The following is a 72,089-nucleotide window of genomic DNA, read 5'->3' on the forward strand; positions in this document are numbered from 1 at the left end:
CACCAAGGTGCTTCTGGAAAACCGTTCGCCACCTCAGGAGAGGGAAGCGGGGAACCATCCAAGCTGTGTACAGTAAGGATGGGACGCTGTTGACATCAACTGAGGAGGTAATAGGGCGGTGGAAGGAGCACTTTGAGGAACTCCTAAATCCGACTAATACGCCCTCTATGGTAGAGGCAGAGCTGGAGGATGATGGGGGATTGTTGTCAATTTCCCTGGTGGAAGTTGCAGTCTACATGTGTTTTGTGGATCTGGAGAAGGCAAATGACCGGGTCCCCCGGGAGATACTGTGGGAGGTGCTGCGGGAGTATGGGGTGAGGGGGTCCCTTCTCAGGGCCATCCAATCTCTGTACAACCAAAGCGAGAGCTGTGTCCGGGTTCTCGGCAGTAAGTCAGACTCGTTTCATGTGAGGGTTGGCCTCCGCCAGGGCTGCGCTTTGTCACCAATCCTGTTTGTAGTATTTATGGACAGGATATCGAGGCGTAGTTGGGGTGGAGAGGGGTTGCAGTTCGGTGGGCTGGGGATCTCATCGCTGCTTTTTGCAGATGATGTGGTCCTGATGGCATCATCGGCCTGCGACCTTCAGCACTCACTGGATCGGTTCGCAGCCGAGTGTGAAGCAGTTGGGATTAGGATCAGCACCTCTAAATCGGAGGCCATGGTTCTCAGCAGGAAACCGATGGAGTGCCTTCTCCAGGTAGGGAATGAGTCCTTACCCCAAGTGAAGGAGTTTAAGTACCTTGGTGTCTTGTTCGCGAGTGAGGGGACAATGGAGCGGGAGATTGGTCGGAGAATCAGTGCAGCGGGTGCGGGGTTTATCGCACCGTTGTGACGAAAAGAGAGCTGAGCCAGAAGGCAAAGCTCTCGATCTACCGGTCAGTTTTCGTTCCTACCCTCACCTATGGTCATGAAGGCTGGGTCATGACCGAAAGAACGAGATCCAGGGTGCAAGCGGCCGAAATGGGTTTCCTCAGGAGGGTGGCTGGCGTCTCCCTTAGAGATAGGGTGAGAAGCTCAGTCATCCGTGAGGAGCTCGGAGTAGAGCCGCTGCTCCTTCGCATCGAAAGGAGCCAGTTGAGGTGGTTCGGGCATCTGGTAAGGATGCCCCCTGGGCGCCTCCCTAGGGAGGTGTTTCAGGCATGTCCAGCTGGGAGGAGGCCTCGGGGAAGACCCAAGACTAGGTGGAGGGATTATATCTCCAACCTGGCCTGGGAACTCACGTGACGCTTCATAGGAAAGGACGTCACATCGCTCTAAAAACACGTTTCCTAGTTTCCTCTCTCCTCGCACGATTTCCTCTCCCGTGCTTCCTCAGTGGGCTGGACTAAGACGCAAGGAAGGGAAGCAAGTGAAGGAAACGGTGCTCCGCGTGGTGCTCTGCGTGGTGCTCTGCGTGGTGCTCTGCGTGGTGCTCCGCTGTATCAGCGGTTGTTGGTGGTGCAGTTACCAGAGAATAGGTGACTTTGAGCCGGGAACAGGGCACCGCGAGCTGCCGGGTGTTTTGGCGGACATTGCAGTGAAGTTATGATGCGCAGGATGCGCAGGATGGACTAACAGTCATTGTTACTACTAGCCTTTTTGGCATCGTCCCCTATAACAGCCACTTGGCCCAGCATTTGAACCCGAAACCACCGCACAGAATGTCTCCAGTACACTGGGAAGTCAGCGGTGACTCTTCTTAAATTAATAAATTCTTAAATTGGCAGGGGGCAGGAGAGGGCACAACAGTAATGGGAAAACCCACTTCAAAAATTCCCCTTCACCTCTTAACTTTTTCCCTCAGTCTCCCGCTCCCTCTTCCTGATTTGCTCACCAGAGAGAAATCTCTTTCAACTAGCTGAGGAGGTTTAGGACAACTGGTGGAGTCTGACATAATTATCAGTGGCTTGGCTTTAATCACACTCTCCTCGGACTCCTCAGTGCACATTATCTGACACCAAACACAGATGCTCCCCTGCCCGAAACAGGCCAATTTAGCCTCCAAACGCCACTCAGAAAGCCAGCCGTCACAGACAGCCAGAGATGGACAGAAGAAAGGCGGCAGGACGTGAGAGCGGAGAGGAGCAGACATAATTATGCACCATATTTTGGCTTTGTTGTTTCTTTTTTTCCTCCCCCGTATCCTTTTTTATTCCTTTACTTTGTTCACTTTTAATAAGTCTGAACATGTGTCAGTTTGATTCAAGTCTAACAAAGCTGTGGATGATTTATGTCAAAAGGTTGCGGGAGAAAAAAAGAGAGAAGCGTGATTTGAGAGACAGTTTCAAGGTAACGACGCTTCAATTAACCCGACTTACCTGTATAGGATATCATTTGAATGACTGCTGAATTAATAAGCGCTTTTTTGAAAATCTCTTGAAATGTGTTCTTGAGATACATCAAATGTAATCAAAGGAAATTATTTTCTTGTACCTGGCTTGGAATAATTTGAGGTCTTTTCAAATCCAAATTGTGTCTCATCAGAGCTGGAGTTTGGAGTCAAAATTGGATTTCAAACGTGAGCGGAGACTGGGTGTAATTGTCATGGAATTTCATCTTGTTTTGCACCACAGTTACGTAGGATTCTGTTAGTGGACTAGTTGGCAACCCTCATAAATTGACCGTGAAAGCGTTTTCTCTCTCTCATGATTTGCATCTAAGTGCAAATTAGCAGAAACAACCCTTCTTATGACTCACTCACACAAAAAAAAAAAAAAAAAAAAAGTTTGGGCAGTGGTAAAATCCTAGGGCTGGGATGATATGCCTTTGTCCCGATTTGATTCTTGGGTTTGGTGGTGGACTGGTAGCTGGAGAGGTGCCAGTTCACCTTCTGGGCACTGCCAAGGTGCCCTTGAGCAAGGCACCAAACCCCCAATTGCTCGGAGCGCCTTTCTATGGGCAGCTCCCTCACTCTGACATCTCTCCATTAGTGCATTAGTGGCATTAGTAATGTAGAGGTTCTGAGCATGTGTGTGTAATTCGGACCTGTGTTTAATGTGTGTAAAAACAACAGAGTGAAAACATTGGAATTTCCCATTGCGGGATTAATAAAGTATATATTATTATTATTATTACACTTTACTTGAAGGTATCTACATAAGAGTGACATGACACTGTCATGGACGTGTCATAAACATTATAAACAAGTCCTAAACGTTAATGACATTGACCATGATGTCATCAAGTGTCATTCGGTTTTTGTCATGACAAGTTAGGGTTAGGGTTAGAATTAGGGTTAGGGTTAGCGTTCATGTGTCATGACTGTGTCATGTCACTCTTATGTAGATACCTTCAAGTAAAGTGTTACAGATTCTTTCACTATACAGTCCTCCCACAAAAATGCGGCATTTTTTTGTGATTGTTGCGGGCAAAAATCCTTGATTATGCGGCACGTTTTCTTAAAAAATGCGATGGAATATGCAGGATATCTATGCAATGTTATGCGATGAAATTGCGGGAACTTGCAAAAATTGCGTGAACTTGCAAAAACTGCGGTTTGATGAAAAAGAGAAAAAAAAAGTGATTCCCCAGCACCCTGCTTTTCGATGATGTTCACGTTGCGTAATTACGTCACTTCATAACGTTCCCATGGCAACAGGGGAAAATGGATGCTCTTGTGTGAAGTAAACGCAACATTTTTCAACTTTCTGCTAAGATATATTATGTGACTTTTTTGCGATGAAAATGCAGGGATTATGAAATCATGCAAGCCCCGCATATTTTGCACGGAAATCGGCAATTAATGCGGCGAAAATGCGGCGTATTTGATAATAAATGATAATAAATATGCGGATTTTGGCTGACTATGCGTTGAATTATGCGATCGCATAATCGCGATTTTTCTGGAGGGAATGACTATAATTTCAATTTGTATCGCAATTTTTATTTATTGTGATAGTATTGAGTATTGCGATTTTCTTTTCCTTCTTTAAACAAACAAAAGTTGAATAGTACACTTGTAGAGACAACATATGAGACAATTTCTAACTAATTGTTTTCTAAGAAGAATGCACATCACATGTCAATCTGACATTTATTTCATTTGTAAACCTTACAAGTACATAACATGGATTTCCTTCAGTTTCTGCTTTCGCTCTGTTGCTGGAAACAGATATGATGTCGACGATACCGTTTAAACAGAAAATATTCAGGTACATCATTGGTAAAAAAAATATATATATTCTGGGAAAAAGATTAGCTTTTTTTTTTTTTAAACGTCCCTGACCATCCTTATTAAAAACAAAGTACTGAGACATGTTAATATTAGCTGTCCAACTCCCCTCTCCACCCTGAAACGGGTCAGAGAATGGAAGCAGTGGGATGTGGAGAGGTCGGCCCGAGTGGAAAGGAGAGAACTTCAAAGTGATGAAAGAGAGAAAGATCATGAACAGTAGCACTCGCTAATGTGTTCCCAGGATGCAACCATTCCTACCAGACCCCGGACCTTTGATGCTGTCCCTGACAGACCATTGTGAAGAAGAAAAAAAAAAAAAGAGGAGAGCCATCACTGGCTATTAGCAGGACGGTGCAATCTGTTTGGGGTAATAAGCAATGAGCCCGGACAGGGCTGCACTCTGTTTCAACCTCGGAAAGACTTTGGGGATGCTTACGCTTGCAAGGTAGTTCTTAGAAAACTGCATTGTGTTGAAATATAGAAAACTGCATTGTGTTGAAATATGTGAAAAATGAAGGATTGAAAATGGGGAGTTGGGAAACCCCCAAGACTGAAATTGCGCTGTAGTCATGGCAATTTTGCATTCTGCATTTTTATTTTTTTTTTAAGATTATTTTTTGGGGCATTTTCAGCCTTTATCAGCTGGAAACATGAAAGGGGAGAGAGAGGGGGAATTACATGCAGCAAAGGGCTGCAGGTCAGAGTCAAACCCGGGCCCACTGCGTCAAGGAGTAAATATGATACATTATATATATGATATGATATGATATGATAGCTAGATAGATAGATAGATAGATAGATAGATAGATAGATAGATAGACAGATAGATACTTTATTCATCCCAAGGGACATTTTAGGCATCCAGTAGCTTAGACAACCATAGCACAACAAACACACATATATCTCACATACATAAAAATCACTCTGAAATGTAAAGAGTTAACAATTTGTGAAGTAATTACAAAGGTCTGATACGGACTGACCATGTGATGCAATGACCACGATAAGGTGCTATGGTAGAGTGTGTGCAATAGTGGTAATATGGGCACCCGCTGTACCAACTGAGCTATCTGGGCACCCATTCAGTAATGTTTTTAGTTGCTTTTATAATTGCTTTTATCAGTTGTTTGTATCGTACTTATAATTTTATTCATTTGTATTTTATGGATTGTTTTTAATAGTCTACAGTTTATGCACATATTAGCCAATGTTTAGACCTTTTTATTTATCTATCGTATCATTTTGTTTGACGTTTGTCTTGCCTTTGGGGTTTCCTCCCTTAATAAGGCATGTTCCTAAGTTCAGCTCTGTTTCTGGCTTTTAATGAATTTCTTCATTTTATTAGAAAAGTTGTCGCTTTAGGTGTGTGTGTGTGTGTGTGTGTGGGGGGGGGGGGGGTATTTGCTTGCATGTAAAGTGCTATACAAATAATGTCTGATTGATTGATAGATATGCAATGATGTGGGGTCATCAATGTAACTATCTCACTGGTACAAAATAATCACACTTTTAAAGGCAGAACATTAATCTATTGCAAATGAACTTTTAATTTGTTACCACTCCCAGAGTCAGCTGCTGGGATAGGCCGTGTAGGCAAATGCTAGGGACACAAAGAGACAAAGAAAGAAAAACACAGTAATTAATATATGTGGACATTGTGGAGGTAAAAGTGGTACTAAGTAAAGTTAAGTTTGGTTTAAAGGCCCTGAACAGGTGTTTTCAGTTAATGTGGCTGATTGGGCCTCTTCCCAGGACTGTGTGGGTGGGGTTAGAATGATTGAGTGACATCTTCCTCAGTCCCCTCTTAGTGCCGTTGCACCTGTTAGGGCGGGACAAATGACAGCTGTATAATTCTTATTGGTTGAAAGAATTCATGACCGAATGGACCTTTTTCACAGCAGACATTTTGACTCGTCATAGTAGGAAAAGCACAGCTGAAATTGATAACCTTAACGATGGCTCAGTTCCATCAAGTGTCCCAGTAAGCTATTTCAGTGAGTCAGTATGCACACTACCAGGGCCTCTCCTAAGTGGAATGCAGCCATTAATGGTTTTGACTACACCTGTGCTTTTTCTATTATGACACGTTAACATGTCTGCCATGAAAAAGGTCTATAAGTTCCCATCAAAGCTCCGGCCCACCTTCAACCTGAGCAGAGTCTAATCAGCCAGGAGAACTGAAAACACCTGTGTGGGTGTTCAGCGGCTTTAAGAGTAAGGGGACCTTTGTCTCCATGGTTACAATAAAAAAAAACTATTTGTTTGAGAATGGTCATGGCCATGCTTTAAAAACATATGTTGACATTCAGATAGTAACAGGAAACATCCCATTTACATGGACTTTGTCACTCTATAACAACTAACGCCATCTGACTTTTGCTCCCGGCTTTGATACTTGAATGTAAAAAGATGTTGTTTAGGGCCACTTGCTATATGGCTGATGCTGCCATTCTTCTTGGGGGGGGAGGGGAGAACAGTCTAAAACTAGTGAATATCTAAACACTAATGTTGGTGAACTCTCGTCCCATTTTATGACTCAAAAACAACACTGGTAACACTAAAAAATGTATAATCAAATAACCAAAAGGCTACGTTTACATTGCTACGGTTTTGGTTTAAAAAACAAATATCGTTTGCTATGCTTTTTGCTTTTGCCTCGCATTCCCCCTGCTCTGGCGTGACGCCGTTTCACCGCCTGATTGGGTCATTACGTCTTGTTCTCTGTGACTAATGCTGCGTTCCAGGCAACCTGTAACCCGTGTTTTCACAACCTTCTACACGTGAAAGTGCCCTGGAACGGCAGTCAAACCCAGAACTTACTACTCGTGAACTTGTACCAGATGGTTGTACTCCCAGTTACAGTTTTTGACATCACACACACACATAAACAACAATGGAAATAAATAGTCATGAATAGGCAACGTAAAGGAATTCCGCACATTGTAATCGAAACAATACACATAGGATTGTGTACTACTACAGGTTATGTTTATTAAATGAAACCCAAAATATGTCAGCGACTAGAAATCGGCAGCATCAGCTAGCGCTACCTTACGTCAACGTTAGGTAGCTGCTAGCTAACATTGTCGTGACTTTGCCTGGAATGCTAGCAAGTTGTGAGTCGTGACTTGAATTTGTAACTTATGGGCTAAAAATTGTTTCTGGAACGCAGCATAAGCTACTAAAGTTACCATGGCAACACGCTGCCTCCTGTTTACCCCCGGCAGATATGCGGTTTGAACGGAGATTAGTTCTTCTACTGGAGGTAAAAAACACTTCTGTGCACGGAGATCGCTTCTGGCTCAAAACTCCGCTTAAAAACCAAAAACGTAGCAATGTAAATGTAGCATAAGGTACACAAAAATGTAGGTAGTTACTGAGGAACGATTGAGGAATGATTGGTAAGGTTAATAAGTTCCTGAATGACTGGGACACCTTAACTAACCAGTCGTTCCTCATTTGTCCTCAGTAACTTCTCATTGACTTAGTATTACCTAATGATTCACTAATTCAGTGACTACCAGTCTGTTTATCGTCATTCAGCAACTTCTCGTTACCTAACCAGTCGTTCCTCATTCGTTCTTCATTCGTTCCTCATTCGTTCCTCAGATTTTTGTGTACCTTATTGTAAAGTGTTACCGCAACACTAAAGCAGTTCATATTGACTGACATAGATATAAGTAGGATGCAGGATGTGTTTAGTACAGTATTAAATTCGTTTTTACATAACCACATGATCTTACGAGTAATTCATAGCAGTGTAGGTTGGAGACTCAGTAAGAAAATGTAGGAAAAGGAACATACATCTTTATAAAAACAAAGAACGTAGTCAGTGAGCAAGTGAAGAAGAGACAGAAATGGGTTTTTTTCCGCCCCCGCTCAGTGGCAGCAGTGACCGCTCTGCCAGCTTGTGCCACATCAGTTTGAGGAGGTCGAGTCACCGCCTGGCAGGCTGTGTCTGGCCTGGTCTCAGTGCAGGAAGGAGCGCAGGGTCCAGGGGCCAAAGCTCCAGGCCTGCAGCAGAGCCACCCACCCCCCCCCCCCCCCGCACTTTACTCACTTCTCGCTGGGGGCGAGTCAGGGAGTCGCTGGGGCGTGGGGCTTTCAGCTCCGGAGCTGCACCTTTTCAAACCCCTGGGAAATGGGGGGCGGTGATCCCGACTGGCTCCAACTGTCAACTAGCCAGGCAGAGGAGAGGAAAGAGGGGTGACAGAGGCCAGGAGGAGAGGGGAGGAGAGGGGAGGGGAGGGGAGGGGAGGAGGAGCCGGCGAGGAGAGAAGAGAAGAAAGATGACAAGGGGTTAGGTGTGAGCTATCCGCAGAGACGTTTGTCCAACAGCGTTTGCGGTGTGAAGCACCGCTGCCGAGTGGGGAAGCTGGTTGTTCTCACATCACAGTGATCAGCACTGCCTGCACTCCACTGTGTTGCTCAACAAGGAAAAGGTGTCCTAAAAGGTAAGGTTTTGCACATAAAGGACTTAGAACTTCATTGCTGTTGTAAATGTTCTCACTTAAAAAGTTCATTCAGTTTCTGGGGAAATATCATTAATTTTTTTTATTATTATAGGACAATCCACAGCTCCTTAGCAGTACCAGAGTTAGCTATAAACAAATGTTTGGTTACACTTTACTTGAAGGTACGGTATCTACATAAGAGTGATGTGACACTGTCATGAACGTGTCATAAACATTATAAAGAAGTTATAAACGTTTATGACATAACGCTTTTGCCAAGTGTCATTCGGTTTTTGTCAAGACAAGTTAGGGTTAGGGTTCATGACAGTGTCATGTCACTCTTATGTAGATACCTTCAAGTAAAGTGTAACCAAAGAATGAAATCGGGACAAAGGAGAATAACATTTAGACAGAGAATAACATTTCGGTCAAAAGGGAAACCAAACACTGGAGTATAAAAAAAACGCTAAAACAACAGTTTTTATTTTATTTAACCTTTATTTATCCAGGTAAGTCGATTGAGAATAACTTCTCATTTGCAACGACGACCTGTCACATTCACAGAGTTCCACATTCATACCTGAAAGCTGCCCAGGCCACTGAGCAGCTCCACTGGAGCGGTTGGGGTTAAGGGCCTTGCTCAAGGGTACCTCAGTGGTGGTAATGAGGGAGGGGATTGAACCGACGACCTCTCAGTCACAAGCTCGTTTCTCTAACCTTTAGGCCACCACTGCCCTTACAGTAAAGGACAACAATCAAATTTCACAGTATTAAAAGTCGCCCACAACAACAACCAAAACCACTCCAACAAGAAGAACCACAACATCAAGACAACACTACAACAACGATACAATTTCACAACGTTAAAACACCACAACAGTAGTACCAACAATATAATGACAACCGTAAGATACCAGGACTTCACAACAAATGTTGTACTATTTCTTTCTGCCCACTCTGGAGTGGGACAAAATTCACGAACATCTTTGATTCAATTCCATTTCATTTATAGTTTCAAATCATAGCAGCAGTTACCTCACAACACTTCCCAGATAGAGGAGGTCTAGGCCACACTCAGAGACCCAACATTATGATAATGGGTCGATCCTTAATTCACACACATTCATACACTGGTGGCCAAGGCTGCCATACAAGGTGCCACCTGCTCATCAGATAAACATTCATACACAATCGCACACCGATGGCTCAGTTTGTTTGGTAGCGATTCAGGGTTCAGTGTCTTGCCCAAGGACACACCAAACCACCGACCTTCCAATTGGTAGACGACCGCTCTACCACCTGAGCAGTCTCGCTTTGCCAGACCCTTCTCCAAAGCGCGCTGAGGGAGGGACTGGCTACTCCACATAGCATTCGGGGATGGGAGGAAAACATGCTCTGGTTTACAGTAATCAGAATCGTCGTGGGCGGTGCTAAACTCCACACAGAGCCGCTGCAAAATATAGTCTAGCTAGCTGTCTGGATTTACCCTGCAGAGATCTGAGGAGCAGTCAAAAATAGTCCTCATAAATCCACCAAATAAAAAATTACAACAAAAGAAAGCGGAAGGAAACGGAAAATACATATACCGGAGCAATCTCGGAAGTGAAACGCAAATGATATATACTAGAGCTGGGCAATATATCGATATTATATCGATATTGTGATATGAGATTAGATATCTTCTTAGATTTTGAATATCGTAAAATGGCATAAGTTGTCTTTTCCTGGTTTTAAAGGCTGCATTCCAGTAAAGTGATGTCATTTTCTGAACTTACCAGACTGTTGTAACTGTTCTATTATTCACCTTTACCCACTTATTATTCATTATATCCACATCATTTATCAAAAATCTCATTGTGTAAATATTTTGTGAAAGCACCAATTAGTCAACACTACAATATCGTTGCAGTATCGATATGGAGGTATTTGGTCAAAAATATCGTGATATTTGATCGCCCAGCAATAAATAACCATAAAACTCTAGGAGATTGTCGCTACTTTGGACAGTGGCACTTCCTTTTCTGCATGTCTCCTTTGCGTGCACGCAAACATCTAAGTGACACAACAGTGTATACAACGTACAACGCAATCTGTGTCGTCGTGTGCTTGTTTGGGAAAATCTTCTAATCTTCATGGATCTTCAGATGTGGCGGAAATGCAAAATAAAAAAAGGATTTTTATTCCCTGATTTAGTTGGGAATATAGTTGCTAGCTGAAAAGAGGCATTTGATGTCAAATTCTTCACAGTTGTAAAACTAACTTGATTGAATACTTCAACATACTGTATAGTATGGTCCATTATTAATCTAAAGTACAAAATAATTAATAACACACACCAACACACACACATATACAATACGTATGCACAGACACCATATTCAGGCATATTGTATAGCAAGAAATATTTTTATTTTACAAGGTGCAAGAGCAAATGTGTGAATACCTGGATTTAGAAGGCATGAAATGCATGTGTTTGTTTGTACACGGCCTGCGCAGATGTCCATGAGAGTGGTTGGTTGGTTGATTGTGTGTGTCTGTGTGTGTGTGTGAGAGAGAGAGAGAGCATGCAGCTCCCAGCCGCCCGGCGGTGGTGGCCCGTTATTGAGCCTTTGAGAGGCAAAGCGGCTGATAAATTCAAACTCTTTGTGTAATTGTCTTTCGCATCTGAATACAAATCCCCGCTGCGTATGATTCATCATATTTATTTTTTTATTTCCTCCGGCAACATCTTTTATTAGTTGTGCACTCAGCGGCGAGATTTAATTTCTGCAGGAGGGGACAACAGCGGCGGCTTGATGATTATTATTGAGAATGTGATACTACAGAGGCTGAAATAAAATCTATAGTGCATTAAAGTGACAGATTAGGAGGGGCGGAGGGTTCATTTACAAGTGTTAAGACATCAGCGGCTAATGCCCTGCAACGCCAAATAGCAATCCACCCTGGTCCCCGTTCTGTAGGAGTGTGTTTGAGGGGGAACAGCATGAGGGAGTGAATGAAGAGTGTGTGTGGCCACAGGAAGAGTGAGTGTGTGTTACACTCAACAGGGAGCCTCTAGTGGAGATATCTGGGCGTTGCTAGAAGAGAAGGAGCTTTGCATGTCACTGTGCCAGAGAGATGAGAGAGATGAAACAGTGGTATTATCTCCCCTTCTGGAACGCGCCACTTGTTTTAAGGAAATCATATTGTAGAGTATAAAGGGACGTGACTGGAGCTTTTTGTTTTGTTTGCAGTTGGGTGACATAATTACATATCTCAGTAAAAGAAACCATACAGATGTGAGAGAAGTGCATCAATTTCAATTTCTGAAATGCTCTATTTTCAGTTGGCTTCCTATACAAAACGTTCACAATGCAATCTCTCTATCTATCTATCTATCTATCTATCTATCTATCTATCTATCTAGTAATAGGGAATACATTTTTTATTGCTGTAAGTGTCGGTACACAATCCGTTCTGCCTGCACGATCCGTTCTGCACATGCGCAAGATATTACTGTTTACGACCTGCACGATCTGTTCCACGCTAGCCTATGGCTAGCCTCCAACAGGACCTAACATTAGTTTAGCTAACAGCTAATTCGACTAAACGCTAGCTGACAGCTAGATTCAGTTTTAAAATGACGTTAAGTCAAACTTAATGGGAAAAGCAGGCTACAGCTACATTAAGACTTTACAGTAATAACAATAAAGACAAGTGTTGAGTGATTGGATTTTAAATGAGCACAAGTAAAGTAGAACTGATGTAACAGCTGTTATATATGTTAACGTTTATTTTTACATTTTATTTTGAGGGTCTTTTAAAGTTATTACATGCTGTCTCAGCTAGCGGTTAGCCAAATTAGCTGTTAGCTAAACTAACGTTAGCTTGGCTGTCAACCGGAAGCGTAACTAACGTTAGCTTGGCTGTCGACCGGAAGCGCGGAACAGATGGTTCAGTGTCGTAAATCCTCGTACAACAGCGCATGCGCGAACATTATGCGCATGTGCAGAACAGATCGTGCAGGCAGAACAGATTGTGTACCGACAGTAAGATTCACAAATGGAATTCCAAATGGCTGCATGTATTTGCGCCCAGTCCAAACTTCCATGGACTTTTTGTGCAGTTCTGCATAACATTGGCCTTGTGTTCTGTCTGAACACACCTCGAGACTCCTCAGTTTTCAGTCCAGGAGTAATTCACAAAGCACTTTAGCCCCCAAACTAGCTCCTGAGTCTGTGATGAGGAGTCACGCTGCACTCAGACATACAGATACAAAGAATAGGCAGTCTTATTTGTTTAGAATATTTATTATATTCATGGAAATCGCACAATAATCAACATTACCGGAAATGTGCCAGTGTTAGCCCGATAGCTTATTTTCAACTGTAGTCCTTTAGCAAGATGGTTTGAGACTGACGCTGTAGCTGTGTGTGTGTGTGTGTGTCTTGCATCAACACATTCTCACTCCCAGCGCGACAAAAAAATAACGCTTGGTCAGGTGCCTTTGGCGTTTGATACTGACACAAAAAGTCTCCTTTAGCGTCTCAGTCAGACATGCTTGGCCTGGACTCTTGGCGTCACTTTTTGATGCTGTGGGTCGGGGCCGATTTGCAGGGTGAAACGGGAGCGTGTCTATGTTCCCACAGTCCTATGTTCCCACCGCCCTATGTTCCCACATTTCTAAGAATTTTTTCTAAATTAGGTCCTATGTTCCCACAGTTCCCACATTTGTAAGATTGTTTTCCAAAATTAGGCCTATGTCCCCACATTTCCTTTTTCATACATTTGTATCTGATTTTATCCCCCTTTCTTTCAATTTGGTAGCCAATTACACCCAACCTTACTGAATAATCCAGTAGCAATGGACTACAGATGAAATGTAACCCAAACCCTAACATAGGGCCTAATTCTAAGAAAAATCTTAGAAATGTGGGAACATAGGGCCTAAATTTCAGTGAAAAAAAATTCTTACAAATGTGGGAACATAGGGCTGTGGGACCATTGGGCTGTGGGAACATTGGGCTTCCTCCGGTGAAACCACTTAGTGTTAGCGAAAGATCATGCGTTGGGTTAAAAGATGTACGGTTAACTGACGTGGCACAAGAATGGGACAGTTAGGTTTAGGACAAAATCGAGGGTGGGGTTACAAAATGTACGTTTCAGTGACACACGGGACAAGAACGGGCTACAAAGTCCTGTGTTGTTTGACCCATCCTTGCTATTGTTGTCGTTCTTAATACTGCGGTGCGTTCCATACAGACACTAAAGGCTGGTTTTTGCGTCGCTATCTGATGAAGGGTGAGTATTTAAGAGTTGGGAATAAGAACGGGTTGGTTGCGTTGAGCGTGTGATTTACATATCAGTACAGAATAGCTTTGAGTAGTAAAAATTGTCTACTATTGTCACTCTACAGACTACATCATCTTACAGTGCTCAGCAGTAGAGGATAACGGCCGACTAGGAGGTATAGTAGAGCAATCTCGCCTCATATTTATGGTAGTGATGATGACTGATAACGCCCATTCAATCAGCTGATAAAATTTGAAGCGTGTGAGACATCCCGTTTCTGACGGAGTCAAAAAAGAAGCAAGGATAAAAACACAAATACAGAAATCTGTTGCAAAATAACCAACTCTCCAAGTTTGCAGCACTGAGAGATTTCTCAGCCATCTGTGAGAGTTCTTCATCTAACCAAAATTTGCTCTTCGGACCCGACTTTGTTCGACTGTAGGCCTATATGAAGTGTATATTAAATAGTCATTCCACATTCATATAATGTAGTGAGAAAGTTCAACTAAAACCCTTGTTGTTAATGCTCCTAGGCAAATGATTCTTACTAAAATAAATAATACAGTGAATTTTGCCTTCACGGCAGCTTTTGAAGTCTAACTTCCTTTATTTATGAGTGGAAATTTAATCCATTATTATCTCCACACACAAAAAAGAACACACGTTTGGCATTTCAAAGCTTTCAATTTTGGTGTCTGAAGCTTGTTAAAAATGATGACAACGGACAGTCGTGAATCGTCTACATGCGCATCCTCGCTAAACGACTGACTAAAAATGGAGACACAAGTAGAGGAAGATGAAATTAGTTTTAATGATATAATGGCCTCTTTAGAACTGACATGTTGAGTCACTCTGCGACCGGTCAAGTCGCATCGATTTTCATCAGGGGTAGAAACCCGATCTACACTCGGTTCTATTTAACTGACTCGTCTCTCTCTCAGATGCCCCCAGATATTTATGTCTACTGTCTGATTCTGCCGAGCGGGGGGGCTTAATCAGATCCAGAGTGAGATCCATCAGTATTCAAGCCAGCTGCTGGGAAGAAAAAGAGATAAAGTGAGCTGAGACTGAGAGGAGAAAAGACTCTGCGACAAAAAGACGTAGAGGGCAGAGGCACGCGATCAGGCCACAGCAGATCACGTTGCAACACCACTTTGGGAAACCAACCATGCGCTGTATCTTCAAATAGATTATAAGACCTGGTTTTTCGTGGACATCAGCACTTGTGGATGCTCAGGCTACAGCTACACTGCTACGCTTTCATTTTGAAGCTGCGTTTTGATACAAATAAAACCATCTCTGTCCACACTATGTCTGACAATGCAAATCACACGACCATTGCCAGCGTAAACTGGAAGCAGATTGTCCGATGTTACTCTGCGGTTGAAAATCATGGCTGTATAAGTTAAAAATACGAAATAAAAAAACGTTTGAACGTACACGTCTCCCACCAAAACAAGTTCCTTCCCGAGGCTATTTTGCAGAGTGCAAGTGGCTCCGTCCGGCGCTTAGATCCCAATAAACGAGAGCATGTTTTTCTCCCATCCCATAATGTTGTGTGGACTAGCCAGACCCTCCTCCACAGCGCTGTGGAGGAAGGTCTGACAATGCGAGACTATACAATAGGTCATTTTGTCACTGTGAAGCAGGACCTGACTAACGATTAAAAAAAAAGTCAGTGAAATAGTCATGAAACAGCAGTGTTATGTAAACCTGGGGGCGGGGGGGGCCTAAGGAAAAACTAGTCCAACTTGACTTGGCCGTTAGGTCATGGAGTCTTTTGATCAGCAAAACTCAGTCAACTCAGTGCTCCCCAGGTTGTGATGGGTAGTGCGTTCTCTCTTCTCTCTGTGGCACAGCAGCACCAGCATTACAGCGTTCTCCGAAAAAAGTCTGACGGAGGAAGTCACTCACCAACCAAACAGTCTCCACCCTCTAATTGTTGACTTTGTTTCTTGCAGGAAGGACAAAGGATCATTTTCCAGCGGGTCTTTAAAATGTGTGTGGATTAGATTGGATTATTACCAGAAGTCATGAAATTATTTTTAGCCTCATGGAATCTGAACTGTCACCAAACACACGTCATCTTAAAAAATCCTTTTAAAGAGAAAATATGTAATATATTTATTGACCTCAGTCAGTGACCAGTATGGAATGCATGTTAGATGAAGCATCTCCTTCTTAATTATTGATTTAAATAGCAAAACTGATTTGATCAGGTAGGTCATGGGCTTCTGGATACAGTCATTATAAAGTAACCAAATATATATATATATTTCAATTCTGCAAAAAAAGAACTCAAACATATGTCCATAACTTTGCAGAGCAAACAAAAGAAGTTAGGATAATCAGCAACTTGTCTTCAGGTGATGGTTTGACACAATTGAATTTTTGTCTGTTATTCCCTCCTCTACATGTGGCACTTGTCCAATTATTGGAGACAAAGATCGGTATCCTAACAACTCTAACAAGCTGATTTTCGGTTAAGTACCAATAAGTATGCACGCCGGCAATTTTCCCTCCACAATGTGATATCCGCCTGCTGAAGGGAAAAAAAAAAAACAACATTCAAACTGTCAAGGTATCACATTTAACATGTTTGAAAATTACAGGACATGAACTTCCTGCTTCAGCCCTTTCTCTCGTTTTTTTCCCCTTCACCGGGATCATTCAGCTGTCACCCGATCTGCAGTCATCCGAAGTGTAATTATGCTATCTGATTGTGATTTCTTTACCATGTTCCTCTGTGCTCCGCTCTCCCGATGAACCCTCGCTGATCCGTATCAAATCGGCAGGTCAGCCAGGCTTTGGGAAGAACTCCCTGGCGATAAAGTCTTGTTTCGGCGCACGCAGGATGAGGCTGGGTAAGAGAATGGACCAGAGGATACGAAACGTTAATCGAGGCGCTTCTTCCGTCAGCCTATATTGGGACTGTAAATATTACAATGCTGCATGTCTAATTTCCATCTTTTTTTCTTTTTTTTTACCCCCTGATTCATGGTCCCCGCACAGCGGAGTAGGAGTATAGGCAGTGTGAGCTGCTATTATGTGGAGCCCACGGTGCATTAACAACAGTGGCAGGCGTCAGCTCTCACATCTGATCACACTAAATCAAACAAATGTGGACGAGAGGTGAAGGGAGAGAGGGAGGGAGGGAGGGAGGGGGATGGATAGGGAGGGAGGGATGGATGGTCTCGATGGATCTGGATCTGGTATGAGCTGACTGCCAATGTCTAGGCGTGACGTGTTCGCAATAGTTGCAGGGACTAAATGAAAGTACCACACATTTGTAAAATATATATATATATATATATATATATATATATATATATATATATATATATATATATATATACACACACACTCACACATCCTATAAGTCCTTTGTCTTGGCCAGACAACAACGCCCAAGTTTACATGTCACTTGCTTGGGGGGCATCTGTTTCGCATATTGCAGTCAACACCTCGTCTCAATTATTTTCCAGCCGGTAAATATATAAATAAAAGCAGAGCCGACATAATCAGGAATCAGTATGTGAGTGCCCCCGCCGTCCCCCCCGAAGACCTGAGCTCTCAGATCTTCTTTGTCATTTCTGAGTGCTGGGAAGCCACTGGGCCCGTGGAGGTCACAGAGCTCAGGCCTCATCAGCAGGGCTAATTTGATTGTGGCGGAACAATGGTTAGCGAAGCCGAGCCTGGCGCTGGCCTGCTGCAGGCTGCATATTAATGGCTGGTGGCCACTAGGCCCTGCAGACGAAGGGCACACTGAGGGGAATGAGGGCTCAGCACCATACAAACTCCAGCCAGCACGGCTGCAGTGGTCATAAAAATCAGTCATTTAAAGCAGCTACAAGGTACCTTTAGTTTGTGTTGATCCTAGCGGCCCCTTTGGACAAAATCTGTGGTGTTCTTCTCACACCTGCTGTTGTAAAAAACTAACTAGAACTGCAATAGTTATGAACGGGGTCCAAGCCCCCCCGGCGCATGTTGACCACGGAGGCTATGCAAGTCGTTTTATGACATGACTGTACAAAATGTACGTTTCAATGACACGCCGGACAAGATCGGGACACAAACCCCGGTCTCCTGGGTGAAAGTCCTGTGTTGTTTGACCCATCCACCACCCCAACCAACCTTACACAGATTTTTCGTCTTTCATACTACTCACTAACGTTGTCGCTCTTAATACTACGTCATCTTACAGCGCTGCGGTCGAGCTGCTGCTCTGCCCGGTGCATTCTATACAGACACTAAAGGGTGATTTTTGCGTCGGTATTTGACGCCGAATGCCTCAGACCAAGCGACAGTATTTTGCCTGTTGAGAGTGAGAATGGCTTGCCTGGTAAGCCTGCCAACAAGCCGAAGGCCCAAAATGTCAAAGTGACAGAGGGTTACCGGGATCGGTACTGTTTTTCAAAGTAGGCTTAGCTGAGTTCACTGTCCACTACATCCCTGAATTAGAGTTTAGATTCTCTGCCCGAGCCCGAACTTGAACCTACCCGAAATGGGCTGATATTTCCCGCCACTATCCTGCATTAAGTGTGGCACGCTGTGTGGCCGGGTTGGCTCAGTGGGTAGAGCAGGCACATATATAGAGGTTTAGGCCGGTTACACATGCGTGCCTGCTAGAAATAGAACCAAGGCCTATTTTTCACGCGACACGCAAGCGTGTTGGAAGTGTTTCCAGGCAAAATAGAGTAGGAAAAAGATGTTTATATGTCATTTTGACACGAATACATATTAATAAATGACATGTTGATGTTTGAAAGTCTCTAGGTTTTGATATAAATGCAGATATATAAATGTAATAATAAAAAAAAAAATCGATTTTCTAATATTGCACCTGTACTGCCAATCAGATCAGTATATGTTTATGTTTAACAAGGTATTTCATTTTATCAATGGGAAACATCCATGTGTCCAGACAAGGCTAGCAGCAGCAGCGCCACGTCAGACACGTTTCTGGTGTGCAAAGACATAGAAAACTCCATGCAGCCGCCACGCAACTGACACGCAACTGACAGAAACGCCACGCTCACGCCACGCTCACGCCACGCAGGCAACGTGTAAACCGCAGGTTCGACTCCAACCTGCGGCCCTTTGCTGCATGTCATTCCCCCTCTCTCTCCCCTTAAGTGTCTTCATTTGTCCTATGAAAAATAAAGGCCTAAAAATGCCCAAAAGAATAATCTTAAAAAAAAGTGTGGCACGCTGCTCGCCTATGGCAGCAAAAAAAAACAGGGACTTCGACGATGAACGGACACACGAAGCAGGCTTGCCACGGCCAATTCTGTGAATTGTACGTGGCCACTTCATCCTCATCTGGTTCGTTATCATCGTCTTGGTTTTCCCACTCGGCAAAGTCGGAGTCTCTCCTGGGCCTGGCCGCTGGTGGTGTGAAACCAGTACTGTTCATTGCGATGCCAGCCGCTGCAGCATCTTCCTCCACAAGTAAGAGTAGGGTGCGAATGTGGGTGTGTACTTCAGATATGTGCGTGTTTCTGTGTTCATCATTGTTCACTCATTGTTTTTCTTACATTTCTTCGTTCGGATCCATTTGCGATCCATTCCATTCTGAATAACCAAACAACGCAGTTTACATGCTTGTTGCTTGTCCTTGTTGCATTATTCATTAAGATCACTCTAAACAGATTTCTGTAGTTCAAACAACTCGGAATTGTAGCTGAGAACGTCAGTTATAAAGGCCCACGTATTAAAAAATTGTCGGGTTTAAATGGGGCACAACCTGCACGGGCTCGGGTAGGGTCGGGCTTGATTTTTTTTGGGCCCGATCTAAGCTTTACCCTGAATGGGGCAGAGTAATGAGCACAGCATCTTCTGCTGAGAAGTGAGCATACTAATGGCTAGTGTAGCCTAGCGTTACCCCTCTTTGCCACAGTGAAGCATACTAATCTTCGCTGAAGCCGAATGCGGCCCTGCTGCACCAAAGAGCATGCTAATTACCACGGCTGCCCTTCTCTGAGACCTTGGCAGGTCACTTAGCAGTGTGATCAGTCCCTGACTCCTAATAAAGACACTTAAACAGGGTGAGCCACAAGGGCAGAGGGCTTTTTCTCCCCTCTCTCTCTCTCTCTCTCTCTCTCTCTCTCTCTATTCATTTTCATGGTGTGTTTTTAGTTTAAGAGCAGTACAGCATATGCTTGTAAAAAAGGCACCATTTCATTCAGTCAAAGACATACGTATGCAAAGAAACCCCATGTGGATCGGCATAATGCCTCGCCACTGATGTTTATAAGTCTACTTTTACAGTATGTATCAAAAGTGCTTTTCATTGGAAGAAATCGAACTAAGTCCCACGTGGACTAGAGAGGCTGTAAAACCTGTCGCCTTAGAGAGGTGGTCTAGGGGATGGAAGGCTTGGGGCCAACAAAAAAATTATAATATGACTTTACATACTTTCCTTATGGTTTTAAATATCTCTCCACAAGCTCACAGTCAGTGTCTACAACAATATTCTGAATGATGTTAAGGACCTTTTCACACCTGAAAGTCCGGACCAAGGTTCATGTTTTTGTTACATTGTATACATTTGATCTGGTTAAGTGTGGGTTCACATTGCAGTTATGTGAGCGCACTAAGGAACTCTACTTGACATAACTACGTCCTGTCGTCATCACGAAGGTGAGCCGCGTCTCCCGATACTTGTAACTGATTGGTTTGTTGACGGGCTTCCCCGTCCTCTCGTAGCTCTCTCTGCTGTCGGGGTTTTTTCCAACTGGCTCCTGCTTTCCGTCTCTTTTTGTTTTGCTGCGTTGTTGAGAAGCAAGACACGGGAACTTTACCTGGGTTTTGAGGAGCTGCAGCATTCATTCAGAGACGAACTGAAACCTACGCTGTATTTACTACCACTTAACAAGTAAACTGCTAATATATTCTCTGCTCTGATCACCGACAGCTGTTTGCTCTGAGCGTGTTCGCTGTCACTCTCTTTCACTACGTACACACTAAGCACTGAGCTGCTCATTAAAGGAGCTATACGCTTCTCCTATACCACGACGATAGACTGCTGGAACATCCTGTATTCGGTCCGAAAGTCCCAACCATCCAAAAAATGCTTTCACACTAGAAACAGACCAGACCATGGTTCAGTTGGATCTGGACCAAGACCAAATTTTGGCTGTTTGGTCCAGACTGTGGTCCTGTGGAGGTTTCACACCTGTCATTTTGGTTCGGATCAAAGTGATCACCTTGACTAGAATAACAATCTGCCGGACACGCTAAGAAACTTTCTGGCACACAAAAATCGTCACATTTTAAGATGTTGAATATCAGCACAAACTATTGGACATCAGCAGTTTCAATATCAACTTTACTCACCTTTGAGTCCTGCTTTGTACACATCAACTTACATACGTAGTAACTAGTGCTGTCAGCTAAACGCGTTATTAACGGCGTTAACGCAAACCCATTTTAACGGCGTACATTTTTTTATCGCGAGATTAACGTTCTTTTTGGACTAGCAAACTTTGTAGTTTTTTTTCACATGCTGTTGCAACAACTGGTAACGTTAGAAAAACTACAACACCACACCGGATCTAGCTAGGCCGGAAACAAAACAACAGGCACGCCACACACGCTTGTTTGGGCTCGCGGCTCGTTTTGAGTGGATGGCGAGCACGAGACGCCGAAATGGATGCCAATAAGATTCTGAATGGAAAGTTTACTTTTAAAAAGTTGCCAAATGGTTCCATTAACAAGACCAAAGTGATCTGTGTGTTTTGTCGTTGTGAACTGAGCTATCATCGCAGCACGTCCAGTCTGAAACTTGATGAAGCACACAGCTGATGGTTGAGCACACAGCTGATGGCCAAGCACCCAGCTGATGGCCAAGCACACAGCTGATGGTTGAGCACACAGCTGATGGCCAAGCACACGGCTGATGGCCAAGCACACAGCTGATGGTTGAGCACACAGCTGATGGCCAAGCACACAGCTGATGCCCGAGCACCCAGCTGATGCCAATTCTCCGCCCCCTCGTCAAAGCCAGGCGACAAAAGCACAAAGCAAGCCGATCCACTTTTCCATGTTGATAAGAGCATTAAAATGAGAAAAAAATAATGGGACAAAAAGAAATCAAGGGACATTTAGAATAGATAAAAATGTGTGATTAATTGTGATTAATTGTGAGTTAACTATGATATTAATGTGATTAATCGCGATTAAATATTTTAATCGTTTGACAGCTATAATAGTACCAAATGCCAATATGCGCACACACTGTACGTCCAGAGTGATAGTTCAATCTTGGGCTTGGGAACCAAAGAAATCTCCAATCCACGACCTCAAGCTCTACTTACAAGCTTTGTTTTTTGGGAGCCTTTTAATCATTAATCATTACCGGCAGTATTCTACAATGGGTGTAGATTTTTTGGGGAGGGGGTCAAATACATATAGATATTGTAAGATGTAATCTGTGCATGCATCAACCACAAATCCATTGGTTGCCTACTGTGTAATTTGCTATGTGTCACTGAAACGGCACTATCATACATACAAAAGTTTAATAGGTTATTGGTGTTTTCTCACGGACATAATGTATAGCTTTATTTTTATTAATTTTTTATGTTTTCCAGCAGCCAATTTTCCTTTTCCCATTTCAGTTTCACGACGACTAGCTGTAGTTAATGGCCAATGGGCTGCTTTGGCAGGTTTACCTTTTGATTTTAAAATATGGTTCCTGGTACGTCTTTGTTTCCTTTTGATGTCTCTGCATGTAATGTACATTGTGTTTTCTTCCATAGTACTGTTCATGTGTCGACTCATACAGATGACAGCATAGCATCCTGTCAGAGAGTGTGTGTGCATAATACTGTTCCTTTAAATAGGACATCAAACATTTCTTCTTCATCCATCTCAGTCATCTCTGGCATAATTTCCATGTTCTCCTTCTCTCCTTAGCTCTAACCCCATACACACAGATGCAATCACATATTCTCTGTCTGTCTACCTTGATCCCTCTCCCTTTCCATGCATCCCACCTCCTCCCTCTCCCCCCCAGTCCTCCCATCTATCCTTCTCTCTAGTGATGCCGGACACACAGGTAGTGAAGCAGCAGGCGTTATGGTGGTGGATAATTACCTAGTGTTTGGAGCTCCCCAGGAGTCTGGGTCTTCCAGGGAGGTGGAGGGGGGGTTAGGAGGGACAGCGACAAGCTTGGCTGTATTCATAATGCACTATGCTAACACTCCACTTCAACACTTAGCCAGTGGAAATGCAGGCCCCGAAATAAAGGGCTTTTGTTGCTGCCTGAGAAAAGAAACGTAAGAAGATGCACTTTTCATCTGCCTTTTTACCCCTCATCTTTCATGCCGCTGAGTCTTCACCGTACCCTCCAGTTTCCTTCCTTTTTTTTTTAAAACTGCTTCTTCTTCCACCACTTACCTGCAAATTCTACCTCAAGACAGTTTTACAAAAGACAATTTTACACAAGAAAACACATTGTAGAGACGGTTGTGACTGGGAATAACTTTGTGCGTTTGTCTGAGTGCAATTGAGGCTTTGCTTTGTGTGTACCATGGTAAATATGATCCATAGCTGTCAAGAAGAGCAGATGAGGTAATGAACAAATATTCACATAAACATACACACACACACACACACACACACACGGACGCAGTTCACCCACCTTGGGAAACCTGGCAACCTGACAAAGAAATCCCCCCAAAAAACGCACTTTGTTTGGTGATAACCAGCCAAATGAATGATGGAGGCCTCTATCAAAAACTCCCCACTAAACAAACAGCGAAACCACACTGCTCCTGACCCAGCTGAAGTGGAGTGGAGTGGGCCAACGGGAGCATCCGGTTGCCTAGTTGTCCAGGCTCCATTAGTCTAGAAGAGCCATCAGTGGGGGATTAGGCAGCAGTCCCTTTCAATCCTCATCCAGCGCAACATCCAAGCCCCCCTCCCCCCCCCACCCCATCCCTTGCCAGCTCTCTGAGCCCGAGCCAGGCGCTCCTGGCTGGGCTGCGAGCTCGGCCAGAGCCCCCTTGTGTCTCTGGAGCCTTCCGCCGCTTTCTGCTTTAGCCTCAGCTGCTGGAGATGTTGTCCCTAATTAACAAGGGATTAAGCCATCATCTCGGCTTGTAATACAGCCTGGATGGGAATTCCAATATGGATGTTGGAGGGGTGGGGGTGGTGGGGGAGAGAGCGAGAGGAGGAGGTGGTGGAGGGCGAGAGGATTGGACTGGGTAGAAAGAGGGAAACTAGTGGCGTTTAGCAGCTCAGTAAATTACTCTTGACCCGTAGGACTGAGGGGAGTCTATCGGCACGGCAAGCCGGCTGCCAATTACAACAGCTCGGGCCTGCCAAAAGTTTTATTGGGTGGAGGGCGGGGGCAAGTTGGAAGGTGATTGGTCTGCATATGTGTGTGTGTGTGTGTGTCTGTGGATGGGTGCAGGGGTGGGGGGTTCATTTTTAATGGCCTTTCACCATATTACTTTCTGTCAGGATTGGAAGTGTTGGCATTCGGAGGGATATTGACATAATTATTATGATGAGAATTTGGTGGAGGTTGAAAATGAAAATAGAACTTTTATTTTTTTTTCTGCAGCAGTACCCCACAAGCCACTGTGTTCATTGCATTGTTAGACATATTTTATTCAGCCTTTGCGTCCTCTGTCTGGTAACAAATTTGTATCTGATTATTTTTCTTTTTATTAACCTTTCGGTCCTTCTGGAACCTCATCAAGAGTGTTGCTATAATAAAAATTGTTATTAGGGCCCGAAAACTGAAAATGAAGGAATTATTGGGGCCCGAGCACCGACAGCGGCAAAGGCCCTATTGAAACTGAAGGAATTATTATTATTTTCCCGTCAAATGAATTGGCTTTTTGAGGGGCTTAATATATTCAAAACCTCACCAAATTTGGCGGTCGCATCAAGTCTGGTGAAAATTTACATATTTTAAGGGTTACAGCCCCTAGAAAGTTAAGAAAATTGAGCCCCTGCAGTGCGTTTAACGTAGACTCACGAAACTTGGTACACATATGTAACATGTCAAGATGTTCAAAAAACTTCATTAGAGCCATACCCTAAACCCAACAGAAAGTCCGCCATTTTGAATTAAATGTTCGAAATTAGTGCGATTTTGGCCATTTCCACATGTCGTACTTTAACAAACTCCTCCTAGAGATTTCATCCGATCAACTTCAAACTCGGTCTGTGCCATCTTAAGATGTTAAAGATGAAAAGTTGTTAAAAGAAAAACTTTTTGCCATGGGGCGTTTGGCCGTGGCAGGGCGGCCATTTTGTGCGTTTCGCCGCCGAAACAGGAAGTGGGTGTAACTCGAGTGTACGTTGTCCGATTACCTCAAAACTTTTCAGGATTCATAAGAGTCCAACCCTGAGGACAAATAAAGGCCGATATTTACTTAAAGTCATAGTCTTTGCCCCCTAGTGGCAACAGGAAGTAGGCCTAAAAGTCAAGGTGCTATAGTTTAACGAACTCCTCCTAGAGATTTCATCCGATGGACTTCAAACTTGGTCTGTACCATCCCAACACCTTAACAATGAAAAATTATTAAAAGAAAAACTTTTTGTCAGACGGTGTGGGCGTGGCGGCCAGGCCTGAGGACACCTACAGGCCTGTAGGTGTCCTCAGGACACTGAGGACACCTACAGGCCAAAATTGACTTTTGGTCATAGCGCCCCCCGCTGGCAAGAGGAAATGCGCCTTATATGACAAACATCATCCGATTTGCATGAAACTCAGAATGTGTGGTCTACGTGTGATACTGAGCCGCCCCCTATAATATGACCACGCCCACTTACTCAGGCCACGCTCCCTTTCATAACATTTGAACCGTTTAAGGTAGAGTCTTGTGTGAGGTATCATTCATCTCAGCAGAGGCTTCATTTTTAATTGGTGATGGTTGGACCCGCCCCCTATGCTTTAGCCACAATCTTTGAACCTCAAAATTTGAACCATTCAAGATAGACCCTTGTGTGAGGTATCAATGAACTCAGCAGAGACTTCCTTCTTCATTGGTGATGGTTTGGCCGAAATTTCTCACAATGGACAAGGGTCCAGGCCTGAGGACACCTACAAGCCAAAATTGACTTTTGGTGATAGCGCCCCCCCCTGGCCACAGGAAATGCACCTTATATGACAAACATCATCCGATTTACATGAAACTTAGAATGTGTGGTCTACGTGTGATACTGAGCCGCCCCCTATAATATGACCACTCACGGTCATCTGTTCGTAATCACATTTGGTCCAATGAGTGTCATTCACATAACATATGACTGATATGATTAGAGATGCAAATAATGATTATTTATTTTCTCTATAAAGTGAACAATGTCGTCACAGTTTCTAGTTTAAGGGGACATTTTTAAATTGTTTTTTTGTGTTGTCGGAAAAACAACACAGACGATGTGTTTACTTGAAACATTTCCCATCTGGTGGTTGTTTTTGTCGTTTTAACAGTTCATCATATCACAAACGATACCCAACCCTACATGGAACCATGGCCAGTGCAACCCTCGCCCCCAAAAAAAAACTATTATAATTTATTTTACATAAATAAAGACATTCACACCATACATTTATACAGAAATGGCACACATTGTTGCAGAAAGACTCACCAGAAAATTTCCATTTTGCTCAATAGTGGAGATCTCAACCCTTCCAAATGTTGAACCCAAAGTTACGTCCCTGGAATGGAAGGCGGGTATGCCTGGTGTATTCAAGGCAGTGATGGAGTACTGGACTCGGGTCACTATTCTCTGGACTCGTTACTCGACTTATGCACTGATGACTTGGACTTGAGGATATATGAAATCGGACTTGAGCATTTATGAAATAGGTCTCAGAAGGTGGATGACGTCTTCTATGTGTTATACGCAGTGATAGAGTACTCGAGTTCGACTTGAGTTGCTATTCTTTGGACTTGTGACTTGACTCAGACTCAACCCAGGTAATGGTGACTCGACTCTGACTCTTCTTTTGTGACTCGGATTTGGACTCTGACTCACACACTGGGGACTCCAGACTTGACTCGGACTCGACAGTTGGTGACTTGACTACAACACTGATATAAGGCCATAGTTCCAGTCATATGAGTCGTGGCTTTTAGGTTTATCTTTTGTTTAATTGCAGAGACAATACTAGTGCAGCACACATCCACCTCTACACTACTAATAATAAAGACTTGAACTACTTATTGGGTTGCAGAAATACAAGTAAATAAATGTATTTATTAATAATGAGCTATATGTGCTTTAATGTGTCTGTTTGTAGGATTTCTGCCTCAAAGCTGTTATTATTCTTGGTGACAATAGAAGTTTTAGTATCAGTGGCTCAATTTGTTAGCATGTGAATTAGCTGCTAAATGTAAAGAATCACACACACTTGGTTTCCTAAATAATTCAATCAATATACCCTTGCTTTTTCTATTAAAAGTATGGATGATACAGAAGATTTTTACGTTATCGTTTATTTATTTTTGTAATCATTTTCTAGTCCAAATGTTCTTAACTTTTCCAAACTTAGTTTGCCCAGCCTGAGAAAGTATTTACTGTTTGCAGCCATTTCAACTCTTAATTAACAGTTTGGTCTTTTGCCTTTTGTTTTATATTCAAATATGTTCACATCTATGTGTTGAAATGGCTGCCACTTTAGGCAGTTTATTGCACATTGCTTAATCTCAGTACTGCATCCAATGGATTCTTTAAAACGGAAGACAAGCAGCGAATGAACGTCGCAAATAAAGCTTTATGGAATTAAATGTGATATTAAGATTATTGCTTATTTGGACCACACATTGTAACAGTATTGTGTTTTTAATTAACTTGTGTTTACAACCCCTGACTCAGCACAAACACATGCTGCTGTCCGCTTTTCACAAATATTTGTCAGTTTTGGGTTTTATCTCAGCCAAATCCTCGCAGGGAGCTGCCTGAGGAACCCCCAGCCCCCTCCACACACACACATACACACACACACACACACTCGGGTTCACATGAGGTTAAAAGGCTGTAAGCATCCAAATCAATTTCAACAGTTGGAGATAAGAAGTGTAAAGACACTAACTTTGAGCTGATGTGATCTGTGGTCGGTTCTCAGGCTCTCGGCTGGGAGGGGTGGGGGTTGGGAGGGTCCAGCCTGCCACTGTGTCTGCTGCTGATGTAAACTGATGCAACCTTCATTCCAGACAAGGCAACAACACACACAAAAAACAAAACGTGTGTGTGTGATCAGTGTCCACTATGAATAGCAATACACACGGAGCGTTTGGTGGCGAGTTGCACCCGGGTTTCATAAACCAGACCTAATAATTGATGATGCTGCTGGATAACGATCAAGTGTGCGTGTTAGCGAGCACTTCTGAAAGCAAAGGAAAGACAAAGAGAGAGACAGAGAAAGAAGTAGTGGCAGCGAGAGGGGAGAGTTTATGTGTGAGAGATAAACACAGCCAAAGTGGAAGAGACAGTGTGTGTGTGTGTGTGTGTGTGTGTGTGTGTGTGTGTGTGAGAGAAGTTTGAGATAGAGATGAAAAAATAGAGAAATAGTGAGAGTCAGAGAAGTAATGGGCAGATGCACACACATATCCACACAGACATAGGCACATACACCATGTCGCCTATAAATTATATTCATATAAAGTATTTGTAGTAGTAAATTCATGTTGAGAAAGTAATGCTGGCCAAAGGAGTTTTTCATGAGGGCTGCACAATATGAGGCAAATATGCGATAATGTTGTTGAATATCAGGATATTACGATATTACTTGCAATAACTAAACAGTTGAAGTGTTCTCAGTTCTGGTCCTTTCAATATTCTGCTACAAATACCAAAAGGTGCTTGTTGATTTCAAAACAAATGAATGGAAATCATTTCCAACATTCTTGTTTTGAACAAATTGAACATTGAATTCAATATAAAAGGCACCACTTAAAAAAAAAAAAATTACAGTTACATTATTAAGTACACTTTTCTACTCATATTTTCTTTCAAATAATAATAAAAAATCTCTGATTGTTGCAATATGTTTCTTGTGCAAGTTGATATCGTGATGACAATAAAAAAAAACGCTATGTTGTCTCTCTTTCTGTCTTCTCAGATGATTCTGTGTAACAAACCATAAGACGTGTCAGGTTATGTGATGGTAGGCCTTTTTTAAACTTTGGACAGAGCCAGGCTAGCTGTTCCCCCTGCCTCCAGTCTATATGTCAAGCTAGGCAATAGCCACATCCAGACTCCAGAGGCCTGTCCTACGAAGCAAGATTTGGCGTTAACGAGGTAACTTCAGGTTCCATCCAGGGTTTTCTGTATCACGATGGTGGATTAGTTGTTACCGGGTTCAATTGCCGTGGTAACTTTTGCTGAACACCTAACCTGGTCGGGAGCAGGTTAGGTTGGAGATTAGAGATCAACCGGTGTAAAAGCACCGAATGCTGATCAATCAATACTCGATTGACAACAGCGTCACCGTTCTTAGTAGAGCCGGTGGAGCTCGGTGCGCGGAGAGAGAGAGGTGAGCTCAGAAAAGTTAAAACATTTAGAGACCGACAACCCCGTTAACATTCCCTGATGGGTATTTTTATGAAAGATATTTTAGAGACTTTAGCGGAGGGAATTACGTATAGGCTATATGTTGGCTTGTTGAGCCGTGTTTTGCCAATGCGCACATCGGTTTGAATTATGTTTTTATATATTTTACTTGCTCTCACGATCGCTTACCACTGCCAGGGTTGCAACTGAAATAATAGGCTACGGCAGTTTAAGGAAAGCACAAGTATAATTATGGTCAGATCTTGTGCCTGACTGATGGGGGAGTGATATTGATAAGAGTTGTGATTTACGTATCTACAGTGTCGGTTATTTTTTTTGCCAGCTTTCCTTCCTGTTTTAGGAAGCAGCGACTGTATTGAGTTTTGCCTGAAAAACCGAGTCTGTGTTCTTCATATTTATGTAGAATTATAGTTTGCTCTTCTTATATAAAATTTGCTGCTCTGGTAGATGTTTGTGATTGGTCATGCTGTGCAAACACCACCTCTTTTATGTGAATGTGCGTGCCGCTGGATTGGGAAAGCCTGGGTTGATTGAACTAGTTGTTAACCACCGTCGTGACACAGGTTATGCGGTTGTTAGGTTTGGTGAAGCTGGCGAACTGAAAGAAATCCAGAACATGTTGATCTTGATTTGTAGTACAGGCCTCAGCTCTGTACTTCATTTTTGTTGTTGTTGTTGAAGTGATGGTCTTTGTGATGGCCAGAGCCATGGCCACACAGCCATCCTAAACCTCTCACATTTATATTTTTTTAGTTTTCTTAAGCATCGGTTCATATCATTCCCAGACACATACATGTCATACATACATGCTTTTGTTTCATTCAAACATTTATTAATTACAAATAATTTACAGGACACATGGTTGTTTCACATATGTAACTTTATTTAGTTGACAGAACAATGCATCTTGATATAGCGCACACATTTAGTTACTTTTGTATTGTCTGCTTCTTTCTTATAACCATTATTTCTTTTGAGCTCACCAGTTGGAGATTCCACACACTATGGGCCCGATGTTGCACCCGGCGCAGCGCAAAGCCCGACGCAAGTGTCTTTGCTAGTTTACCGATGCAGTTGTCAATTTCCTATCCAGTGCCCACGTCGTTGAAATGGCAAATGCACCTGCGACCATCTGTGTGCCCATGGGCGTGGTGGTCTTACAGGGAGGTGTGTTCAGGTGCATTCTTGGCGTATTGCTATTTTGAGGCAGCGGGAAGCCATTGACCAACAAAAACCTGGTCTAAAGTCAATAACGCAGCATTTCATTGTTACTTTAACAGGCTTGTGCACAGCGCGCACACTATGCTTGTTACACACACAGGGACACGCAGCAGCACACAAACATGCAAAAGATTAAAAATAACAATATTACAATGTGAAATAGTATTATGATATGATCTTGCTATGTTCCCACAACCCTATCTTCCCACATTTCTAAGATTTTTCTTAAAATTAGGCCCTATGTTCCCACGGGACATTTTCAAATTTAACTCTTGTGTTCCTACATTTCCCTTCAAGGGTTAGGGTTAGGGTGGGTTAGGGGTTAGGCGAACATAGGGGCCTAATTTAGGGCAGTGAGAACATAGGGCTGTGGGAACATAGGCACGGTCCCGTACAAATGTGCCTGGCTTTTAAAGGGAATGGGAGATGAAACTACAGGCCGATCTCCAAGATGCCTTTTATTTCAAAAATTTTAGAAAAAGTTGTTGCAAAACAGCTCTCTGCTGTTTTGTCCACACACAACATACTAGACAAATTTCAATCTGGCTTCCATCAGAAACCACTCTTCTTAGAGTATCCAATAATTTAATGATGTCTTCTGATGCGGGTAAATGTTCTGTTTTGGTGTTGTTGGACCTTAGCGCAGCTTTCGATACTGTGGATCATGCCATCTTGCTTGAAAGACTTAAGCACTGGGTTGGTATCTCTGGGAGCGCCCTGGACTGATTCACCTCTTATCTTTCATATAGAAGCTATTCCCTGTCACTGGGTCCTTATTTCTCTGAAACGGCTGCCCTTTCTTGTGGGGTGCTGCAGGGCTCTGTGTTAGGTCCAGTTTTATTCACATTGTATATGCCTCCCTAAGTCCACATAATTAGGCAATTTGGAGATATACATTATCATTTCTATGCTGATGACATCCAGCTGTATGTCTCTTTTAATCTGGAAGAGACTAACAAAGTATCAGTGCTGCTCAAATGTTTGTCCTCATTTGAAAAAAAAGAAAAATTGCTGCTCAAGTCAATGCGTAATTGACTGTATTAATTTTATATTTAATCACAGGTAACCTATAATAGTGCTGTTGAAAACTGGAATGGTATTACACCTATAATTTCATTTAGGTGCAATCCTGCGGGCAAAAAAGTAAGGTAATCCCATTCTGACCCTGCAGCACCATGACCATTAAAAGAAATATAATTTATAATCATTTAATTCTTTTTAATGGCTCACTGGTTTCTGTCCAGGGAATACTACAAAAACGTTTAGAAAAAAACGTTTCAGAGCGAGTCAGACTCTTCTGACGGCACTGCATACAGTGGCTTTACTAATATGATCTGCATCACCAATGTTGTAAAGAAAACTACCGTTTGCAAAAAACGTAATGCGACACAAAGAATCTGCTGGTAAAAGCATGTCCACAATGGTGGATGTTAGTGATGTGAGGACGGATAAGGTATATGATCGACTGTGAAGAAAATACCTCTCAAATCGGTTATGTGGAAATGAAAATACATCTATAGTTGGGACTCAATATCATCTCCCGACGTAAGCTCTCTGTGAAGTAATACAGCTTTTTCGTCAATGGGATCGTCGACAAAAGGACCTGCAATGTTTGAGAAAAAAACTTTTATAATCTGCCATAAACCAATACGTTGTTTTATTTATGCAAATAACAAACTGCGCTAAAATGCGCCTGATACATACTGAATGAATGAATGAGGAAATGAAAGCGTGCTGTGTCAGATGGAGGAGACTGAGAGAAACTCAAAGTTTATGGTTAAGTTACCTCTCTTTCTGAAATGGGCTGGAGTTATCCCTCTCTCTCAGGTTTGATTAACCTCTCTTTCTGAAACAGAAAACTCAGTTTCCCTCATCTCAGGGTTAACAAACTTTACTGGTACGGCAATGGCATGTAAGATAGACAGTGAAATTTACAAATGCCTTCCGATGGAGTAAAAAGTATACCTTCTCTTGTATTTGCATACAGCAACAATGTTTAATTTATAAAGAAAACAGATCATTATTGCTCAAATAGATTTCAAAATAAAACAAATAAGCATATTTCCAGTGTTGTTGAAATATACCTATATATAGGGTTTATTATTTTTCTATATTTTAACCAGTCATGATCTTTCCTTAACATTAACCATAACCAAGTGTTTTAGCTCAAACCTAACTTCCGGGTTGGAGGACCTTGTGCAAACCCTGGTCTCCAGTGTCTAAGTGCTGAGTTTTCCTCCAAAATGTATTTGGCAAAACAAATTAGCAGCATATATATATATATATATATATATATATATAGGGAATTCACACATGATCATATATTTCATCTTCGCCATGTAGGACCTACAACCAATTTTAATGCACGTGTGTATGTGTGTGTGTGTGTGTGTGTGTGTGTGTGTGTGTGTGGCCATTTTTTTCTGCCCAGTGAAGCATTGCTGGATTGATGTGTTCCTGATGAAGTGCAATGACAATTAAAGAGTAACTGACCTGCTATTTCCCTTCATTAACTCCTAGCTCTTTATGCTATGTGTGTGTGTGTGTGTGTGCACGCGTGTGCGTGCATGTGTGCGTGTGTGTACAGATGTTGACAGTAAGAGAAAGAGAGTTAGCATTTCCAGAAAAATACACAGACAGACATACATATGATATATGATGCAAGAATATACAAACACACATAACAAAAAAGGCTCATTTGCATGATGCGCACGCATGCACACATACACACACACACACACACACACACACACACACACGCACACACACACACAGAGTTACTGAACATTCTTCCTGGCTGATCAGTGAGGATGCCTTACAGACCGCCTGCCTGTATTATTCCTGTAAACATACATTTAAAACACCATCTTATAATGCCATCTTTTTTGCATTCGCGGCATCCTTATCATTTTTCCTTTCACCCTCCATTTTAGTTTGTTCTCTCTTTTGATTTGTTTCCCTTTTCCCCTCTCTCTTGCTCTTTCTGTGTCTGTATCTTCTTTTTTCCTCTCGCTGTCTCCCAGAACACACATAAAGATACAAACATCGCCATTTCCCCCCCCCCTGCACCAGGCCCACCACATAGCCATTTGCATAACAATCTCCACTTGTTTTTCTGCTCAGATGGAATTCACAGCATGGTGCCGGCATGACTGAGACAGGGGTCATTGCTATGTATATCAGAGAGAGAGAGAGAGAGACATAGAGAGGGAGCAGGGCGGAGGGAGAGCGTTTATGGTAGCAAGAGGGGAAAAAAAGGAAGGGAGGTGGCAGTTGCAAAAATGCACATCCAGACGCACAAACCCTTCCATAAAGAGAGTCATTGGCATATACGCACTGACTCATGGAGAGTGGTGGAAATGCACCCTGAAAACACAGACAGGATGCACATGAGAGCGTCCATCTTTTTTAATGCAAAGCTACATTAAAGACAAGACGGAAATAATTGAAGTAATCAGCCACAACCTTTGTTAGTCACATTTCTTCATCTGCAAAATCAGACATAACATTTAACATAGCATCTCCAGTTATGATTTGAAGCCAAAGAGAAACCCTTGTTCTGTATTATCGTTTTTACTCACCCCCCCTCGTGAATCGTTTGATTTCCTGTTTTTATCTTTTATTTGTGATAAAATGGACACATGTACCAGCTCGGTTAAACTAACGGACAATACTTACAATCTGATGAATATTTACGCGCGTGTGTGTATGTATGTATGTGTGTGTGTGTTTATGTGCGTGTGTGTAGGTGTGTGTGTGTGTGTGAGTGCGTATGTGTGTGTATGTATGTGTGTGTGAATGTGTGTGTGTATGTGTGTGCGTGCATGTGTGTGTGAGTGTGTGTGTGTGTGTGTTTATGTGCATGTGTGTATGTGTGTGTGAATGCATGTGTGTGTATGTATGTGTGGGTGCGCGTGTGTGTGTGTGGGCATGGGTGTGAGTGTGTGTGCGTGCATAAGAGGGTGTGTGTGACTGAAGCAGGAAGAAAAAGGATCTCTTCTGTTTCATCAGTAATCAGTCAAACTTATTAAACCACATGATTAAATAGATAACGTCATGAAGTCATGAGATAAAAGTAAAACTATATTATACTTATATTTTAATGAAAGATAACAGCTAAATATTTGACATTCATGCTTTCTCGCAAAAAAAATAATTAGGAATAAATGCAGTTTATCACATTTATTTTGACTTAAAGAATGAGGTTTCTGATGTGTGTAGAAACAGAGAGAGACATCGCTGTAAAAAGCTGAAGACAAAAAATATAAATAAGTAAGTTAAAGTTTTTTGGGCATTTATCAAGCATGCAGTAAACATAAATTTCTATGTCAAATGTTTTCTGTTATACTTTGTGTGTGTGTGTGTGTGTGTGTGTGTGTGTGTGTGTGTGTGTGTGTGTGTGTGTGTGTGTCAAAAACATTGAAACAAGCGTAAAAAAAAGTAGAAAAAAACTCGTGGGAAAAAACTACTAACTACTAACACATTGGATAAAGTGGCAAAAACATTGAATTAAGCGTCAAAAATATATGCGACACATGAAATATGCGACAAATGTTGGAAAATGAATACAAAAACGTCGGAGAAAGTGGCAAAAACATTGAAACAAGTGACAAAAAAGTAGCAATAACTGTTGTGTGCGCACATGCGTAAACGTGGCCATAAATGTGCGTGCGGTATAACTTTGATTTCAATGGGTCCCTGCTGCAGTACTGAGTGTGATGGCTGGAGTCTGTGTTTCCAATGAGACAATGAGGGGAGCAGGAAATATGCCAAACACACACACAAATACTGTCCGCACATGCAGATGTAGATACGTGCATACACACACACACACACACACACACACACGTACAGGTTATGGGTGCCGACAAACACACACAGTTAGAAGAGATGTGTGGACACATGCACAATAGTGCTGATCAAAACAATAACACAAAGAAGCTGACAGGGTGACGGGAGTAGAAATAATGACAACGGAGAGGAAAAACAACCAAGACAGATGGCGTAGGCGATCAAGGCGACTCAGAGTCATTCTTTATCCTTTATTTAATCAGGTACTCTCACTTACATCGACATTCACTCTTTTTCAGAAAGACCTTAGAACATAAAAGTTGACTCAAAAGTAGTCTATATCCTTTGCGTTCCACTTCCGGGATTGCTCCGGTGCTGCAGGAAATTCCGCCGGATGCGTGTATTTTTTTCCGTTTTCTTCCGCTTTCTTTGTTTTGGAATTTTAAATTTGGTGGATTTATGAGGACTATTGTTGACTGCTCCTCAGATCTCTGCAGGGTAAATCCAGACAGCTAGCTAGACTATCTGACTTGTCTCTCGCACAACTATTTTGCAGCGGCTCTGTGTGGAGTTTAGCGTTTACCATGACAATTCTGATTGGTTTAAAGAAATGCCATTAAACCGGAGCATATTTTTCCAACATCCCCAAATGCTTTGTGGAGTAGCCAGATCTTCCTTCAGTGCACTTTGAGGAGGGTCTGGCAAAGCAAGACTAACTCAAAAAGGACAAAAAAATCACTCAGTAATTCAGAGTAGAAAAAATGTGAGGCACCTCTATTTTCTCTAAAACACTGCAGAACTGTGTTATTAAACCTGCTTTGATTTTGTTCCATTTTTGTAAGAGTCATAGAAAGTATATCTGTGGGTCAAGGAAGTAGATGTATATGGAGGAAATTTTTCTTTTTTGTCTGTTTAAAGTGGACATATTATGCTTTTCCGTATTTTCTGTCATATATCTAGGTAAACATATTTTAGAGAAATCCTGTGAGCTAAAACATTCAGATTTCCAACTGTTCTGAACGCTCCGGTTTCAACATTTTTTTCTACTCTGGGCTATGTGTTACGCAACACTTAGCCGGCCTTTTCCGGCCTTGTATTGGTCATCTACTCCAAGTGGGCAGGACTGGAGTGTTTTTGGAGGGTTTTAACATTGTCACATGTAGCTACATGCTAACTGCAGTAAAATATTTCATCTTGGCTGCAAGTGTTGTTAAATTCTCCAATTCCGAGTCACATTACTCCTGAGACATTACCAGTTATGTAGTATTGTGTTTAAAAGCCTTAATCTGCGATTTTTTACTGTAGAAAGTGCTGCTATAATCTATTAGTATCCACTGCTAACTATAGTAGCTAGATGCTAACGTCAGTTAAAGATGTCATCTGGGCTGCCAATGTTGTTAAATTCTCCCCCATTTCTAGTCACATTACTGCTGAAACATGTCCGATTGGGTAGTGTTTGGTTCAGAAGCCTGTTTTGGCCATTCTTGGTTGTAGAAAGTGCTGCTTTATTCCACTACAATGTAACGTTAGCATACTGCTAAAAATTAAGTAGCTGCATGCTAATGCCAGAGAGTTGTAATCTTGGTGGCCAATGCTGGTAATTTCTCCCCAATTTAGGGTCACTTTACAGCAGGGACATGTCCTGTTGTGTAATATTTGGTTGAGAAGCCTTTATTTGTGATTTTTCACGGTACAAAGTCCGGCTATATACTCTGTTGCAGTAGCATCAGCTGCTACATGTGAAACAAACCTGGAGTGCAGTGGAGATTCCAGGAAACACGCTGGCCAATCAGAGCAGACTGGGTTTTTTCAGGAGGGGGGGGGACTTAAAGAGCCTGTATCATACAGAGGGTGAATACAGGTGAAGCAGGTTTTTTGAACATTAAAGCATATAAACATGTCCTAGTACAAACACAAAACACAACAACCTGAAAATGCTATATAATAGTTCCCCTTCATTATATCATAATGAAGCTTATAGCATTGGTTCAGGTAGAAAAATTAAGAAGTACATTTCCAGGATATTTGCCATTTGACATCCTGTGTGTTGCTGCTCTCAGACTCCGTACTTGAGTGTTTTTTTCTACACCTCAGCCTGCTGTTACAGTGCTGCTCTACTTTATGACAGTGCAGCATTTCCCTGCATACGAGATGCGAATGTCAACAATTATTTGGTTCTGACACCCAGGGAGGCCACATTTGCTTAGCTCAGATGGTAATTAATCACTTGTCTTTTCTCTCTTTCTCACTAGGAATCAGTGTAAAAAACTTTCAAGCAGCAGCGTTTCATTTTTAGCCGGTGCTGACCGTCACTTTCACTGGTTAAAATGAAAAACATCACTGGTGGCAGATCATAGCAGCTGCCGCTAATTACCATGAATGCATTGAGTAAGTTGATGACAGGGCAAAATAACACTTGTCTGTTGTCGGATTTGTGTAGTCTCTGCAAGCCGGTGTCTGTGCTGTACAGTAAAAGGAGCCTCTCTCTGTAACACCACTGTACAGCAGAGACTGTCAAAATGCCACCATCATTTGTTTGTTGAAGCAGCAGTTACGCAACGTGATATCATGACTTCGGGTAAACATACACGCCACTTTCCTAAAGCCAAGTGGCGTGTTATCCGTACGCATTTTGAGTCTACACTCTATACAGCGGACGGCAGTCTGCAACGTGACAGTACGTGTTGGCTATGTTATCGCAAGGTTGATAACGCGCCAATAATGGCATACGAATTTGGCGTTTCAGCGTCAAATATGATGTTTCTCATACGGCCCATTGCTGTTGCACTGCCTATGCCTGAAACACTCTGTCTGAGCTCTTGGCCCGCCTTCCTAAAAAAAGTCCAGTCTGCTCTGACTGGTCACCTGGCCCACTCTGTTGTGATTGGGCAACCATATTCAAACAAGCCAGTGGGCGGTTGTGCTTTTACTCAGGCAGCAGCTACGAGCAGCACATATGAAAAACTGGGCTGGCTTTCTCAATCAGTGACATCACTAATTGAGGAATTGATATATCTATTGCATACACAAAAAACTATGAAATACACTGAAAGACGGTAAAAATCCCCAAAAGCATAATAGAGGCTCTTTAACATTTCTAGTGGCGGAGCCTCCTAGTGGCAATAGTAATTATGAAGGGAGCAAAGCAGGAAGCAAGGTGACAAAGTTCACTCAAACTTCATTCAGCACCGGCCAAATTGGCTAGTAACTTTAAAATGTAACCCGTTAAAGTAAATTTTTACCCGCATTTGGCGGGTTGGCGGGTGTTAATTTAAAACCCTGATCCTATGGTTTGGAGGACTTTTTGGTACAACCAGGAGTGTTTTTGTACTCCCAACAACTCTGTGCAATTGCTACGTCTTCTCTCTAGCTGATCGCTTCATTTCAGTGCTAGGAGTCCCATACCTGCAGTTAAACTTTCATTCACATCATATCAATAATTTAAGCTTAGAAATTAACTAGGCAGGTCTGCCGAATTTAGAAGGCTCCTATTGTGGGTGAAAGTCCTGTGTTGTTTGATCCATCCAACACCCCAACCTGCCTCATTATGCAAACGTTTGGGTTTTTAAAACTACTCGCAATCGTTGTCGCTCTTTATACGTAGAAGGAGCAGACTACAAGTTGTTGACAGCCAATGGTCGAGCCTTGAGCAGGAAGCATGATTTTGATTCTCAAAAATAAAATTTTGATTCTCTGTGTATAATGGTAACTAAAAGTAAAGGATATAACTAATGACCATTAGAAAGAGCCCAATCATGCGGGTTTGGAGACAAATTTGCAAGATTAAATGCAGGGTTGGTAATGTTAAAAGGGTTAGCAAGATTTGATCCTCGGAGCTCTGTCTAGCCCCTGCCCTCGGAGCTAAGCCCACAACCAGACATGCACAAGCACCGCTGCCCCGCTTGAATGTTATGGTTTTGCACCATCTGCATTATCATGGATAGAAATCTATGTATCCAATAGAACACAAAGAGTTTTTTTTTAATGGAAGTTTTTCTGACACAAAACATTTAGAGTGTGGAATTCCACAAGGAAGTTCGCTCGGCCCTTTATTATTTTCAATTTTTATTAATGATCTTCCACTTGCGTTTAAAAAAGCTTATGTGTCCATGTATGCAGATGATACAACAATATACATGTGTGCACCTACTATTAATGAAATAAGTGCAACACTTAACAAAGAGTTGCAGATAGCACTAGAATGGGTAATCAACAATAGACTATTCCTAAATATGTCAAAGACTAAAAGCATTGTATTTGGTACAAATCATTCCTTGAGCTCTAGGCCTCAGTTGAATTTGATGTTAAATAATGTAGTTGTTGAACAAGTAGAGGAAACAAAGCTTCTTGGTGTTCTCTTAGATTGTAAACTATTGTGGACAAGACATATAGATTCTCTTGTTGCAAAGATGGGGAGGAATATTTCTGTTATAAAAAGATGCTCTGCTTTCTTAACACCACGCCTAACCAAACAAGTCCTGCACACTCTAGTGTTATCACATCTTGACTACTGCCCAATGATATGGTCAACTGCTGCAAAGAAAGATCTAGGAAAGTTGCAGCTGGTTCAGAACAGAGCAGCTCGTCTTGCCCTTCAATGTCCAATTAAGTCTAATGTAAACAACATGCATGTTAAACTCTCTTGGTTGAAAGTTGAGGAGAGACTTTTAGCTTCACTCCTGGTTTTTGTTAGAAATATGAATGAATTAAAAATACCTGATTGTTTGTATAGAAAACTTTCATTTAGCTCTAACACACATAATTACTCAACTAGACATGCCACTCGAGGTCTTTTTAAAGTTCCAAGAGCCCGAACAAAATCAATGCAACATACAGTATTGTATCGAGGAATGGTTGCTTGGAACTCCCTTCCAGTAGAGATTGCCAAAGTGTCTAATATATCAAGTTTTAAAAAACAAGTAAAGGATCATTTAAGGGTCAGAAGACTATAACCATATTTTTGTATTTAGTTTATGTATAGGAAGATTGAAATGTAAACAAAGATGTTATAAAATTGAAATTTTTATGTTCTGTATTTGTGTATTCATTATGAGATCTTATATTACTATTTGTATACATGGAAAGAAATGTGTATATCTGCAAGGAGACAAATATTAGTTTTGCTTTTATATTTTGTGACTGTTTTAGATTGAAAATATCATGTTTTGTTTTGTTTATCTTTTTATTTGTAGTTTGTTTGTTTTGTCTGAAAATGGAGTTTTATGTTCTGTGTGGACCCCAGGAAGAGTAGCTGATGGTTTGCATCAGCTAATGGGGATCCTAATAAAATCAAATCAAATCAAATTGTGCATAGTTTCTGTCTCCTCCATGAGGAATTCTAAGTAATGGCAACAACACTGTCGGACCATCCACGTGATGCAAGCCTTCCGTGATCATGCACCACCCGTGGATTTATTAAGTGGCATCACCCCCACGCAGTAACATAGCCGAGGAAGACACGGAGGATTCAAAAACCCATGAGCTGTGTGGCCAGGATAGCTCAGTGGGTAGAGAGGGTGCACATATACAGAGGTTTATGCCTCGATGCAGAAGGTCCAGGGTTCGAGTCTGAGCTGGGACATTTTCCTGCATGTCTTCCCCTTCTCTCTCCCCCTTTCATTGCTTTCCTATCATTAAAGGTGTGAATGCCCAAAAAATAGTCTTGAAAAAAAAAACACATGACCTTCACTAGAGTTTCTGCACGCGGAAGTCGCCGGACTACAACATTTTGCAAACATAGTTTTGTGGAGCTTTTTTATTTTTACATGTGGCAGCTACAGATGACAGATCTTTTTCGCTCCTTTTTCAGAGCCCCTAAGTTATTTATTGCTGTCAGGGTGTAAAGACCATTTCAAACAATATATAAAAAAAGTGTATATTGGAAATAGTTACCAACCCTGCCTTTAAGCTAAGACTGCTAACTTATAAGTTATACATTATACTGAACCCATTGTGTCCTTGACTTTTCTTCATCCATACAAAATTGATGACACCACTCTTCTATGCTCTCTTCAACCACAACCCATCATCACTTACTTTAACCCCACATCTACTAATACTTCAGTTTGGTACAAGTATGGGGTTAACTTTCTAAACTTTCACTATCCATCACTATCCATCTCCCAGGAAAACTTCCAAAATTGAGCTAGTTTGAGGATTTCTAAAAGCCTCCTCCCTTTCGCATTCTCTTTCCGCAGTTTTCACTTTGTCAAGATACAAAGAAGGGTTTTGTGCATACATTGGGAACCTCTCTCACTCCCTCTCTCTGTCCAGGCACTGCTCTCTCAAAAGGAATTGTAGATCACATGAACTATTGTGAGAGAAGGGAAGAACAAAGAATAGTTTGGACGGGTACTATTATTATAGTGGAAGTATTAGTATGGATGGGTTGGCAAAAACACCCTTTAGAAAGCAGGCATTCACACACCCACACACCCAGACACCCACCCACACACACACACACACACACACACACACACACACACACACACACACACACACACACACACACACCAATACACAGAAATTTGCATACAGTAGATTAATATGGACAAGCCAGCAAACAAAGTGCGAAACAAAGTAAAATAAAGTAAAATTGATAAATAATATAATAAAAGTGTGCATGTCATTTCTAACCATGAGGAAATTGTTGACATTTTCTGTTTTATATAGTTGTAAAATGAATATCTTTGGGTTGATTAATAAAGTCGTAACTTAAGGTCTGCGCAGAACGAGCACGATTTGTCGTGGTTGGCCCCTTCCTCTGATTGAGAGGTATTATGTTTGCATCATTGAGTCTATACATTGGTTTTTAGGAAATTCCTACTTATTGTGCCTTTAATCAATAATAAAAAATAATCATTAGTTGCAAGTATGTTTTCCTATCCCTGCTTATGCGTATATAGTAGCTATATATTTGTTGCTGTCCGATTAAAACCATACATGTAAAATGACAAACAGACAGTTTTAAACTTTGTGACCATATGTATACTTAGATAATTCTGGGGTTTTAGCATGGATTGTAAAAATAGCGGATGTAGCATCAGTGACGTCACCCATTGGTTTGTGGACTTCCGTTTTGAAGCCTCAAGTTTGGCGATACTGGCCTCACCATCTTGTTTTTTTTTTTTTTATAATGCAATGGCACTGCACTAAGCTAAACGCTAGAGGGAAAGGTGCTGATTTTCAACCCTTCTGAAGCGAGTCATCCAGTGGAGATTTTACAGGAACCCCGGGTACTGGCACCCTTCACCTGCATGTACCGCAGTACCGCACCCGGCGCCACGAGGGGGCAAAAGTTGTATTTTCTGCCCCCTTGGTTCAACATCATCCAAAAAAAAGTACAAACACAATTACTATTACAAGGTCTCCATGGCGTCTTTATCGCAGAGGGCTTTCAACTTCTAACAATGTAATCCCATCTGCGGCGATATTTTACATTACATTACATGTCATTTAGCTGACGCTTTTATCCAAAGCGACTTACAATTAAGTGCATTCAACTGAGAAGGTCCAAACTCTGGACAACAAGTAGTAAGTGCAAGTACATTAGCTTTAAATAAGCAAATAATATATTTTATATTTTATCTGAGGTGTAGTCGGAAGAGATGTGTTTTTAGCCTTCGGCGGAAGATGTGTAGGCTTTCAGCCATCCTGATGTTGATGGGGAGATCGTTCCACCATTTAGGAGCCAGGACAGTGAACAGTCGGGATTTGGTTGAGTGATTAGTTCTCCCTCGCTGTGAGGGGGCAGCAAGCAGTTTGGCTGATGCAGAGCGAAGTGAGCGGGTTGGGGTATATGGTTTGACCATGTCCTGGATGTAAGCTGGGGCTGATCCGTTCGTGGCCCTGTATGTAAGTACTAGTGTCTTGAAGCGGATGCGGGCAGCCACTGGTAACCAGTGAAGAGAGCGGAGGAGCGGTGTAGTGTGAGAGAACTTGGGGAGGTTGAAGACTTGGGGAGGTTGAAGACAAGTCGAGCTGCTGCGTTCTGAATGAGCTGCAGGGGTCGGATGGCACATGCAAGCAGGCCAATTAGGAGGGAGTTGCAGTAGTCTAGACGTGGGATGACTAGAGCCTGAACCAGAACCTGAGCCGCCTTCTGCATTAGAAGGGGACGTATCCTTCTGATGTTATGCAGCATGTATCTACACGATCAGGTGGTTGCAGCAATGTTGGCAGTGAAGGAGAGTTGGTCGCCAAGTGTCACAGCAGTGACACTTGCACTAGCAGTCTGGGTGGGGACTACCACAGAGTTGTCGATTGTTATAGTCAGGTCATGGGTAGGAGAGCCCTTCCCTGGAAGGAAAAGGAGCTCTGTCTTGTCAAGGTTGAGTTTTAGATGGTTAGTGGACATCCAAGAAGAGATGTCAGTTAGACAGGCCGAGATACGTGCTGCTACTTGAGTGTCAGACTCAGGAAAGGAAAGAATTAGTTGGGTGTCATCTGCGTAGCTGTGATAAGAAAAGCCGTGCGACTGAATGACAGACCCGATGGAGTTGGTATACAGAGAGAAGAGGAGGGGACCCAGGACTGATCCCTGAGGAACCCCAGTTTTGAGTGGGCAAGGCTCTGAGCTAGATCCTCTCCAAGTTACCCGGTAGGTTCGGTCTGAAAGGTAAGATGTGAGCAATGAGAGGTCAGAGCCTGAGACACCCAGCAATACATCACTTCACCAATATCAACTGTTCTTTGGAGTCGACACCGCCACCATTTCTCCTAAATCACATGTGTCAAACTCAAGGCACGGGGGCCAAATCCAGCCCGTTGCAGATTTAGAACCAGCCCGTATATCAGTTTGGGTCCACAATAAATTTTGGCCCTCCTAGTTGTGCGCCAAATCAAAAAACACAGGAAAGTGTTTTTTTAAACTGCAATTACCTGACATTCAAAGCAGACATATGGCAGATTTGCCAACTCTGAGACTCAGAAATTCCCCCAGAAGCAGAGAGTTGTCATATTCAGGCTGTGAAAAAAAAAAAAAAAAAAGTATCATTGTTTTGCTTGATTTGCTAAATTCTATGGCTAAGGAACTCTTTTGATGACTTTTGTAGGGCTTCCTGTCAACACAAATGCGACAAAAAGCATACAAAAAAGTTGGAAAAAGCTACAAATTTACAAAAAGGTGACAAATGTGACAAATGAAACGGCGCACGGCCTGCCAAAACAACGGGACGGGCTGCCACTCACGACCCGCGCAGGGGCACACAACAACGGGGAAATGAAACGCCACAACGGGGAAATGAAACGCCACAATAACGAGACGGTTGGGGTTAGGAAAAAAAAAGAACGGGGAAAAGAACCGTCACACGCGGGACACGCCGACAAAGGAACTGCAACACGCGGGACAAAGGTACTGCCACACGCGGGGCGCGATCCCCGGTCTCCGGGGTGAAAGTCCTGTGTTTTCGCCTTATCAACTAGTCACTACCGTCAGCGTTCTGGGATCACGAAATATGCTTCCCATTAAAATGCATTGCTTTCAATTTCGTAATCGCCACACGAAAAAAACGGCATTTACGTAACCTGTCCACGACTTAATAGATTACAATAACGTGACTATATAACGACCTGGCATGAGACTGGGCTGCACTAGCAACCTACACCTGTCCTCTGTCAAATACAGTTGCATTTTCAGCTTTGAACAAAACCGTTCAGGAATTATTACAGCAACAGTGGGGCGTGCGTAATGTTTCATTCGTCCCTCCTAGTCGGGACGCGTGAAGCAGCATAGGGGGACGGATGAAACACACGGTTTAATCCATATAAACCTCCCACAACTTCAGAATTTTACTACATATCATGAATGGTACTCCCAAAAGGTGTTATATTAGATAGATTGTTGCTGGGCTATACGTCTTTGTGAATATCTGTTAACCACTAATTGCCGTCACCTTGAAGCAAATATATTTTCATCTTTCTAAAACTGCTTTTCCATGTCTCCCCTCCATAAATTATTGTATAAACACAGACATTTGTGCAATTACTTAAAATACATGGCGTTACAGCCAGGTCGGGCACAGTTGAAACAGCTGTTTCAACCGTCCCGACATAGACATATGCCATTATAACCTGTTTTGCTTTCCATGTAAACAAGCATGCAATATGAAAGTCTGGGACAGTGGATAACACTAAATGGTCTACTGAATAAGCACGTAGTCGAACCTTTAAATGAAAAACACTCATTAATAATTGAAAACATTTAACCGCTAATGAAGTTTACTTTCGACCATCAAAACTCGTTTATCGCCTGTAACTCCGTGATAAAAGGAAATAACAGGAAGATATTTGGCTGATAGTAGGATGTTAACATGCTCTATGTTTTGACCTAAGGAAGTCTGTCTGTCATCATTGCACTCGGAGAAAACTGGAATGTTTCATCCATCCCGCATTTCAATCGTGTGATTCTCTTTTTCCAGTGAAAAAAGTCTGGGAAAATGAGTTTGACACCCCTGTCCTAAATAGATGTCATTAATTTCCGGGAGATTGCTAATAAGAAATGGTTCGGGAACCCTGCGTTTGAACAACAGGATTAGCGTAACACGCAGCGACTGAAATACATTAGCCTGTATTTTGCCGTCCTAATTTAGAAAGGACAACACTTCTCTTCAAACAGGCACTAGTCTTTCAGAGCAGTATTAGAACTATGCTGGTGTGTGTTTTGGGTGTGTGTGCATGTGTGCAGTTGCCCTTGGAATTCATATTTAATGTATTGTTGACAAATTGCTTGCAAATCCTCCAGTAGAGTATAAAACCACACTGGAGAACAGGTCAGGAGGTTAAGAGAGAGAGAGAGAGAGAGAGAGAGAGAGAGAGAGAGAGAGAGAGAGAGAGAAAAGGGCTGCCAATCACCTTGAGCCAAAGGCTGCTGGCAAAATCCTGCCAGCGTGTTGTAAATGTATTACACTTGCAGTTAAAAAAAAAAACAGTACTGTTTTGTAGTATTTCACTTGGACAAAAATACGAGTCACAAGGCTGTGCCTGGGAAAAAAGAAGAGGCCATTAAGAAGACCCCTCATTAAAGGAACAGTTCAACATTTTGGGAAATACACTTGAACGACCCATAATACAGCACTCAGATCAGGAACTTGATGGGACACCCCTCCCCCCCCACACCCCTCCTTTAGTAATGAGGCATATCATTAGTTAGAATATATTACAATATCAGTTATTACTTAGTTATTATTTGTTACAAATGCTGAGGGATATTTTGTAGAATTTGGCAAGTTACTGGTAGCTCTCTATCTATAAGGCCCTTGTTGGAAAACTACAATCTTACCTTACAGAACTGCTTTGTCACTCACTGCTGGCGGTGGTGATGATGCTGTGGATATGACACATGGCTTTGGTGCGGGAGATCAAGGTTCAATTCCCACTGCGATACATCAGCCAATGTGTCCCTGAGCAAGACACTTAACCCCTAGTTGCTCCACTGGCCTCTGACATATCTAGTAACTGTAAGTCACTTTGGATACAAGCGTCAGCTAAATGACATGTCTTGTATTAATGTAATGCTGACTGGCTTTTACTTCATGTTCCAAAAGCTCGGTCTGAACTTGGAAAAAGTGCTTTTAATTTGAGTGCACCTGACTCCTGGAACAAATGACAGCCCTTCCCTTAAAAACATTGTAATGGCTTCCTGTCGACCATGCAACTTTGAGTTTTTCTGGGTCCCAGTTGTTTTTTAATCTGTTGTCGCTTTTCACAGTGTTTTTGTCACTTTTTTTATGATGTTTCCCACTGATTTTTTCTGCACTTTTTTTGACGGTTTTGTTGTTTTCCCACATTTTTGAAACATTTTACGACAGTTTTGTCACTTTTTTCAATTTTCTTTTAACAATGTTTTTTCGACATCCTATAAATTTGAATAAACACCCACATGCAATGAAAGTAGTGAATTGATCATTTATTTTACTTGTGAAGAGAGCTGTATGAAACCATCCATGTTACTTTTTTTTGACATGTCATTGCAAATAGGGGCCATCCATCGATGATCTCTCCTGAGTATACATACATGAACATTTCCCTGGAAGCTCATTTTTGAGTGATCATTGTCTCCTCCTCCAATAAAGTTTTAAGTTACATCTTTGACAATACTGTAATACAAATTGTCCTGTTATGATGAAGTTCCCATGAAGAGCAACAGCTTTCCCCTATAGTTGTCTTTACAATATTTGCCTCCAAATGATGTAAAGCAGAACATATAACAGGAGTACTCTCTTGTAAGTGTGGATTATCCTTTGGTATCTGCTAAATAACCAAACCATAACCATCCTGGTGGGGGGAAGTAGTAAGAAACTATAGACCTGTAATAACTAGAGAGGTAGCCGAGCCTCCTGTGTGTTTTAATTTCTCTAACGGAGCCATTTGCCTCGGTGCAGGCTGGGAAGGAAAAGGCCTTTTAATGGAGATACACTCAGAGCTGATTGCAGGTCGTTACACCACTGAAGGGAAAGACCAGAGGAAGGAGGGAAGAGGGAGAAGAGCACTCGTAACCCTGAGACACACACACACACACACACACACACACACACACACACACACACAATGTGAGGCTGACACTCCCCAGTGAAGATGCACTGATCATTGGGTGCTTCCACACACTCCCCCACACTTCTTAACACACAAGCAGAGGCATTGACGTGTGCACGCACACACACACACACACACACACACACACACAAAAGACACTTGTCACACAGAGAAACACACACTCCACACTCCTTCAATGTTTTTTTTTGTTTCATGATTATTCTATCACGGTAGAGTTTGTTTAAGACCCCATTAGAATCAAAAGGGCGACAATCTTCTTAATCAAGCTTAATTTATTAAAACATCAGCCGGTGCTATTAACATTAACAGGACGAGGCAGGAAGGCAGACAGCGGGAGGCTGAGGAAGAGACGCAGAGAAACAAAGAGATGGAGAGGGAAGAATATGGCCAGAGAAAGAAGGAAGTCAATTCAAACGGAAAGTGTCACTGCAGTTGTAGCTCTAAAAAAAAATAACTTTGTCTCCATATTTTGGAGCTTACTGCTGCTGTGTTTTTTCCCAGAGATCACTCTGTTAACATGTAACTAACAAACAGGCATGCAGGGTCATCCTTTTGTATGTTATATCCTGGAATTGTGGGGGTTTTTAGCAAGCTGGGGGAGTAAAACCATACATGGTATTCTTAGACCTGGCACATAAACATCTTTCTACTTTTTGGTGCAAAAAAAAAAAATGCAAATGTTAGTATTAAAGTGGGGTTTTACATTTCCTTAGCAAATGTTGATAGTTTGACTGATGGTGACATGACAGAAGTGCTTTGTGTGTGTGTGTGTGTGTGTGTGTGTGTGTGTGTGTGTGTTCTCGTTTAACTACATTCGTGGGGTCCAAAAACCAGGAGTCCGGACAGCTTTGTGGGGCCAAAATGCTGGACCCCACAACATTAAAGGGCAGTTTGAGGGTTAAGACTTGGTTTTAGGATTAGGGAAAGAATTAGGTTATGGTTAGGGGGAGGGTAAGGGTTAAGGTTAGGCATTTAGTTGGGATGGTTAGGGTAATGGGCTAGGGAATGCTTTATGTCAATGACGGGTCCCCACAAAGAGATGCACTGTGTGTGTGTGTGTGTGTGTGTGTGTGTGTGTGTGTGTGTGTGTGTGTGTGTGTGTGTGTGTGTGTGTGTCCTGGCTGACATGCATTAAAGATGGCCTCCAACTATGTTCTGGACCACGTTCTTTTTTTTTTTTTAAACTGAAAGAAACGGGGTAAGCGTTTTTAACACAACACACCTTGTTGTGCGCGGAAATGCTCAGCCTTTTTATTACCACGAGTTTACAGACACGCCTCTGCTGATGGGGTATCACCTGGGACACAGCCACTCAACCAGAGACATACCCACCAAACGAGAGAAAACACAACTCCAAGCCCCGCTGCACACCGTTCGGAGGGAACATGTCGTTCAAACTAGGGAACCGTGCACCGTTTTGAGATCGAACGTGCCCTGGTCTTACTCCCTCATTGCCATGCACCCCTCCGGGGACACTCCAGCACTTCATTTAGACTTTAGATTTTGACTTTTTCCTTTTACACACACTTGAGCTGTGTTGGGAACCGCTCCCTCATTCATTGACTCACTCACTCGCTCACTATTCCCTATATAGTGTTTATTAAATAGTAAACTATATAGGGAACGACCGAACAAGATTTCGGACACTACACTGAAAACACATCGTTGCGTCAGTGGATGCGCCGGTTATTTGTGTGACTGAGGTGGGCGCGCCCAGTATCATGTAAACAAACATTTTTTTTTCCTCTTCCTTCTTTCTGGTGAGCCTCACCTAATCCGACATACTCAAAGATTCATACCCACTCCCTCTCTATCTATGACACAGTACCACGACTCACAACATTTCATACTATAATCACAAAAACACTCATCACACGCACACTTACACACATTTCATGCACACACACGCACCTCCCCCACCCCCATATGTAAACTGTCCCCTGTAGCGTTTAGTCAAATACTGTCTTTATATGTTTTATGTTCAGTTCTGTTTATGTATGTCAAATAGTCTTTGTATACTGTATGTTATATGTCTCTTACACTCATTTGGGTTATGTAAGTCTTGTGGGTTTTTGTAATTATTTGTATGACACCTATGGCAAAACTTAATAAAAAATAAATGAATAAAACAAACAGAAATAAAATGACTTCTAATACATCCTGGAAACAAAGTGAGCACTCAGGAGGATAGTAAAAGGTTGTATATACTATGTTGCATGTTCAATTTCCACTGTTTCATCCGGAAAACACGGCCGCGTTGCATTGTGGTATACGGGAGTAAAATGTAGGGTACACCGTATGTACACTCAAATTAGCAGTGCATTGTGGGTATTTTATAGTGGACTATATAGTGAATGAAATTAGCAGTGGAGAATTCAAACACCACTACGAAATGGCGTAAACGCTATATAGTGCACTGTTTCCGTGATAGGGAATGGTTTCGAAAACAGCTTCCATTTCACACTCACCCATAAACTCATGTCACTACTGAGTCAGGAAAAACCCTGGTGCCACTCTTTGTATCTTACCACTCATGCCAACCACCAAGTTCTTCTTATGTGGGGAGCGTGCCTATGTTCCCACAGCCCTATGTTCCCACAGTCCTGTGTTCCCACATTTCCAAGATGTTTTTCAAAATTAGGCCCTATGTTCCCATATTTCCTTTTTCATAAATTTGTATCAGATTTTATCCACCTTTCTCCCAATTTGGTAACCAATTACACCCAACCTTACTGAATAATCCAGTAGCAATGTACTACAGATGGAATGTAACCCAAACCCTAACATAGGGCCTAATTTTAAGAAATATCTTGGAAATGTGGGAACATAGGGCCAAATTTTCAGTGAAAAAGTAATTCTTAGAAATGTGGGAACATAGGGCTGTAGGAACATAGGGCTGAACCCCTTCTGTGAACTTCAAAAATAAACAGAAATACAAAACACATCACTCCCTCGTAACCAGAAAGCATTGAGATATTCTTAGTTAGACAAAAGATATATTTACCTTGAGCCAATAAAAGCCTTGTGCCCCAAACTCCTTCACACATTACTTGTACTACTAATTTGAAAAACAACGCCACCACACAGGACATATTTTCTACAAGGCGTTTGTTGTACACTCATCCAGCACCCTTAAACGCTCTTCCCACTTACTACTAATGCTGCTTATGTGTATTGACGTACACCGTTGACAAGTCAATTCAATTTACCTTAGGAAAATGGTTAGCGTTTTTATTAGGTTAATTAGCTGCCCCCCTGCGGGAGTTGCAGGATAAGCAAGATAAGAGATGAATTCACGGCTCTCCTGTAATGGCCAACAAGCTAAAGACTCTCTGAGAATGGTAATTTGTCATAATAGAGCAACGTACGCATTACACATTGCTCTACATTACACAGACGCAACCAAACATCCTGCCAATTGTATTCTTTTATGAGAAATTAAAGGACCACTCCACCAATTTTACAAGTAAATATATATGTACTAGTCATGGGAAGAACTACTGTAGTCAATCCCCATTAGCCTATATCCACAACGTTCCACTTCCGGGATTGCTCCAGTGCCGTCGGAAATTCCGCCAGATGTCCCTCATTTTTGGCTGGCTGTCCATTAGCTTCCGCTTTCTTTGTGTTGGCATTCTAAACTCAACCTGATCTCACAGAATTCGAAATGAACCCGGCCCCTTAACTCAAAATCTGTGGCAGTTTCACGGAATCACAAAATATTCTGGGATGGGCCCACGGAAGAATTCCGTTAAATAAACATGGCCCCTCAAGTTAAGGAAAAGGTCATGGGTGGGCTTTTCCATGACATGTCGGACAACAGCGGGACAGTTGGGTTTAGGAAAAAAAGAACGGGATGGTTGGGTTTAGGAAAACAATAATGGGATGAGGGACAACAATGGGATTTTGGGTTTAGGAAACGTGATACGCGGGACATGATCCCCGGTCTCCTGGGTGAAAGTCCTGTGTTTCACCCATCAACCACCCCAACCAACCTCCCTACGTGGATTTTCGGGGCTTTCATACTACTCGCTACCATAGTCGCTCCTAATGCTACGTCATCTTCTCATTGACTTTACATTGGCATTGTTGTCCGTGGTGGCCACACAGAATTTTCACACACAGGGGAGGCTGCTTTCTGTGTCGATGCCCCAATGATATGGAACAATTCAGATTTTAGTGGAATGTTTTCACTACTGGATGGATTGCCATTTAAAAGTTCCCCTCAAGATGAATTGTAATCACTTTGGCGATCCCTTAACATTTAATTTAGTGCCATCATCAGGTCAAAATCATAGATGTTAATGTCCAATACTTTGATTTAATTATGACCAAATACCTGCAAAGGTAATGGCATTACCTCGACTATGCTTTGCATTTAGTGTGTTAGCATGCTAACAAGCCAAAATGTTTTAGTTTTTTTAACCCTCATTTAGACAGGGAACAAATGCAATCTATTAGAACATTGTCACCTGGAAGCTAGCCGCGACAAACACAATCTATTACATCCACAGAAAACTAACACATTACTGTAAAAGATGGGAAAAAAAAATCCCAAAAAGCATAATTTAATGGAAATGCAAAACTAAATGACTGGAGTAGGTTACATCTTTAAATTAATGGAATAAATGAAAATCTGACAAAGAAGGCATAGGCAGAATGAAGGAGAAAGTGGAGAGAGCTTGACCACCATAACTAGCAGACATCCGGTATATGAATGCATTTTATTTTTCCTGTTTGGATCCATCAGTGACAAATATGCATAAAATATAACACTGAAGCACTTTTGATCCGGTCATAGGACTCAAATAGAACAAAAACACCCGAAAACACTCCAACCGTCAACCCAATGCACACTTGAACTTCGGTGACACATGCAAAATAAATATATACAGACATCAACACTGAAAACAATAACGACATCCCCTCCTCTTATTAGTGAACAGGCCTTGAATGAAAACCTTGCGTCTGACATGCACAATGTACACACACACATACACCAACATATCCCCTGTTGAGCGCACACACAGAGACACAGTCACACACAGAGCGCTGTGCGGTGGGGGACTGTGGACGGGCGGTTCAGGGCTCCCTTGCCGAAAGCTGTATTGATTGGGATAAAGGTCTTTTGATGAGGCAGATTGCTCATCAGGCTGGAACGACATGCTTCTAAGATGTGACGCCTTTTCAGACCAGCCCAGAGGCCCATCGACCAATGCATGGCCATCCTATCTGTGTATGTGTACGTATGTGTGTATGTGTGTGTGTGTGTGTGTGTGCGTTTAGGTGTGTTTGTCTGTCTGTCTTTAGTGATCACACTTAAGACGAGCCAGCATTGATTGGAGCTAGGCCCATCTGGGTCACCCTGGCCCCACCCTGACTTGTCCTCTATTGGGGGAAGGACACGGCTGGTGCTGGGCAGTGAACTTCATGCTCCAGCCACGACGCACATCAAACAAAATGTCACAACGCAGTTAACACTTTTTTTTGGGGGGGCTAAGACACAAGCATAAAATGCAGCGAAAAATAGATTAGAATAGACTTTATTGTGATTGCACAAGCTTATGTACAATGGAATTTGCTGTGAATTTACCTGAATATAAAAGTAATAAAGACACAGTTAGTACTCTAACACAGAGATCTTCAACAGGGGGTCCGGGACCCCTAGGGGGTCCTCAGAGTTGCTGCAAGGGGGCCGCCAAATTATTGTTTGATAGTATAAAAAAAAAAAACATTAATATAAATACGACATAAATAAATCTTTTTTAATGTATACAACACTGATGATAGGCTTCCTGGCCTATAGCTAAGGTACCCATAAGGTAGCCATCCACAGATACAGTTTAAGGATTCACTGTGCCACAGTTTAACATTAAAACATGATATATAAATATATAAAGATACCAACAATATTTATTCTAAAAGCTTAGTATTGTATGCACAATAAAAATGGTATGTGTATAGGCTTTAGGCTGCCGTAAACGTTATTGTAGGCCCAGTTTTATATCCAACTGTGTTTTATACAACATACTGTATATAGTAAGGGGCCCCTGCTCCGTCTCTTTTTTTAGCTAAGGGGTCCTTGGCGTAATAAATGTTGAAGACCCCTGCTCTAACATACACTCGTTCACAGTCATCCCAGTCATAAAATATATGCACATGCATTTTAAAAGCTATTCTATTTGGGGCTAATACAGAAGCATAAATGGTCAAATTGCAGTTAACAAAGCTTGCTAAAAATATATTTTATTTTGGGCTAAGATACACTCATATAATCACAAAATGGGTGTATTTCCCTGGCTAGTTTTGAGTAATACTGCTTATTTAGGGATAGGCCTAATTACTGGACCATGTGCTCTATTTGGTGAAGGGGTCAAAGAAAGGATGGTGTAATCTGTTATTCTTGTAATTTTAAAATCCTCTATATTACAACATGCCTAAATGATTCCAAGGGTATACGCAAGTAATCTTTAACACCAATGCTTTAAAGCCACTACACGTGTGGAGAGAAAAAAAATCAAACACAGTAGGGCTTTCACTGATGATTTTGGGGTCTTGAGTTTCTTAAACTTCAAATATTTGTCCAACTAACAAATACAACTCACTGTACTGAATGTTCAAGGGATGGATCGAACTACGTTGTTCAAAATCCTGTCATCCAGGTGAAAAAGTAAAAACAATACAAGTCTACAAGCTCACCCACATGGCCAAATCTAATAGTCTAAATGTTCCCTCCAATTTTGCCCTCTCATCACAGTTTTTTTTTCTTTCTTTCTGGTTATTTGGGGGGTTTAGGAGTTGTCCGAGGGAAGGCTGCACTGAGAAGGAGTGGACAGTATCCATCAGTTCAACCCACTGGCTGCCTTTTTTTAGCATTGCTGAGATGCCCAAGCTCTTAATAATTGATAAGAATTGATTTTAACCCAGGCCTGACATAAGCCAGGGTGGACAGGCATTGGCGTGCATGAAATTGTGTGTATGTGTGTTTGACGTGCACTTGTGCCTGCGTGGTTTGTGTCTCTGTGTGTGAGCGGTGCATTTACAGTAAACCACAAAAAGTAGCTTGAGTGTGTGTGTGTGTGTGTGTGTGTGTGTGTGTGTCTATGTGTGTGTGTCCAGGAGAAAAAAAGAGGGCAGTGTGCTCAACTTTAAAAGCTCCAGACGTGTTCCCAGAATTAAATATTTAGGCAGACGAAGCCTTGACCTCTCTGTGCTTGCAGAGACTCCTGCCTGGTTCCAATTGATTTCTGACAAGACAACTGGGACGCCATTACAACAAAATGCACTATAGCCAGCCGCACGTGTCCTCTGACACGTATCCCACCCCCCACACACACTTCCTTCCAACCTTCACTGGCCACTTTTGTGTGTGTGTGTGTGTGTGTGTGTGTGTCCACTGAGATGGACACATCTCAAGGCCTTCCTTCTACGTTCTCTCCCAGACAGGAATTCACCTCTCAGGACAGTTGACCAGTGAAACTTATAAGTGCTGGCAAGATATCAGCACTGGTGGAATGTGCTTAAGATACAATTCAACTTTATTTCAGACACAAAGGTCCATATCGGTATACAAATATGTAAAGCACAACAACACAGACGAGACAAATAAAAGTTATGTAAATTGAATTTCATAAGATCAGTTAATGGGGTCAGTTAATTAAATTTTTTGAAAAAGTTAAACCTACGTTGTGTCATTTTTTTGAGTCGATTCTTAGCAAAAAAAACCTTGTTCTTTCACAAATATGTGCTCATTCATGTGTAATTACTTTTACTTTTTATACTTTAAAAGTGCATTTTCCTGATGATACTTACATACTTTTACTTAACATTTTTGCTTGTAACAATGTTTTATGCTGTGTGGTCTTCGTACTTTTACTTAGGTAAAGGATCTGAATATTTCTTACGCCGAAATCAGCAATCTTAGCTTTTCCCAAACACACACACACACACACACACACACACACACACACCATATGTTTGACTTCCAATCACATACCCGACTAGACGCAGATCAGAGACAGGCAGCGGCATAGAGCTGGGAGGCAATACAGTATCCTTCCACCTGAGACAGAGACAAAGACAGATTAAGAGCCAGTTGCTGAAAGGGATCAAGTTTATATTGTGTTTAATCCGTTGCATTTAACTAGGCTTTAATACATCAGGTATTCAAATAAAAGTGACAGTATCCTGAAATATTGGATCCGGAGTGCTGCAGCGATTCCACCTTCTGTTAAACACTTTTCTTTATCGCTCTGTAAACTCTGTCTCTTTGATATTTTTCAGTTTGTCTTTTTTTTATTATTATTATCCTTGCTTGTCAAAATGCAATCAGGAAAAGTGTGGGTTGGATGTTTCCACTCTTCCTTTTAGTGAAGAAAAAAAAAAAAAAAAAAAGAAGGCATTGCAATTTGGTGAGGAAATGTGGAATCAACAGGATGAATGTTAAAATGTCAGGCGATTCTTTCAGCACTTTTTGGATCAACACTCTTAAAAGTGTGGTTTTACTATGTGCCAGGCACTCCAGTGAACGATAATTTCTTCTCAGCGGGGTATCCCTTGTTGAAAGGTTCCACATTACTGTAAGTGTATTATTGCTTGTTTCTTGCAAGTCATGCATGTGTACAATGAACAAACAGGGTCCCTCTGAAAGAGCCAACGGCCCTCAATCTACTGAGTCAGTTTGAATATATATTTTTGTCTTCTCCTCCATTTTGGCTAACAAGACGGTTAGTTAAAAGAGATGTACCGATACACAGACAATCCATGAGTGCGTGTTTAGTACAGTATGTGTGTCTGTGTAAGCACACAACATTTAGGCCATAATGTGTGTCCTGTACAAAAGGTTAACCACAGTGTGGATTGGAAAGACAGTTGATGCACCAGAGGACAGGGTGTTCTGTCTGTTTGTCTGACAGTGACAGTGACACGAATAACAACAAGAGCATTTTAATCCTGCCTCACCACGCTTCCTGCCCTGCCCTGAGACTTAACCCGGTTGGGCCATTCCATGCACATTATTAAATAGTTCAGGCTTTTTGGTTTATTTTGGTCCTGTGACGCTGTCGGTCCGCCCGTTAGCATCGCTGACTACCAGTGTTGCAGCAATGGAGAGCGGACCACTTTTTGAAGGTCTCGTCTCGGAATCGACCGCATTTTTATTCTGTCTTGTCCCCCTGTCTCGAAAAATAAGGACTCTGGATTTTACTTCAAGACCGGTCGAGAGCACTTCTGCAGGGACTTCACTAAATTGCCTGTGAATTACAGTAATTGGAAGGAAAACAACCTGCTTCAAATGCAACCGATAACGTGACCAATTTCTAATTTGAAATTGTGTACTGTTAACCTTTTCTTCCCGACCCTTTAATACAGGCACTCCCAAGAAAGTGAATACGGGAGACTGGAGGACAGGCTGTGGCCGTCTGGCACTGGTCTGGTCTTGGTCTTGTCTCTGTCTCAACTCCTCAAAGTCTTGGTCTTGTCTCTGTCTCAACCCCTCAAAGTCTTGGTCTTGTCTCTGTCTCTGTCTCAACTCCTCAAAGTCTTGATCTTGTCTCTGTCTCTGTCTCAACTCCTCAAAGTCTTGGTCTTTTCTCTGTCTCTGTCTCAACTCCTCAAAGTCTTGGTCTTGTCTCTGTCTCAACCCCTCAAAGTTTTGGTCTTGTCTCTGTCTCAACCCCTCAACGTTTTGGTGTTGTCTCTGTCTCAACCCCTCAACGTTTTGGTGTTGTCTCTGTCTCAACCCCTCAACGTTTTGGTGTTGTCTCTGTCTCAACTCCTCAAAGTCTTGGTCTTGTCTCTGTTTCTGTCTCAACCCCTCAAAATTTTGGTCTTGTCTCTGTCTCAACTCCTTAAAGTCTTGGTCTTGTCTCTGTCTCAACCCCTCAAAGATTTGGTCTTGTCTCTGTCTCAACCCCTCAAAGTTTTGGTCTTGTCTCTGTCTCAACCCCTCAAAGTCTTGGTCTTGTCTCTGTCTCAACCCCTCAAAGTCTTGGTCTTGTCTCTGTCTCTGTCTCAACTCCTCAAAGTCTTGGTCTTATCTCTGTCTCTGTCTCAACTCCTCAAAGTCTTGGTCTTGTCTCTGTCTCAACTCCTCAATGGCTTGGTCTTGTCTTGGTCTAAATACACTCTGGTTTTGATGATGACTTGGTTCCGGTTTAGGTGGTCTTGACTACCACACTGCTGACTACCCAGTATGGCTCAACGGATGTGCATTGCTGGGATAAAGCCTGACATCTGGCACGCAGCGGCCGCAGGTTCGGTTCCGACCTGCAGCCCTTTGCTGCATGTCATTTCCCTTCTCTCTCTCCCCTTTCATGTCTAAAGCTGTCCTGTCAGAAATAAAGGCCTTTAAATACCACACACAAAAAAAGAAGACAGCAGAGTCACTGCCCAGGGCAAAAACCCACCTGTTCACACTACATCTCAACAACCCTTGCTAGCACTAACTTATGTCATTACATTTTTTTCAATTAAAAAAAGCTCCTTTACAGCTATATAGCTTAGTATTTATAGCTTATATATGTAAATAATTCTGAACATATTGCTTGTTCTTTTTTGGGGGTCTTTTTCTTTGGATTATTGTACATTTTATCGTTTCCCTTTCTCCCTTTTATTATTAGCCTGGTTATTATTACTTTTATTATTAGCATTATTATTATTACTACTTTTTTTTTAGTTAGTTAGTTAGTTATTTTTTCTTTAAAAGCCTCCCGCGGACAGGTGTTGAAAATTAACATGTGTGCTCAAGCACTCAAGCAATGCATCTGGTTCGTCCAATGTAATCTAATAATAATAATACTTGGATTGAGTGCGCTTATTTTAAGTGGTTTTGAACAATAGTGTATGCCAAATGAATGTAATGCATTGTAATAAGAGGTCCATTGTGAGAATTCTGTGCACAGGTGTATTCAATAGATAGTGTTTCATTAATTGCTACAGAGACAGCTTCCCCTGATGGTAATAAGCAAAGAGCTTCGGGCTGAACAATTGTATTTTCAAGTCCTAAAGAAAAGTCCTGGACCCGGAGTCGCTATTCTCTGGACTTGTGACTGAACTTTGACTCACGTACTGATGACTTGCGAGGACATGTGAAATAGGACTCGAAAGCTGGATGAAGTTTCTGACTCGAGTCCTGGACTCAAGTTTCACTGGAGGGACTCAAGTCACTATTTCACTCGACCCCGTTGAAAACGAAGGTCTCCCTCAATGGGCCCAGAGTTTTAAATAAAGGTTTGAAATTAAATTAACTATTTATTTGACTCGTGACTCGACTCGGGCTCTGCCTGAACTCGGAGTATTCTGTTGTGACTGGGACTTGGACACCAAGACTGGGGACTCAAGACTTGACTAGGACTCGACAGTTGATGACTCGACTACATCACTGCTATTGTGAATCAGTGGAATAGTGACCACCGCTCACATCACACTCACTTTCCTGGCCAAAGCAGAGTTGTTTTCAGCTGGACCAAACAACTCTAACTTTTCTTTTCTCTATCTCTCTCTCTCTCTCTCTCTCTCTCTCTCTCACCTCACAGCATCAATTCCTAATCTCCCCCTCCCTCTCTCACACTGCTGCCCTCCTGCAGCTCACATTCCCTGGACTAATCTCCGCCGGTTCAATGTTGTTCAATTAGATTCCAGTTGACATGCATTGGAAGTAGGCACTCCTCCTCGTAATTCAGCCCTCTTTATAGCCAATCTATTTTTTAATAAAGGTTCAGAGGAAAACATTAAAGTATTGATCTTTATTTATCGACCTCGGCCCAAAGCATAGTTAAAGCTGACACAAATCAATCAAAATAAATTTAAAATGATGATAGCACATAGGAGGAGCCTTGGCCGCCTGTTTCGGGGAGTAATTAGGGGGCTAGGCAGAGGGAACCCAAGGCAATAAGAGTAACAGTAACACACACGCACACACACATACACGCTGACGCACACACACACACACACACACACACACACACACACACACACAGCAACGGAGCGAAATGCTGGACTGTTTAGCAGGCTGCAGATTAGAAATTTGTTTTGTATTAAATGAGACGACTAAGAGGCAAGGTTAATGAAAGGGCACAGCACTTTGGGGCCAGAGTAATCCACTGAAACCCGTCATCACCGAATCTTATGTGCAGCCCACACACACACACACACACACACACACACATACACACACATACACAACCCCATGAGGCAGCCTCCGGGACATCCTCTGCTTAGCGAAAACAATATGTATTCATTTTAAAAAGTGAGTGAGAAATGGCTGGTTGATGGTTTGTGTGTGAGTGTGTGTGTGTGTGTGTGTGTGTGTGTGTGTGTGTGTGTGTGTGTGTGTGTGTGTGTGTGTGTGACAGGGTCAACTAGCGCAAAGTACACTGTGTACTGATTTTAATCTGCCTGATGATGTCCACTGAGCAAAGGTGTCCCAAAGTGTGTAGGTGTAAAAAGGGGACTTAACTGTGCGTAGAGCAAAACAGCAGGACATTCTCGGACGATCCACAAACTGGCCTTCCCTCTACTGCCCTCTCTTGCACAAACAGCCTGCCCCTTAGTTTGTGGCAAATCAAATCATTGGACATATTTCTTCCAAAATGTGGCATACACCATGTGGCAGGGTGTGTGTGTGTGAGTGAGATAGGTAATGAAGATTGTGCGTTTGGCCTCCAGAAACAATGGTCTGTGTCAGGGATCGGCAAGTGCCATTTTAAAATGGTCTTGTTAATCAGTGTGTCTTATCCTTTTCCTTCACGCCACATTCTGTGAAGAAGGCAACAAGAACTAGCCAATCAAAGGCAGAGTAAGACGGGTCTTCACGGAATGTGGATGGGGAAAAAGTCAGTCAAAGTACCATGAAGTACCAGGCTGTGCTCCTGCCAATGGCTGTGAAAGGAGGACATTAGGATTGGAACATTTCCAAAAAACTCTTTCACACTTATTGCTTGTGGGCATGCCTAAAGGCTGATTTATGGTTGTACGTAGATAGATAGATAGACATTTATTGATCCTTTCGGAAATTCATCTTGCACCATACAGCTCATCAAATAGACAGACAACAGACCATAGACAACGGACAACAATAACAGTGCAGTATCGTTAGCACCAGTGGGCTATCAATAGTAAGGTGCAACATCATCAGTGGCGTTTTAATATTATACCAAAGTGCAGTATTAGCACACAGAAAGATTCCAGTTATTTTCCCTAATTTTTTTAGTAGTGTAATGCTGGTAGGAATGAATGATTTGCGAGCCCGGTTGGTTTGTAAGGACGGCACCCTATATCTTCTGCCTGATGGCAGCACCTCATACGCCTGAAATAGGGGATGTAGCCCATCACCGCAAATTGCTTGTCCTTTCCTCACTACCCTCCAGGCTCCACACAGAGCCTACGCCATAGCCTACGTAAGTGGCCTACGAAGTTGGGAGATTTCTACTCATGTCTGTTTCGTTTTAGCGTGTCTCTTTAAGAGAATAGCAGAGCCGGTGTGTGTAGAGGGGGTGAGAGAATGACGGGGACTAGTTTCGGAGCGAGTACTGACTCCGACGGTAAAGACAGAGAAACAAAGTGTCTCCCCTGTGCTTTCTGACCACGGCCGGAAAGCTGTAGCAGGAAACAACATGAAAGTTTGATTTTCATGTTGTTCACGGAGATGGAGAACCTGGAAATGAGTAGGAGGGAATGTGACACTACCAAGCCACGGCCAAGACGACCAATCACAGTTGTTGCTGTTTGCTTAGCCGCTACGTGTAGTTAGATTTCTGGGGATGTGATGATTTGGTGCGCGATCACTGAAGGCTTGTATCATGTGGACAGTTTCGTTGTCATTACTTAGAATTCCTCATGGGGGCGACAGAAACTACGCACTATAGCTTTAAAGATTCACTGTTTAAAGCCATACAATGCAAAGAAATGCAATAAATTATAGTTTAATCCAATCTTAAATTAGTGTGGAATGGCAGTGTTGCATTTTTCCTGGTACAGTGATTCCCAAACACATTTGATTGTGACCCCCTTACAAGGAATAATGTCTAGGAATATGTAACGAGAACCGGTCTTAAAATGATGCCTGTTACTGATTGGTCAGAACCGTAATACAGACAAGTGCCGTGGAAGGTGGTGATGCTATCGATATTAAGACTTAATTCTTTAAATGATTTAACATTAGGTATTTTTTGTTTGTGTACTGCAAAATTAACTTTTTTATGTTCATTCAGCCTAGTCTCCCAGAATTAAGGTTTGCATTCAACTAAATTACAAGTCTTATAGGAAACTCAATGCTGATCGGATTGCGCTTTCTATTAACACAATGAGGAAATGTTGTTACAGTAAATGTAGAAAGCAAAACTGCCAGTATAACTTTGACCGCCAACATTTAACTTTAGCTAGTAAAGCTTGCTGCTGTCTGCTCTGTAAAATATGCCATACAATTCCAAACGCTTGCAGCTGTGTACATCGAAAATGATTTACGTGGAGGGAGGCATTTATATAAATCTCGAAATACATTTGTGAATCCTTCTGTGTGCATTCATATTGAGACTGATCTGACTCCATATACATAGCCATATCTGAAATGCAAAATCACATGTTCTCTTTTATAATATGAGTTTATTGACTTATGTCTAATGGTACATGTACATTGTCAGCGTAATTTCCACGCTTCCTATTCATTTTATGGGAGTAACCGTGTAATGCATTCTGGTAGCGTAGTGGGGGCTTTGGAGAAACGGGGCATTGAGTCGCCCACTCCTCATTTGCTTAAAGTTGAATCCAGGCAACGTCATGCAAATGAGGAGCAGCCGGCTCAGCTCGATGCCTCTCAAAAGCTAAAAAAGATAAGACAAAAATCTTTTTGACCGTTGTCGATCTAAAGTGAAGACAAATTCAGCAACTGCATAGCCTATTTTTCTCCTAAAATGTTTACAGAAACACGTTTCGGTGAACTATTTTCTTTGAATAAAAGATCGTATTCCAAACGAGCTGCAATCATGGGCGGTTTTCAATTTGAATTTCTGAATTTGAATTTTTCACATTAAAATCAAGGCAACAGTAACACAAGAACATAAAACAATATATAAAAAAAATATTGTGCAGGTGAGATTAAGAAAACACCTAGGAATCTCACCTAATGAAGAGAATAAAAAAAAAAAAAAAAAAAAATATATATATATATATATATATATATATATATATATATATATATATATATATATATATATATAATGACCAATTACAAGAGTCCTAAAATCTACAAATCAAACAGCAAGTAAGTAGGCAAGTAAGCACTGAATTTGAAAAACAAGCATACGATTGACGTAAAATGAATTACAAGAATATAGATAAAATGAGGACGTGTGGACTTATGTGTGTATGTGTGAGTAGTTATGAGAGACAGGCAGGCCAAACAAAATCAGATATAAATAGTTCAGATCCATACAGACAGTTAAGTTTGGTTCATCAGAAATGTCCTAAGCCTCTTTTCCAAATTTTTGACAGAAGTTGACTGAAATGCAGTGTTGATATAACTCTACGAAATCCGGGAGCTGTCAGACCCACATGACGTGTTCGTCCAATCATGTGCAGCCATCGCCGTTGTAGGATGGTACAGCCTGTTTTCTTTGCTTGTCAGTGGTCAGTGAAGAGAAACTGATAACTGCTGGTGGCAAGCCCACCAAGCATCCAACGTAGGCCTGGTAAACTCGGTTTCTTTTAAGGAATCGGGTTATTCTGAGTCACTCACTAAACTGATCTGGGTTGTGCGAGTCACTTGAGTCACTTGAGTCAGTATTGTATGCTACATCCAAGGCAAGCTTTTGATTTGGATAAATGCCATGTTTTCATTTAGAATCTTTTAATTTTATTTGGAAAATGTTATATCCATAAATTTAAATTTAAAATTAAAATCAAATATTATTTTAAAAATGACACAAAATTATATTTTGAAACCTTAAAAGGACTGACAAATAAGAAAACCATCCGGACTCTGAACCTCTTTAATGTAAATTTCATGCGCCCCTTTTTCATGTATGTATGTAAGCATTTCATGTTTTCAATGTGTATGTGTATCTGTCCTTGAATAATAAAAAACTCATGAGCTGTCGGGGAGCTGAGGCGATCTTGCAATGTTTCGGACTGTCTGCTCAAAGTGCATTTTAATATACTACATTTATACACCAGACCTACAGTAGGCCTAGCTAGGCTACGTGCCGAACATTGTATGTTATTTCAGAAGTGAAAGAATGGCTTTTGTTGTTGATTTGCTTTACCCTGAGCTCAAGCAAAGAGTTCTCTCGCTCGTCTGAATTGTCTGAATCAGATCCACTCATGACAACGTAGCCGGCTGATTTGGCTGAATCGCGGGATTTACCGACTCCCTCGAGAACTCACGAGTCATCGAGGACTGGTGAGTTGGCAGCTAAGATGGCTAGGCCTAGCAGTAGCTAATGTTGCAAGAGGTTTGTGTGTGGCGCTGTTATCATTTTAGATTGAATTGTAGTAGGACTCAACTGAATAGCAACTGTTAATGATGCTAGAGACTCGCGACTCGTGAGTTAATTTAAAGACTCGGGTTAAAGATCCAAGTGAATCACCACTCAAACAGGTTGAGTCCAACGCTGGGAAGAGGGGCATACTATATACAGACATATAGTTTATCACAATGACCAAATCATAATGTCGGCAGTCCTCAGTCATTGTTCCCTACTATCAAACAAAATTCAATATAGGGGGTTTGTTTCCCTTTAACAGGGTTTCCGCGGCGTCTTAAAAAGTCTAAATTTGTCAATGAAATGTTACCTCTAATGCTCATTGAATTGTTCCTGCACGCTTTTTTAAAAATTCTGTCGTGTTGTAGTTTTTTGTCGCTAGTCCAAATCTAATTCTCTGTATTACAACCACAAATGAGACCAATGTGCAACTTATATTGCAGCCAGTCTAGACACCAGTCCTTCAATGCAAATTAGGAAATTGGGGAATTGTTTCCGCACTCTGACATCTGACTTTGTTTTTGATATATTATATTATATATTGTGATATAGTTCTGAAATTTCATTCATTATGGTCTCTAAAAGGTCTTAAAAGATCTTGAATTTGACTTGTTGAAACCTGTAGAAACTCTGATTTAAAAGTAGTGTAAAGCCATTTTCTGTTTAATTCTCTTACCAACCATCTCAGGAGCTCTGCAGTGAACCCAGACACCCCGCCGCCCTTCATGACTAACACCTCAAAAGCCTCCATTCATCTTGCTACTTTTACTTCATATCGCTTCCTTTCTCCACAAAAAAAAAAACCTTTCTATGTTCTTCGCCAAGGAAACCACCGCCGAGCCAGCCGTTTCAGCCTGGGCGAGATATTAATGAGTTTACAAGGACCTTCCCGGTCTAATTATGTCGAGCAACTGCTGTCTCTTACTGGGCCATGGCTCCCGGGGGAGAACACAAATCTACCAGGCAAGCAAAACTCGCCTACTTTTGACAAAACACTCGACATGCGAGGATACAAATAACGCCGGCCATCCTTCATTACCACCACTGCGACGTTCGCCGCCGAGATTAATATCGCCGCCCGGCATCGCCACCCCAAATTTAACCTGAAAAATACCCGACTTTGGCATTAAGACAGCGGCTATTAGCGAGGGGGAGGGTTGTCGAGGCACAGAGAGGAAGCTCAGCATCCTCCAGGGGAGATTTTGCAAGAGTGTCCCCGATACTGTAAGTACAATTAAACTGATTGGATGTGACCTTTGTGTAGACTGCACTATTTCACATGTTCATGAAAGTTTCTCCGCCGTGCTGACATTTGAACAGTGACACTGACATCACAAACCACAAACCACCGTCCTGCTCTTCACAGAAAAGGTTGGGTGTGTGGGCCACTATGTATCTGGATTTTAGTTTTTTTAGGTTTTGCATGGTTTAGAGATGGTTCCTCTGTGAGTTATTTGAGATTTCATTTAGATCATCAAGGGTGCTTTCACACCTGCCTCGTTTAGGTTGGTTGATTCGAACTAGAGTTCACTTGCCCTGCTGGTGCGCTTTGTTTGGGCAGGTGAGAACGTGGCAGTCAAACTCTGGCGCACACCAAAAGGGGACCAAACAAGCGTACCGAGACCTGCTTGAAGAGGTACATATATATATTTATATAAATAAATAAATAAATAAATAGGTATTTGTGAACCATTTAACAAAAAAAGTACTGAATGTCTTTAGTTTAATGTGCAGAGCCTTCAGTCAGTCGACAGTCGGAAAGTACTGAGACAGATTAACAAATTGTTGGTGTAAGTCTTTTTAATGGGATAGGTAACAAAAAATATAGCATATTAGCAGCCTTATCCTTTTATATTGACCAGTCTGTGCCTCTGTGGCTAGGGGCCCATTCTCTCATTGATATTGCCAAAAAATCCTCCTTGCACAAGAAAACTCTGTGTAAACAACTACGAAAAGCATGGTAGGTAAATCCAGGATCCCATGATCGTCTGACTATTCACATGTTTGACCTGTTGGTCCCGCATCTCATGCATATAACTTCCATACAATGATGTTATTGCAATTGAAATGATGGCCAAAACTATGAAAATAAGGCCCAAATTCCTAATAAACCATTTGTTTGACCATGTTTCAATCCAACTGAATAAAAGTTTGACCAAAGTTTGAACAGAAGGAACTGAAGTGGTGCAGCTTGTTTGAGTATGTCCACTTTTGCCAACAGTCAACCATCATTGAAATGCAGCTCTGAGGACCAAATGACATCACCTCCATACCTTATGCAAATATCCCGTAGGATCCATTACACAGCAGGAGAGATAAGTGCGTCCAGAACGGAGCAAGGCCCACTCACACTCACAGCTAACCTCTTGTACAGTATATTTTCACTTACACACACACACACACATTCAGTGGGTAGCGCATTAAGCAAATGTTTGCTCTCTCTCTCTCTCTCTCTCTCTCTCTCTCTCTCTCTCTCTGTCTCTTGCACACACACACACACACACACACACACACACACACACACACACACACTTATCTCTCCCCCTCTAACACAGAAATAAGACACTTGACACTGCAGCGATGGCAGTGACACTGTGCATGGTGGAGGTGATGGAGTATAATGGCCTTTTAAATTTGTATTCCCAGAGGAAGAGAGATAGAGGAAAACAGAAAGAGAGGTTAGCATTAAGCTAACTCTGACTTCATCGGCACTTATAGGTTGTATTTACATTTAACCAAAGGATGGAAATGGTTTAAAGTGAGCGCAGCACTTTTAGTTTTCCCTTTGTAGGTGCCATATATAGCATTTTAACAGCACTGCACCTTTAGTATATATATTTTTTTAAAACTTTAGAAGAAAAAGCTCACCAAAAAGAACTTGCAGCTTTTCATTACCCTTTACCTAACACCTATGCCTGACCTTCCTTCACAGCGCTGCGGAGGAGGGTCTGGCTAGTCCACGCAGCATTCCGGAATGGGAGAGAAATGTGCTCTGGCTTATTGACATTTCTTTAAACCAATCACAATCGTCTTGGGAGGAGCTTGCCCCTGACGGAACCACGGTGCCGCTGCAAAATAGCCTCGGGAAGGAGCTTTTTTTTGTGGAACGTATATGTTCAAAAGTTGTTTTAGTTGAGAGACTCAGATTGGACTGATAGTCTAGCTAGCTGTCTGGATTTACCCTACAGAGATCTGAGGAGCAGTTAAACGTAGTCCTCATAAATCGACCAGAGTTAAGAATGCCTACACAAAGAAAGCGGAAAATGAGGGACATCCGGTGGAATGTGGTCGATATATAATACCGTTCACCAAGAACCCAAAAACTCTGAATGAACTTTAAAGTCCGGGTGGACTGGAGTAGTGCTGGGCGGAAAGACCCAAAACATTTGTATCACGGTGGGGACTGGGCAAAATATAGCGGTCCACCATCTACAACTTAATTTTGCCAATAGACAACCATACTGACCTCATATTGCCCTATGTTCATCATCCGAAGTTGTGGTGGAATTCCAGTTTACGAACTCATGCTGTGTAAATTGAGACAGTGGTACCCAGGTCTCATTCAGGTCAGTGTCGAACATAACAACAGTAGGTCATAACCTGTCTCAGGCAGAGGAGTAGTTAAACAATATTGGTGCATCTCAATTCCTTCATTTTATAGCTACTCGCTCCTCGGGTCCTTGGCTGAACCGAAAGTGGTTCTGTCCCTCCTCTGGAAGTCCGTCTCAAATCTCTTATTCCTGCCCAGAGGAGCTAGGATGGAGGAGGGATCTCTGAGGAGCTTTGAGAAGGGTACATGAGAGCAGACGCAGGCTGTCTGAACGCGGCCTAAAACACATTTCCTCGTTTCCTCTTTCCTCGCATGATTTCCTCGCGTCTCTCCCGTGCTGCCTCGGTGGGACGGACTAAGGCGCGTAAAAGACAGGCAAGTGGAGGAGCCAGAGACGCAATTTAAGGGGAAGTGAGATGTACCTTGTCTCCATAGAAGACTGGAGACACAACAGCCGTATGGTAAGACAGTGATGCCTCAAGTGCTTCCATCCTACCAAGGTCAGGGAAGTTAACACATAACACATACTCCCATTCATACGCACTCACCTGAGCATAGGCTCTCCTTCACTATGTTCAGGCTGACACGGTTTTCACTCTAGCTAGTGAGGTGTTTGGGTTCATGATTTAGGTATCTAGGTATCTTTGTTTAAATTGATGGTTCAGCTAATCTTAACGCCTCCAGCATGCTTTTAAATACTCCTACAGCAAGACAGGAACTTGAGAAGTTAGGATGGCACTACAGTACACTGCACTGTTTACACCTAGATTCTCCTCGATCAAGATTTAATTAAATTCTTCAGGGTGCGAGTTGTGGAAAAAGTAGAGGGTTTAAATCATTCACAGCAAAATAAACCCTTAGGGGTGCATGACATATTGACTCAATATCGTTATCGCAATATCACGTTGCGCAATATTTTATCGAAAGGGGTTGCAATATTTGCAATATTTAGTTTAAATTGTGGAGCGCTGCGTCCCATCCATTGGATTGTGTGGCAGTTGTGTTAGATTTATAGCTTGAAACGCTATAATGATCATCATTTCATTGGCCAGTTACCGTGCCACGTGCACATGTTAGTACACGTTAGTGCACGGGTCCACCACATGACACAAACGCTATGGAGCGTACCACGTGTGTGCATATTTTGACAGAGTGACAGTGTAAGTGAAGAAATAGATAGAGACAACAAAACGGAACAAATCGGAGAAGTGAAAGAAAAGTTGTGTCCTGTTCTTTTTATTTATTTATTTTATACAGTCCAACCAGTAGAACATGTTCTGTTCTGTAGACATGGTCCTTATTTATTCATTCATGTTGGACCAGTCCAATATGACTGTCAGTTAAAATAAACCTTGTGTTGTAAGAAAACTTTTTATTTGTATTTGTTATGAATCTGTTTTGATGCATTTGTTTAAAAATATCTAAATTAATATCTATATCGCAATATTCATAATCAATATCACAATATTCATAATCAATATCGCAATATCACATTTTGTCAATATTGTGCAACCCTAATCCCCATTTCAATACCATGGATATAGTGTCACTAGGCCAGCCATGCCAAAACACTTCAATATGCACTTCAATATCCAATGGAAAAATAATCTCAAAATGATGTAGCCCAACGTGGTGTGGGTGAGTTGTGCTACTCCTGGCATAAAAGTGAAGCCATGCTCATTTGTTGAACTTAAAACCAAGTTATCACAGATGAATGTAATGATGATTTGGTGATGCACTGAAGTTTCTAAATAAAATGCTACACGCAGCACCTTTATCTTTCAACAACATCAACCCTTCCGCCCCCACGACTAGCGATACAAAAAGAGATGGTTGAGAGAGGGGTCAGCGCTGGCCACTCTGTTTTTTTTTCTTCTTTTTTTTCTCACGCCTCAATAATAGATGTTTTAAAGTTTAAGTGCTGCCAGAGGGCTGCTAGCCCCGCTGTTCATTAAGTCAGCCACCGCCATGGAGCAGCATTTACATCGACAGTGCTCCGTCTGAGCAATTACATCGACTATAAAGTGCTGGATAACAGGGAGAGGAGAGGAGAGGAGAGGAGAGGAGAGGAGAGAAGAGGAGGAAGAAAAAAGGAGAAGTGAAAAGAACTCTGGAGAAGCCATGCTGAAACATAAGAATACTGTAATGGAGAGAAACAGCGGCAGAAGAAGTATTCAGATCCTCTACTTAAGTGAAAGTACTGATACTACACTGTAAAAACACTCTGTTACAAGTAAAAGTCCTGCATTTAAAAAGTTACTTAAGTAAAAGTATGTAAGTATCATCAGGAAAATGTACTCAAAGTATTAAAAGTAAAAGTACTCAATGCAAAAAAAAGTCCTCCCATTTTAGAAACTGGAAACGATCCAAACAGTTGTGAGTTTAATGGTCTAATATCAGCTGGACCTGTAGGCCGTTATATTGTTGGGTAGTTTAATTTATAATAAAACATTGTATTTTATAAACTACATGTGTATTGTGTGCAACAATCTTAGTCTGTAAAGTAACTAGCTGTAACAGATGAATGTAGTGGAGTAAAAAGTCCAATATTTCTCTCAGAAATGTAGCGGAGTAGAAGTAGAAAGTGGCATGAGAAGAAAAGAAGTACCTCAACATTCATACTGAAATACATTACTTGAGTGAATGTACTTATTTACATTTCACCACTGGAGAGACAGAACAGAACAAGCAACTCTTAATACACACACACACACACACACACACACACACACACACACTTAGAGCTCCGGGCAACATTAAAGCGCCACGAGATACCAACACGGAAAACAACAGCGGCTACATTCGTCGTCCCACAATCCGTTGCTGATGTAGCCCCAACAGGGGGAGTCGGGGAGGATGTAGCCCTCGGCGACATACGCGTTCCATCATGCTTGTCACAACAACACGTTTCATCTGCTAAATACGCTCTAGCAGACAACAAATCCTCCAGAACGCTACGAGCAACTCACAATTCTTTACAGACGAAGTGAGGTCTTACAAAGACATCCAGAGGTAGACGGCAGACAATGGCGACAGTACGGTTAGGAACACTTCTTTCACTTGTAATCCCCTTTGGTGACTATTTATAAGCTAGGAAACAGGATGCAAAGATCTGTGACTGCACTGGGGGGGCGTGTGTACTGGGGCCTTTTTGACTGGCTGTAAATCTTATGTATCCTTTTAAGTTGCAGCTCCTTTATTTGTATACTCATTTTCTAGGCCAGTGGTTTCCAATTTTATGTTTTTTTGTGTCTGTGTGTGTGTGTGTGGGGGGGGGGGGGGGGATGTGAGTCAAGCAATGTAGATGTTTATTATGAGCAGTTCAAGTGATTATATTTTCCTTTTGGGATATTTATTTGAGTAAAAGTCAGAAAAAGTCAATGTGATTTCATGTCCTCCGACTCTGTGTGTAGTGAACTGAACAACACATGGCACAAATGAGCGGAATATTCTTGCATCGGGTGGCAGCGTACAAATACTTTATCTAAAAATAGATGACAAAATAGCACGTTTCACACTGCTGAAGAGTTCACCAGAGTTTTCTGTTGCGCGACTAAAACAACTTTTAAACGTACACATGTTCCACCAAAACAAGACAACACTCCTACTCAAAAAGCGATATTACAATATTTGATATAAGACATTTATTATACATTTATTAACTGTTTTATTCATACTACACTACTTTTGGGAACCTATGACTTTGTTGAACCCACTTCAAGCCCCAAAAACAATTTGTCCACTTGAGTAAATCGGTAAATGTTTTCACAAGAGATTGGAGGAATTCCCAAAAGCTAACATCAACGTTTCTGCTTAAGAGCCACATTTTTGGTCCTCACTATGCAGAAAGCTGAGTTTGCGCTGAACATTTTGATTTGAAACACATGGGGTATCAGGTAAACTTAAGAAGATATTTATTTAAAAATCAAGAAGATATTTAAAAATCAAGAAAATAGCCTTTGACCTCAGAGGGTTAAGAAACTGTCATGGTTGTGATTGTCTGTTATAGTGCTTCCTGTTTTATTGTGTTAATGTATTCCCTGTTTCCTTGTTGTTTACTGTCTCTTGTGTTCTCTGT

This window comes from Perca flavescens, chromosome 17 (assembly GCF_004354835.1).
Source record: "Perca flavescens isolate YP-PL-M2 chromosome 17, PFLA_1.0, whole genome shotgun sequence".
Classification (NCBI taxonomy): Eukaryota; Metazoa; Chordata; class Actinopteri; order Perciformes; family Percidae; genus Perca; species Perca flavescens.